The sequence below is a fragment of the Myotis daubentonii genome, chromosome 1 (assembly GCF_963259705.1).
Source record: "Myotis daubentonii chromosome 1, mMyoDau2.1, whole genome shotgun sequence".
Lineage (NCBI taxonomy): Eukaryota > Metazoa > Chordata > Mammalia > Chiroptera > Vespertilionidae > Myotis > Myotis daubentonii.
In genome coordinates this window covers 93,931,499-93,989,607 of record NC_081840.1, presented here as the reverse complement: position 1 = coordinate 93,989,607, position 58,109 = coordinate 93,931,499, and the positions used below count along the sequence as shown (strand labels likewise).

The window sequence follows — 58,109 nt, the reverse complement described above, 5'->3', positions numbered from 1 at the left end:
GGAGGCATCCTCCTCGCTCTGGTCTAGTAGATCCATGCTCCTGCTTCCCAGGTGCAATCCAGGTCAATCCAGTAACCCCTCTCCCTGGGGCAGCTGAAGCATACGGGTGTCAAAGTTGGCCTGTTCCCTAGGAGCAAGTGCCCAGGCAGCATCCTGCAAGCTTTTTGTTTGTAATTAAAGGTCTATTTTAAGGTCAAAATTGGATGGAAAGCCACGCATGCTCAGTTAACTATATCCAGATCTAAGACTTTTAACAGAGATTGAAGTCTCTTTCCAAAGATGCCTGGGACCACCCTCTTTCCATGGGATCTGGCCTTCCATAGGGACCCCCGCGGGGAAGACCGAGTCCGCGTGCTTGATTTTATTCATAATTTATTTTAATTCACTTCATCCGTCACGGTCACACTGACACCTAGGCAGGCGGCGGCTCTGGGTCCTCGCCCAGACCTGAGCGAGCTGTGGGGTTGGGTCGCTGCAGGCCTGCTCCCGGGGAAAGGAGGGGCGGGACACCTGGACGGGGCCTCGGGGGGGCGGGGCCTCCGGGGGGCGGGGCCTGCGCCAGGGCCGGGGCGGGGCCTGCGGAGGGGCGGGGCCTGGAAATTCCCCGGCGGAGGCGGGAGGCCCGCGCGGCCGGCTGTCAGCTGAGCGCCGCTGGGCGGAGTCGGAAAGGTTCCCGACTGCTCGAGGCTCCCAGAGTCCCCGCCGCCGGTCCCGGGCGGCGTCTGCATCCCGTCCGGAGTCCTCCCCCAGCGGGCGCGATGCCGAGGAAGCAGTGAGGAGTGAGGCGAGAGCGCGGGCGCCGGTGAGCCGGGCAGGGGGACAGGGGCTGGGCGGGGCGGCGACTCCTCCTCTGCCTAGGAAGCTCTTCCCGCAGCCCCTTCCCTGCCGCCCTGCGCCAGCAGGGGTGTGGGTGGAGAGGGGGTGGGGTGCCCGTCGGGTGGGCAGGTTTCCAGGTCCTGGCGGAGCCTGGCCTGGTGGGAAAGGGCAGCGGGGCGGCAGTCCCCAGCGCCCTTCCCCCCTTTTACTGGCCTGGCAAACTGCGGGTGACTTAGTCTGTGGGTCAGGAGGGTGTTGCAGCGGTTCTCAACCTGTGGGTCGCGACCCCTTTAGGGGTGGAACGACCCTTTCACAGGGGTCGCCTAAGACCACCCTGCATATCAGATATTTACATTACGATTCATAACAGTAGCAACATTACAGTTATGAAGTAGCAACGAAAATAATTTTATGGTTGGGTCACAACATGAGGAACTGTATTTAAAGGGCCAGAAGGTTGAGAACCACTGTTTAGAGGTTGACTCCCTCAGGTTGGGAATGATTAAACAGCCAGTTCCTCGTTGGAAGGGAAGTGGTTAAGGGTACACCTTTGGAAGACGTAAACGCTAAAATGTACTCTGGCTTTAGGAGATGGCCAGGAACACTAAAGAACAAGCGACCTCTCCCTAAGGTGGGGGATACTGAACAGCTGGAAGGAATCTTCATAAACCGCAAATCTTCACAGAGAGAGAGAGAGAGAGAGAGAGAGAGAGAGAGAGAGAGAGAGAGAGAGAGAGAGAGAGAGAGAGAATGAGAGAGAATATTTGATGAGACAGGAATTGGTTTTACTGTCTTAGTGTGTAAGCTGGAGGCAGTAAACATCTCTAAGAGAAAGTGAAACCCAGATCTGGGTTTGCTACCTTCACCAGGAAAACGGTTGTATGAAATGTATGCCACGAGCTGTTTAAAGGTGAAATGGAAACCCAAACTGTAGGACAGTAAGGTGGTGTTAGGGCATCAGAAGCCTCAGATCTGAGCACGTGGCACTTAGGAGAGCCACCTTGCTCTTTGCCTGGGGGCCCTGGCTGACCCCCAGATGTGCCCAGTTTGTAGTGGACTGGGGAGAGCCAGGGCAGAGGCCAAGGTCAGAGTCTGCCCTGGAATGGACTAGGCAAGTGAAGTTTAAATGTAGCCCATAGAGAAAGGACAACCATTAGAGTCTTTGGGGGCGATCGATCCGTTTTCCTACAGGGCCAGTTTAGCTATTCTTTATGTATTGTGAATAACTTTATAAAAGTAGTATCTTTTTTTTTTTTTGTAATTGACCTCAGATTGCATCTTATGCTATGGAATCCAATGAAACCCTCCAAAAAACAAACTTTATTCTTGAAAGGAATTTGTCACTATTATCTTCCCATGGGACCCCCTCCCACCCCTTTAAGTAGAACTAGCACATGGGTACTCTCTTCTCTGCTTTTCTCTGAATTTTATAGAGACTTGGACTGTTCATTATATTCTTTGGAATCTATAGAATAGTAAATCCAAAGAAAAGGAAAATAAATTAAACTTTGTTTTTTTAAAATAAAATCTATATCAAACGGAAAGAAAAAAAGTTTTATTAAAAGTTTTCATTGTTTTCACTTTGATATATGTATGAAGATTGAATAATAGAATATGTGTTATGAAATGACATCCAGGTACCTTTGTAGTGATATAAAAAAACGCCACTAATTTTCAAAGTAAGTTTTTAAAAAGTTGAGTTTAAAAATCCGGAAATGAGTGCCATAGAACTGTAGAAAAACTCGTAATACTAGAATGCCTAGTTGTCATCTGCACAGCAGGAAGTGTTTTACTGGTGTTAGACTTTAAAATACCTTGTTAAACTGTATTTTCATTTCATTTCAACAAACATTTACTGAGAGCCTGCTGTGTGCCAGTCTCTAGGAAGAATAAAATAGAGATCTTGGCTTAAGTTTGACGGAGAGATGGACTAGCATCTTTGCTTTGCAGAAAAGGGCCAAAGAGATGGAACACACAAAGTGCTATTGGGTGCTCAGAGGAAAGAACAGTTGCTTTCACATAGGACATCTATTTGAGCTGAGTATTGAACTGTCCAGTGGGTGTTTGCCAGGGCAAAAGGGGGCCAGCATTTTAGGCAGAGAGCGGAACAGATACAAGGGTACAGAAGCAAAAGGGTGCAGGGAATTGTCCCTGAAAGGCTGTATTTATCTTGCTCAGGGGCTGAACTCTGTCTTGTGTGGGAAGGGTTTTAAGCAGTCAGCTGAGCTCGTACTAGAAAAGAAACCATGGAGGAAATGAGGCTGCGATGAAAAGAGATGAGAGTCAGACCTTGTAGGAGGCTATGAAAATTCATTCAGCAATTACTTGTTGAATCCCCAAATATGTCAAGTTGTGTTCTAGGAGTGGTGGACACAGCAGTGGACAAAATAGGTAAAAATCCTGTACTCTTTGGAGTGCAATGTTGTTGTAGTCCAGACAAGACAAGAAGGGCCCAAGCTAAGCTGGTGGGATGGAGAGAAGGTGGAAGTGATAGCATTAATATATTAGACTTGGCGGGGAGAGGGAATGGGAAGAATCGATCATAACTCCTAGGTTCCTGCCTGGGACGATAAGGTAAAATCTATTTCCATTTTCTGTATGTTAGCAAACTACAAAATCAGAATACCATTTCTGTCACAAAAGGTGAGGCTTTTCTTACCCTCTTAGTAGGATACGCAGTTTTTCTTTTTCCAGGATGGTGATGGGTTTAGTTGATGTGATCTTGGAATCTTACTCGGCCTCCTGTGAACCCAAACCAGAATTTGCCCATAGCCAGCTATGGTCTCCAATCAACAAATACATTTTTACTCTTTAAACCTAATTTATCCTCTTGATGACAGACTCATAGAGAAGAGACTGGGGGTGTAGGGGGTAAGCACAAAAGAAAAAAAAAAAGAGAGAGAAAACTCATGGATATGGATAACAGTGTGGTGATTTCCGCAAGGCGGGAGGGGAGGTGTAGAGGGAAGTGGAGGAGGGTATAGCGGGATAAATGGTGATGGACGGAGACTTGACTTGGGGTAGTGAACACACACACAATACAGTGTACAGATGGTGTGTTGTGAAATTGTGCACCTGAAATCTATGTAATTTGGTTAACCATTGTCACCCCAATAAATTCAATAAAAAGGAAAAAAACTAATTTATTCACTTGGAGATTGAACCTATGAATACTTAATCAGCAAATCTGGAGAATCAGCCACACCAGGGTTGGGGCCTGGGCTTATTCTGTATATGCCTGTTGGTCTAATGTCCAGTGGGTGGAAGTCAGTATAAAGCAGATTTCAAAATGACTTTCTGACAATTAGAGTTATCCTGTGATATAATGAGCAGTTGCCTGCTAAGGTCATTGCTCATATTTTCTATCATTGAAATCATTCAAGCCTGGTCAAGACATTCTTGCACTGAATAAAGGAGTTGGACTGGATCATTTTTAAGGCCAACTCAGGAATGAGATTTAAGCTCATGCCTACAAAGTCAAGTCATTGAGAGAGCACACTTCAGCATTATTCCTCTTTTCTAAATGAATTAGGATGTGTAAATCGTAGATGCCTTTAAAAGGCTCACAGTTGAGCATTATGTTTTATTAGTGTTTTTTACCTCCTGAAATTGCCATCCTAATTAAGGAATTCCATGAGAATGCCTTTCTTTGTGCTACCTGCCTTAGGGAGAGGTCACGAAGGTGACAGTGTCGTGGGGCCTGCTGTCCCATCAATAGTAGCACCATCTCTGATTACCTACAAGTTCCTTCAGACCAAAGGCAGGTCGCCAGCCTCTCAGATCCAGGGGACCTCCAGAGAGCCCAGGTATCACCTCCTATTGGATTGGGAAGAAGCACTGCCCTGCAGTCGGTGTGTAGCTACATTTTATTACATGGACACAGAGAGAGTCCTCGTAGATGTTATGATATAGTGACAGAGCAGATAGTGCATGTCTCTCTCCTCAGCTTCCAGTGACTGATTCACTGATTCTGCAGTTCTTCATGAAAAGGCTTATTATCATCTTCATAAAGTGTGAAAAAAGAAAATGTTTGCCTAGCCTGGCCAGTGTGGCTCAGTGGTTGAGTGTTGACCTATGAACCAGAAGGTCACGGTTCAATTCCCAGTCAGGGCACGTGCCTGGGTTGCAGACTTGATCCCCAGTGTTGGATGTGCTTGAGGCAGCCAATCAGTGATTCTCTCTCATCATTGATGTTTCTGTCTCCCTCTCCCTTCTTCTCTCTGAAATCAATAAAAATATATATTTTTTAAAAATGTTTTCCGCCCTAACCAGTTTGGCTCAGTGGATAGAGTGTCGGCCTGCAGACTGAAAGTTCCCAGGTTCGATTCCGGTCAAGGGCATGTACCTTGGTTTTGGGCACATCCCCAGTGGGGAGTGTGCAGGAGGCAGCTGATTGATGTTTCTCTCTCACGATGTTTCTAACTCTCTATCCCTCTCCCTTCCTCTCTGTAAAAAAACAATAAAATATTTTTAAAAAATGTTTTCCTATAACATGTAACCAGTCATTAGAAGAGATTTCTATGTTTTCCCAGGTGGTAGGCCATACAGAAGTAAAGTTAGAATACACTTTCTCTTATTTATATCCACTTTGACCCCTCTACAAAATAAAGTGGTATTCAGACATCCTCAGAATATGCAATAATTAGGCAGGATTTTCTAGTCTTTTTAGTGGGCTTTGCAAAATTATCGAATACTGAAGCCTAAATATTCAGTCATTCCTTTATCATATTACAGGTCTGGGTCTGGAATCACCGTTTGTATTTGGTTGCGCCTCTTGTTTAGTGACCTTGGGTGAGCTATGACACCTCAGTGAACCCAGCTGCTTCCCCTGTAAAAGAGATGTATGTTGAGTTTCAATGAGGATTAGAAACTGACATGTGGTACAGTGATTAAGCATCCAAAATATGTTAGTTCCCCTTTCTTCGTAGCCTAAAATATGAAGATTATGAGCAACTTTATTAGATATAATTCACCCCAAATATGGAGATCTGAGTTTAAAGATGTGCATGGAAAAATCAATTTAATGATACTATGCACATGTATACAAATATATATATGGAAACCCTCTTGAATGACTTGTGTTAGGATACCTGATCATCATGATATGCCCTCTCTTCCTCCATATTCCAGCTCCTCACTCCACCCCTCTGCACACCCATATACACAGACATACACATGCACACACATACACACTGAAGCTAGGATATGCCTTTTTTGTTTAAAAGGTAGAATCATAAATGTTCAATTATATTTGGAGAGAAAGTAGGCAACTCTTGGGGTATTTATTAGCAATTGCTAATGGATTTGGGGGACTCTTGGGGACCCCTTGCAGAAGGGGGACAGCTTATTTTTCAGTTTGTAACCTTTTCATAGGAACTGCTGCCATGTCCTACCAACCACTTAACTGCCTGACTGAAAAGGGGGACAGCCCCAATGAAGCCACAGGAAATGGACCCCCCAATCTGCCTCACCCAAACCTGAACATGTTTACTCCAGAGGAGCTGCTGCAGCAAATGAAAGAACTCCTGACTGAGAACCATCAGCTGAAAGGTAAGCAGCACCTGGCACCTGGCCCCTGTGTTTCTCCATTCATCCCAGGCCTTCCCGAACCTAATCCCTTTGTAATAAGGCTTGTAGGTAAGCTCCCTATTCTCTGTCTGAATCCCTGGGGGCAGGAAGAGTACAGCATTTAGCTTTTAGTAAGGCTAAAACGGTTTTCATTATTTACCTTTGGGTACAGGTCAGAATAAAAAGTATTTTTTTTTAATCTCAGGGAAATGGCATAAAGACATTTAGCCCAATTAAAAGGAAAAAGAAAGAAAAGCTGCTATTGTTTCAGTTGGTCCTAAATACTGCCTTGTTAAGAGGAAGGATTCTAATATTAAGCCATGGCTTTTGGCAGGTCCAGTGTTCGAATTTAAGAGTCACAGATGTTTGTCCATCTAGTTAGTTATTCACAGGTACTTGTGCTATATGGAGGCACCCAGGTCAATCTTACTTTATTGAGACTTTGGAGACATTAGACCTGCTAGTCCTGTCCAGAAGCAAAAACCACTCATCTTGCCACAGTCTTTCTTCTAACTGACCCTTGGGCCTAGACCAGGGGTGGGCAAACTTTTTGACTCGAGGGTTCTTAAACTGGACCGGAGGGCCGGAACAAAAGCATGGAGTGTTTGTGTGAACTAATATAAATTCAAAGTAAACATCATTACATAAAAGGGTACGGTCTTTTTTTTTTTTAGTTTTATTCATTTCAAACGGGCCGGATCCGGCCCGCGGGCCGTAGTTTGCCCATGACTGGCCTAGACCCAGCATGGCATCTTTCAATTCAGAGCTTCAGGTTGAAGTGGCTTGAGGGGCGGTTTGATTCATTAAGTCCAGTTTGTGTGACCCTCTTGTTGTGTGACCCCTTACTCTGAACCCCATACAGAAGCCATGAAGCTAAATAACCAAGCAATGAAAGGGCGATTTCAGGAGCTCTCAGCCTGGACAGAGAAACAGAAGGAGGAACGCCATTTTTTTGAGATCCAGAGCAAAGAAGCCAAAGAGCGTCTAATGGCTGTGAGTCATGAAAATGAAAAATTAAAGGAAGAACTTGGAAAACTAAAAGGGAAAACAGAAAGGTCATTAAAGGTGAGCAGACAAATTAGTTGTGATTTTATTTTATTAATATTTGTAGTGGAATCTTATTTGTCTAGACTTCTAGATTGATCAAACCCTTTTATGGTTTAGATTAGATAGGTGTTTTGCATTATCTTGAAAGAAATGTTCTTGCTGAGAAGATTGGTTGTGATTTTAAGGGTCATGAATAATCTCTTGTTGGGAGAAAGAAATTTGTAAAGCTTAGATCGTAATGATTTTAATCAGAAGAATGTTGAGGTTATAAATCACTATTTTGTACTCATTATAGACAGAGCAGAAGGACCTCTGCTTAGAACCGTGCAAGTGTTAGTTTTTGATGTATATCTTTGATAAAAAATTACATTTTTAAAATTTACTGTCCTAACCAGTTTGGCTCAGTGGATAGAGCGTAGGACTGCGGTCCGAAGGGTCCCAGGTTTGATTCCAGTCAAGGGCTCGTACCTCGGTTGCAGGCTCCTCCCCAGCCCTGGTCGGGGTGCATGCAGGCGACAATCAATTGATGTTTCTCTCACATTGATATTTCTCTCACATTGATATACTCATGGGTCTTTCCCTCTTTTTTCCACTCTCTCTAAAAATCAATGGAAAAATACCCTCAGGTGAGTATACATACATACATACATACATACCCTCAGGTGAGTATACATACATACATACATACATACATACCCTCAGGTGAGTATACATACATACATACATACATAAATAATAAAATAAAATTTATTATAACTCAGAATTTTTACTTATTGACCTTGTCCTTTCTCTCAGTCTAAAACAGATGCTTTGCTTTAAGTTTTACATTTACTTCTGAAAAATGGTTTGACAAATGTCTTGTTGTGATAGGAGATTATATAAGGTTGCCATGTTTTCATTGACCCAAAGAATCTAGGAAATGTGCTCACAACCAAGACTGGGTGTCAAAGATGTTAGTGAAAAACACAAATCAGAATGCATATGAAGCCTCTGCCCGTACGCTAACGCTCACTGCGTATTATTTGTTTTGGTGGATATCTACTGTCCAAACCTGCAACTTAATAACCCTTTGGAAGATGGAGCCCTGGGTTAATTGAAGGAGATGTAATCCTGGATATCAGTGATTTTTCTTGAGACTATACTTTGAACTTTGTTGATCTGTAATTTCTTAGATGAGTAAAGAATACAGACAAATACAATGGAAAGAAAATAATGAAAAAGGGATGATATTGAATAATCTAACGAATGAAAAGTTTTTTAGAACAAGATCATAGTTTATATCAATGACCTACTCATCAACTCATGCTCATGGGACAATGAAAACATTGAGCTTTAATATATTTATATTTGTATTGGAAATGTTTCACTATTGACAGGGTTTATCACCTCTGATGCTCCAATGTGTCTTACAGTTCCAAGAGCATTAAGTCACTTTTCTTGGGGAAATCTCTGATTGTCCAAATATTTTTGAGGTACAGTACTCTGAAGAAATGATCACCTGGAATACACGAGTAATTTTCTGTTTTCTGGAATGAAATACCTTACATATATATCCCTTGCCTTTTGGGATGTGAGCTAACAGTTGGCTTTAGCCATTGGTGCCTATCACATTGAAACCAAAAAGGAAGCTTCCAGAAGCAGTTTGTCTACCTGAGGTAGTCTGCCTGTAGGTTTTGGAAGAAGTTGAGATCAGAAGCTAAAGCTCTAGACAGCTTCTTTCAATCCAGATGATAAGTTGAAGTGAGCTACAAGCAGGACTCAGAAATGAGTCCTTGAGATAAAGGACTTGGAAGTTTGGGACAAAGAGACACTTAAAGCTCTTTAAGACTCTTGGTCATCAGCTTTCTCCCCCAAACTGTGCCTCCAAGGCCCACACCTGTCTCCTTGCCTCTTCCTTAATTTTTGTTTCATGGGTCATTTGAGATGATATTTTAAATTTAGGCGCTCATCTTCCTGACTTAGTAAAGGTTTTAAGGCAGTGGTTCTCAACCTTCTGGCCCTTTAAATACACTTCCTCATGTTGAGACCCAACCATAAAATTATTTTCGTTGCTACTTCATAACTGCAATGTTGCTACTGTTATGAATCGTCATGTAAATATCTGATATGCAGGGTGGTCTTAGGCGACCCCTGTGAAAGGGTCCTTCAACCACCAAAGGGGTCGCGACCCACAGGTTGAGAACCGCTGTTTTAAGGCCTTGGACTTCTCTCATTCATGCTGACCCGTCTTTGCCACTGTTTCTACAGGAAATGCCCCCAGCCATCAGGGCTTCTCATGCCCCTGTGCCACTCCAGGCCAGGGAGTTGGAATTTCCTTTAGAGAGCTGCCTTCTGATCATCAGGGTGAGGCTGAGGCATTAATGGTCTGTCCAATTTCACTGAATTACTATACATTAGTTTTTCTAAGGAGTACTTTTTAACTCTTAATTACAGATTACTAGGCAAAGGTCATTAGCTAGACTTTTCTTCTTGGATTATAAAATGGCATAACAACCTGCACACATTGCCAGGACAGTAGGATAGAGACATTACACAAATACACAGAAAGACCGGAAGTTGCTGTGTCCCACTAGGTCAACGGTAAGTGCTCAAAAGTAATGACAGTGTAACAAATAGTGGAGTGGGGATTGAGATTTGGGAAAATAAACCATAAGAGTTCTATTCCACGAAGGCAGGGAAAAGACTCCCAGTGTTAAAATGGAGAGGAACTTAAAGTGTTATCCTACAAAGTGTTTATGGACAAATAAATAGATTCATAATTTCCCAAAGATAATTAAGAGATGCTCACAAGTGTGCAAAAAGACAGTTAACCTGACAGTCCAAGATTCTAGTGTCATGGCCTCATATCACTGGTCCTCAGACACTTGTTTAAAACTCTCTTCCCAGGAACATACTTTCATAAGGATACAGAAAATTCAAATAAAGCTCTAAAAGCTTCTTTAAAATAATAAAATAAAACTTTCTTACCTTTCTGCCAAGGTAGTGTTTTTGTTTTGTTTTTTGTTAATCCTCACCTGAGGATATTTTTCCATTGATTTTTAGAGAGAGTGGAAGGGAAGAGGAGAGACAGAGAGAGGAACATCGATGTGAGAGAGACGCAGCAATTGGTTGCTTTAAAGGGCACGCGCCCTGACCAGAATCGAACCCAGGACCCTTCAGTTTGAGGACCAATGCTTTATCCACTGAGCCAAACCAGCTAGGGCTATGCCAAGGTAGTTTTTTTGTGTTTTTTTTTTTTAAATATATTTTACTGATTTTTTACAGAGAGGAAGGGAGAGAGATAGAGAGTTAGAAACATCGATGAGAGAGAAACATCGATCAGCTGCCTCCTGCACATCTCCCACTGGGGATGTGCCCGCAACCCAGGTACATGCCCTTGACCGGAATCGAACCTGGGACCCTTCAGTCTGCAGGGCGACGCTCTAACCACTGAGCCAAACCGGTTTCGGCATGCCAAGGAAGTTTTTAAAAGTCCATTCTATCAAATGTCCCCCGAGAGGTCAGGTAGATAAATGTAAAGATTCCTATGGGGCATAGTCTTGCCCTCACCTGCTTACTTCCTAATTCCAGGCTGAGCAGTGTCTTTCCTTGTATGTTTTCATTCTTTTACATGTATGTTTCCACAGTGTGAGTCATTACTGAGAGATAGCATAAGCTTGGAGCCTTTCTTTGTCCACCTGACTTTGATTCACAATGAGTTGCTTTTCTCTAAGGCTTGTGGTAGATTCCTGGCAAGAGACTGCTGCAGATGAAGAAGAGCATGATCGTGATGGTGGAGGGGCACTTCCCTGCTACACTTTTTAATATTTCATAAACAAGCTGGCTTATGATCCAGGCACATCCCCTTCTGACACTTTTTGGTTCCACTGCTAGCCTTTGGACCTGTTGCCACTCCTTAGGAAATCTGTCACAGAGGGTAAATGTGTTTGTGTGTAGGGGTCAATTTTCTAATGTGTTGCGTCATCTGATAATCACAAGTGCATGCATTTCTGGTGGTGCCAAGAGCAGTGAAGGTTTCCTGAGGAGGAAATCCGAGAGGACGAGAAGGTCACAGCTGGAAGAGACCACAGAGACCATGGGGTACTGTCTTTCTTTCTAACTCAAGAAAACTGAGGCCAAGACATGAAGTGAATCTACTCAAGGCAACACATACACTGATTAGCAAAGTGTGCCAAGCAAAACACCGCAACTAAACAGGGTCTTGCTCTTCTGACTTTGTCATATTCAGTAATTGCAACAGCAGGAACACAACATGTACTTGACATTAGTGAAATATTAACCTTTATTATTAATGTTTATAGGGGCTGAAACTTTTTTTTCCATTTTGTTACCAGCCTCTGAATTGTCAGTTTGCTTATTTCTCACCGGACTTAACGTTTAACAAGCTTAAAACAGCACAAGGTTTTACAGTACCCAGACTACATTCCTGGGAGAATTTTGAACCTTTCATTGTGTTTTGCCAGTACTGTACCAGGTGATATCTTTGGTGCTTTGCCTTCTGAGTAGACATGACAGGTACGGGGAGAGTGATGATGGGTATACATTTGTGTATGCGGGGAGAGGGGAGCAAGAGGTTGAATTGTGGTAGCTTTTTGTCCTTATTTTCTAGTATTTTGGGGCTATAACTTACAATTCTGCCATGACAAAGTTTGGTTGTTTTTTAATTTTTTTTTAACTTACTGCAAAAGCGCCCTGGTGGGGTAGCTTGGTTGATTGGAGCATCATCCTATACACCAAAAGGTGGGGGTTTCCATTTCTGGTCAGGGCATATGCCCAGGTTCCAGGTTAGATCCCCAGTCAGGGTGATTACTCTTTCTCTTTCATCGCTCCCCCCCCCCCCCCACCTTCTTCCTCTCCTCTCCCTTCCTCTAAAATTGATTTAAAAATAATAAAAGCATTAAAAAGTTACTTCAGAAACACTGTCTTTTTTATTGAATTTATTTGGGTTAACAAAATTACACAGGTTTTAGGTGCACAAGTCTACACATCACATCATATGTACACTGTATTGTGTGTTCACCACCCCAAGTCAAGTCTCCATTGTAGTTGGTTGTTATTATGATATCAGATTATTCCAGCATGCTGAGGAAGCATGTCTTTCTTGTCATGAGGTTTAAAAAATTTTTTTATTATTTGAATACAATAAAAAAATATTAAAATGTTTATTTTAAATGTTATGTCAAAATAAATTGCCAAGGAAACGTGAGAATTTTTACTGTAAAGCACAGGGGATCAAGTTGTTGAGAAACTGCCTTGTCAGTGGGCATGGGGCACTGGAGTTTGATGCTGGGGCCTTAGTTTAATGTGCTTTCCTCTTGGTCATTTCCAGGAACCCACTGGGGACCCCCAGGTCCCCGAGGCAGAAGCAGAACAGGAAATGGGACAACTGAAGACCCAAGTGTCACGACTTCAAGCTGAAAAGGCAGATCTGCTGGGCATTGTGTCTGAATTACAACTCAAGCTGAGCTCCGGAGGTCCCTCTGAAGACTCCTTTGTTGAAATCAGGATGGCTGTAAGTATTTTGGTTTTGTGTTAAGCAAATTCCAAAACCTCACCTAGGCAATTGATACAAATACCACCGTTTCTTTCTCAACACAGGGAAGCCACTTAGTGGGGACATTTCAGTAATAAAGGTAAATTGGCTCTTGTTTTTTAAGTATAACACAATGCTTGTGAGGGTTATCATAGCTGAAATGGAAAAACATCAGTTACCTCTTACGACAAAATAGCTAGTCCTTTTTTTCGTCCTCACAAATCAGACATTTATGTGACTGACCTAAAAGGAAAAAGAAAAACATAATCGTTTTCAGACCAGATCGTTCTCAAAGCTGTGTTCAGCATGTCATTTAGGTGAGCAGAATCGTGATCAGATGCAGTAAATGTTTTTAAAACTTTTTTTAATATTAGAACCCTCTTTTCAAACAAGGTCTTGTGAGGAACCATGGTTTGTTAAAAATAAGTGAAGAAAAGGAGCAGAGGTCTGCTGGTTGTAGAGGGAGGGACTATCTCAGCTTCTCTAACAGCAGCTACTCGGGAACCTGAGAACAGTTTGAAGCTGATGCTCTGTAACTCCCATTTATGTGCCACCAAAATGAAGTGAGCTAAGCGAGATGGCATGTCCTAGCATGTGTGCAGCACCCATCGTGGCTGTGTCTGGGTGTGTGGCAGTCCTACTAAAATCGTGGATGAACCACAAAGGACTTCCTTGCTACTAAAAAAGAGTGAGAAAAGGGCGAAAACATGTGAAGGTCCAATCCTCTGTCATACACACTGTCATTTTAGCTTTGTCAAAGTGCATGTCTGATAAAGAAAAAGAGATTGTGTCTCTGAAAGAGAAAAATGTACCTTGAAGATGAGGGGACAGATGAAGGAGTTGGAGGGGCAATTTGCAAAAAGCTAAACTACTGATGTGTCTGAAATATTAGAGTATGACTTCCTTTACTCCCTGATTCATTTGCTGCACTAAAGATTGAGAGTTGGAGAATGGCTCTTAATAACTTTGTCATCCACACCCCCTAGTAAATCTTAGATGCATTAAAAGTGGCTGAAATTAAGAAAATTAAAATACCATTTGAAAGCACACTTTGCCAGAATATTCTTTCTGCAAGTGACTAAAGATTAGGAAACACAACTTTGATCAAAGAGCATTAACCTTCTGCAAATAACTGATAACATCCAGGAAGCTCTAAGGGCCTATCAGAAGTTTCCAAAAGGCCCCTGCCTCCAGGGCGCGTGGTGAGCATGGTATGTTCCCTCACTGATGAATGACAGTTATTTTTAGTGTAAACCTGTTTTTCTTGGCCTTGCTTCTGTGAACTGGATAGCACTGCCCAAAATTTAGGAAGAATGCACACATTCAGAACTATCCAGAACATCTTTGTGCATTTTTGGAAGATTATCCTGCTACCTCATTAGAATAGAATTGTCCTTCAAGTCACTGAGGTCGTCTTAATCCTCTGGTTTCCTAAATGGCTCAAGATGCATAAGGTTTCTAATAGGAGCTGATTTTGTGTTCTGTGAGCCTTGTTCACAGAAAACTGCCTCTTTTTCAACTTTGCTTCAGGAAATTCTAGCATTTTGCGTTTTGAAGGACTGTACAGGAAAGGTGTGTGGAGTAGTTGTCACTAGCTCCATGTGACCTTAACCTAGGAAAGAAGGGAACTGCCAAAGAGAGCAGGAGATAAGCTTTCATGTTATGGGGTCAGATTGACTGTGCTGAATGAGAGGAGACCAACCTTCGTCCAGATATTTATAATCCTGACAGGGCATGTGGGGTGAGGGAAGGGTACATTTCCATTCCATTTGAGTGACCGAATTTAAACATCTCACATTTAAATGTTTGGTAGGCTCCTTAGGTGGAATGTCATCAAAATTCTTGATCTTTTGACTTTTTCTTTTTTTGCCTTTTTATCTTTTGATAACATTTGTCTTGTAGACATATTGTATTATATCCCTTTCATCTCTGGTTCTACAGGAAGGAGAAGCAGATGTGGCAGTGAAAGAAATCAAGACGAGTCTTGGGCCCACAAGAATTGACTCCATTGACACGTATGTGAAGAAAGACTAGGGCTGTTGGACAGGCTTACCAGACAGTCTTGTCATTTCCAGGTCCCCACTGAGAGGTCAAACATGGGCTGAAAAAGTCACTTATTATTAATTTATACTAGGACCTCTCAAGAATGTTAGATTAAAATGCTGTTTAATGTTGTAGCTACAACTGGCAGAGAATAAGAACAATGTTTGATGCCTTTTCAGGCTAACTAACTCTCACCCTCAAGGTGTTTCTTCTCCTTCAGATAAAAAGTGAAAGACTTCTGCTTCCTAATTTGCATACAGCGCAGTTTGAGCTGGACCAGGCTGCCCAGCCTGATAAGTGGGATATTTCCATTTCCTCTGCCCTATTCATTCCTGAGTACAAGCCACAGTGACTGATACTAATGGGTAATCTTCCATAGCAATGACTATCACTGCGCAGAGTCTCTGGGTGTTTCTTGAAAGTGCCCAGGTATTTTACCTGTGGAATCTCAAGTCAAGACTCCTAAGTACTTATTAGGAAGTAGAACTTGTAATTGATGGGGGGACTTTGAGGGGATAGTAGAAGGACTGGGCCCCTGAGACTTGCATGAAGCACTCCCCAGAGCAGGCTGTTGGCTCATCCTGTATACGCCGGTTATTACTGTATTAGTCTACAAGAAACAGACAGTTATCTGAAAGTTTCTCTAAGGATCTCTTCCCCTCGTAGACTTAAAAAGGAATTATTTATCTTTATTGTTGAGGGTTTTACAGATGACCCCGTTCCCCACCTCCTAGACTTTTAATATCTTTTTTCTATAACTTGATGAATGTATTTATAAAACATGGAAATGGGGTGTTGTTGTTTCTGTTATGCTCCCAAGCCCTGGTATAAGGAAGAAAATAAGTATTAGCTAATACCCTTCCTTCAAGCAGAGCAATTGGCATAAATGAAAGTTATTCCCATTTTTAGTTAGAAATTCCTCAGTTTTTCTCTATATTACTTTTTTTTTAATATCAGAAGACTTTACTGGAAATGGAGGGAAGGAAGGAAGCCCTGTTTGAAATTTCTAAGCCACTTCCTCCTCATTTAGATCCATAGTCACAGACCACTTCCTCTTTCAAGCCACAGAGCTGTTTTCTGTTGCAGCTCCTTTATCCTGTTTGAGACTATATTAAGGAATCAGGTAGTGATTTCTAGGTTTGCAGTTTGAGCTTAGGAGTTGGGAACCAGAATTTACTCCTGGCTGTTTATTAGATGGGTGAATTTGAGTAGATTACTGAAAGAGTAGCTGCCATTAGCATCAGCATAGTCATCTGGAATGTTTTGTTGTTGTAGTGATGGTCATGGTTTTGTTTACTTGTCATTGAACTGCCTCTAGATTTAATCACATTTTGAAATCAAGAAAAATATTTGACATACCAATGCTCTAATTATTTGAATTTTTTCTTGACTCGAGAATGTGCTGCTTTTGTCAAGGTGGAGAAAGGCCGATGGCCTGCACGTCACCACCAGCAGCATGTGTGTGTGTACTTTTTAAAAAAATATATATTTTATTGATTTTTCACAGAGAGGAAGGGAGAGGAATAGAGAGTTAGAAACATCGATGAGAGAGAAACATCGATCAGCTGCCTCCTGCACACTCCCTACTGGGTATGTGCCCACAACCAAGGTACATGCCCTTGACCAGAATCGAACCTAGGATCCTTGAGTCCACAGGCTGACGCTCTATCCACTGAGCCAAACCAGTTAGGGCTGTGCTGTGTACTTTGACTGTGGTTCTCTTGAGATTAGTTTTCTAGGAAAGCTGGGCACCGGAAACCAGGACTACCCCTGCTCCGCTGTTTGTGTGGGTCCTGTGGTCTGCTGCTGTGAGCACGTGCAGCATAAGGCAAGCCTACTCCTAGTCTCCACTCTTTCCCTGGAAAGCATGGAGGCCTGTAGCACAGGGGTCAAGGGCCAGTGCTGCTTGTCAGTAAATGAGAGTTAACTGGAGAGTATTCTGGAAAGCAGTTCCTTTAAGTTTGGGAATTATTTTAAAGTTATATTCTTAGACTCTGACATTTTTGTTTTCTAACTCTGTACTGTCTTGATGTAGGAGCAGATCTGCAGAAGGTGCCAGGAGTTGTTTGGAATCTGAGGAATTAACTGTGCGCCAGCTCCTGCTTTGCCTGAGGGAAGGAACCCAGAAGGTGGAAAGGCTTGAAAAGGCACTGAAAGAAGCCAAAGGAAGGTAGGAAATAGGCAACTTGAAATATGCATACACTGCTTTTTTAAAATTATAAGTCTTTTAAATTTATCTTTATTGTTGAAAGTATTGCAGATGTCCCCCTGTTTCCCCATTGACCCCCTCCACACTGCCCCCCTCTAGATGTTTACCACACTATAGCCTGTGTCCATGGGTTATGCATAGAAGCATATATATCCTGAAACACCAGTCAGAAAGAATGTATGCACTCCTATGTCCATAGCAGTGCTATTTATAATAGCTAAGATCTGGAAACAGCCCAGGTGCCCATCAGTAGATGAATGGATAAAAAAGCTGTGTACATTTACACCATGAAATACTATGCAGCTATAAAAAAGAAGGATTTCTTACCCTGTGAGACAGCAAGGGGGGACCTGGAGAGTATTATGCTAAGCGAAATAAGCCAGTCAGAGAAAGACAAATGTCACATGATCTCACTTATATGTGGAATCTAGTGAACAACATAAACTGATGAACAAAATAGATCCAGAGATATAGAAGCATGGAATAGACTGACAAATCTCAGGGTAGGTGGGTGGTAGGGGACTGAGGGGTAGAGAGATTAACCAAAGAATTTACATATGTTGCTTTTTTAACAGCTTTTTTGAGATAGCATTAATATACCATCAAATTCATCTCTTTAAAGTGTACATTTCAATGATTTTTAGGATATTTACAGAGTTATATAACCATTAGCACTTTGTAATTTTAGAAGGTTTTTCCCCCAAATAAGAAAATCAGTAGCTATTAGTGCTCATTCCTCTCAGTAATCTTTCTCTTTGAGGATTTACCTATTATGGACATTTCATATAATTAGAATCATAAAATACGTGGTCTTTCGTGATTGCCTTCAGGTAATGTTTTCAAAGTTTATCTATGATACAGCATGTATTGGTTTTTCATTTCTTTTTGTTGCCAAATAATATTCCATTGTATGATTAGACAACATTTTGTGTATTCATCAATTGATGAACATTTTTGTTGTTCCCACTTTGTGCCTATCTACACTAATAAAATACAAACATGCAAATTGACCGCACCTTCGCTATGCCGTAAGCCACGCCCACCAGCCAATCAGAGCGACTATATGCAAATTAACCCAACCAAGATGGCAGCTGGCAGCCACAGAGCTAGAGCGAGCAGGAACCTTGGTTGCCCCAATAATGGAGGAAGCCAAGCTTCCCAGCTGCCGCAGTGGCTCTGAGCTCCACTCAAAGCAACCAACTTTCAATTATAGAAGATAAATAAACCGCAGATACCTGCTTTCAGCCAGTTGTGGCCACGGAGCTGGAGCGAGCAGGAGTGGGTTGCCCCTGGTGATGGAGGAAGCCAAACTTCCCTCCCGCCCGCCCTGGCCTGCTCTGAGCTCCTCTCAAGGCTACAAAGTTTCCATTATAGAAGTTAAATAAATCCCAGAATAAATAAATAAAAAAGGAGAGGCTGGGAACTTCCGTCACCGGGGGAGGCTTGGTCAGCCTGAAAACAGCCATCAGCCCCTCACCCAGGCTGGCCAGGCACCCCAGTGGGGACCCCCACCCTGATCTGGGACACCCTTCAGGGCAAACCAGCTGGCCCCCACCCATGCACCAGGCCTCTATCCTATATAATAAAAGGGTAATATGCAAACTGATCCTAACAGCAGAAGGACTGGGAATGACTGGTCACTATGACACACACTGTCCACTAGGGGGCAGACGCTCAATGCAGAAGCTGCCCCCCTGGTGGTCAGTGTGCTCCCACAGGGGGAGCTCTGCTCAGCCACAAGCCAGGCTGATGGCTGCCAGTACAGCGGTGGTGGTGGGAGCCTCTCCTGCCTCCTCAGCAGCGCTAAGGATGTCTGACTGCAGGCTAGGCCTGCTCCCCGGTGACAAGTGGACATCCCCCGAGGGCTGCCGGCCTGCCAGAGGGATGTCTGACTGCCAGCTTGGGCCTGATCCCCCAGGGAGCAGGCCTAAGCCAGCAGGTGGACATCCTCCAAGGGGTCCCAGACTGCAAGAGGGCATAGGCTAGGCTGAGGGACCCCCCCCAAGTGCACAAATTTTTATGCACCGGGCCTCTAGTTATGAATGTTAACTCTGAACATTCATGCAGTTTTTTGTGTGAATGTAAAGGGTGTCCCAAAATTCACTCAAGAAGTAATTTTGATAGTAAACACAGGTTTATAATTTAAAATTGTAAATTTTTTATTGATTCATAAAGTATACAGTATGGGTTATGTATGGAATAGCATATCGGGTAAATGGCCTCCACGGCTTTGCTGGCACATACACACTCTTTTGTTATTGCCTGAGCAGCCGCATTTTCGAAAAAGAATGGCCCGATGATGCCTCCAGCCCAAAATCCGCACCAAACAGTGACACATTGTGGATGCATTTGTTTCTCAACAATCACTCGTGGATTTTCTGAACCCCAAATGCAACAATTTTGTCGATTAACCACTCCATCAAGATGAAAATGAGCCTCATCAAAATTCAGCCACATTTATGCAAAACGGTCATGGAAAATTTCAACAAAAGAGTGCGTACGTGCCAGCAAAGTCGTGGAGGCCATTTACCCGATATGCTATTCCATACATAACCCTATACTGTATACTTTATGAGTCAATAAAAAATTTACAATTTTTAATTATAAACCTGTGTTTACTATCAAAATTACTTCTTGCGTGAATTTTGGGACACCCTTTATTTTTTAAATTATGTTTGGTGTATACTAAGGAGTGAAATTGCTGGTTCATGTGGTTACTATATATTCAAGTTTCAGAAACTACCAAACTTTAGGCCATAGTGGCTGCACCATTTTATATTCCCACCAGCAATGTAGGAGGGTTCCACTTTCTCTACATCCTCAACAACACTTGTTATTGTCTGTCTTCCTGATTATGGCCATCCTCATGGATGTGAAGTGGTGTCTCACTATGATTTTGATTTTATTTCCCTAATGACTAATAATGTTGAGTATCTTTTCATGTTGACCATTTTATACATCTTCTTAGAAGAAATATCTATTCAAATCCTTTGCCTATTTAAAAAAAATTGCAGTCTTCTTATTATGAGCTCATTATATATTCTGGATACAAGTCCTTTATGAGACTTTTTATTTGCAAATATTTTCTCCCATTCTTTGGGTTATCTTTTCATCTCTTTGATGGTATCATTTGTAGCACACTTTTTAAAAAATATATATTTTTTTACTGATTTCAGAGAGGAAGGGAGAGGGAGAGAGAGATAGAAAGATCAGTGATGAGAGAGAATCATTGATCAGCTGCCTCCTGCACGCCCACCACTGGGGATCGAGCCTACAACCCGGTCATGTGCCCTTGACTGGAAAGAAACCTGGGACTCTTCAGTCCGCATGCCAACACTCTATCTGCTGAGCCAAACCAACTAGGCACACACACTTTTTTTTTTTTTTTACCGTATTCCAATTTATGTTTTCTTTTGTCTCTTGTTCTTTTGGTATCATATCTAAAAGACCACTGACTAACCCAAGGTCACAAAGATTCCCTCCTATGTTTTCTCCTAGGAGTTTTAATACTTACATTTAAGTGTATGATCCATTTTTAGTTCATTCTTTATGGTGTGAGGTAGGGTTCAACTTCATTCTTTGGTGTATAGATATCTAGTTGTCCTAACACTATTTGTTGAAAAGATTATTCTTTCTCACACTGCAGTGTCTTGGTAACCTTGGGGTACATCAATTGACCATAAAGGCAAAAATTAATTTCTAAACCTCCAATTTTATTCCATTGATCTATTTAACTATCCTTATGCCAGTACTACACTGTCACAAATACTATAGTTTTGTTGTAAATTTTGAAGTGGGGAAGTGTGAGTCATCTAACTCTTTTCTACTTTTAAAAGATAGTTTTAGCTATTCAGAGTTGCTTGTATTTCTATATAAATTTAGGGTAAGTTTGTTAATTTCTGGTGGGGGCAAGGCTACCTTGGATTTTATTAGGGTTTGCAGTGATTCTATAGGTCAACTTAGGGAGCACTGCCATCTTAACAATAGTAAGTCTTCTGATTCATGGACATGGGGTATTTAGGTCATCTTTAATCTCTTTCAGTGATGTGTTATAGTTTTCAGCATAAAACAGGTCTTACACTTCTTTTTCAAAATTTATTCCCATACATTCTAGTGTTTTGGTGCTTAATTTGGTGTTTTCTTAATTTAATTTTTGGATTATTCATTGCTAGTTATAGAAATACATCTTATTTTTGTATATTGATCTTGTAGCCTGCAACTTTGCTGAACACACTTATTAGCATTAATAATTTTTAATGAGTTCCTTAATATTTTCTACATACAAGATCATGTCATCTACAAATATAGTTTTGCTTCTTCCTTACCAACCAGGATGTTTTCTTCTTGCCTGATGGCAGTGGCTAGAACTTCCAGTACAATCTATAATAATAAAAGTGTAATATGCTAATTAGACCAGACGACCTTCCGGATGAAGCTGGAGCTGCAAGGGAAGCCTGGGTCCTGGGTGCCTGCCGGTGTCCAGAGGGAAGCCCGGGTCCTGGGTGTCAGAGGGAAGCTGGTGCCAGCAGCCAGGGGAAGGAAGGCCTGCTCTTGCACAAATTTTGTGCATCAGGCCTCTAGTATTATATATACTATTTTGACACATAATTTTTTGCAGTAACATAATTACCGCACAAATAGTTCTTCTAATTAATTTTCTTTCAGTGTGCACAAATCATGCACTGAGTCACTAGTGTTAAATAAAAGTGGAGAGAGGAGACATCCTTGTCTTGTTCCTAATCTTAGGGGGAAAGCTTTTAGACTTTCACCATTAAATATGATAACTACTCATCGGTGATGGAGACTCAGATATGGTGCCTGCCTGCTGGCTCTGTGTAGGAAGGGCTCAAAAAAGAAGCAGTAGCCTTTATCAGTACTTCTGCCTTGGAAAAAGCTGCCCCTCCAGCTCTTGCCCTGATACCAGACACTTCAGTTCCTCCCCATATGTCCCTGTGCCTTTTCAGCTACTGCCCCAGCACTGGAGCTCAGAGTGAGTGAGTCTGCTGGTTTTTACAGCCAGATGTTACTTGAGACTTCTCTTCCTGGCACTGAAATCCTGAGCTGGAGGGCCTGATGTGGGGCTGACACCCCTCACCCTCAAAAGGGACCTCTGGAGCCTAGCTATCCCTCCTGATTTTTATCTGCCGCATGTGGGAGTGGGACCAGCCAATTCTGCATTCCATCCCTCCTACCAGTCTCAATGTGGCTTCTTTATATCCTTAATTATAGGACTTCTAGATTTCATGCAGTTCTGAATGATAGTTATTCTGTAATTTGGTTGTAATTTTGATGTGGTTGTGGGAGGATGTGAGTACTGCATTTATCTACTCTGCCATCTTATTACAGCTGATTTTAAAGGTAAAATATTATCCTATATAATAAAAGCCCAGCAGCCAAATGGCAGATGACCAGAACAACCGGTTGACCAGTCACTATGACACATACTGACCACCACGGGGCAGATGCTTGACACAGGAGCTGCCCCCTGGTGGTCAGTGTGCTCTCACAGTGGGAGCACAACTCGGCTGACCAGGATGAACGGCGCTCCCACAGTGGGCCCATCCCCGCCAGTGCAAGAAACCGTGCACCGGGCCTCTAGTCCTATATAATAAAAGCCTAATATGCAAATCAACTGAACGGTGGAATGACCGGTGGAACAACAAGTCATGATGACACTCACCGACCAGCAGAGGGCAGACACTCAACACAGGAGCTTCCCCCAGCCCGCAGGACCCAGGCCGCCAAGGCGGGTGCCAGTGGGGGCCCCCTCAATTGCCCTGCCAGTCGCCCTGCAGATTGGCCCTGATCACCAGCCAGGCCTAGAGATCCTACCCGTGCACTACTTTCATGCACTGGGCCTCTAGTGCTTTAATAGTTATGAGTAATCAGTGTGTTAGTTTATTTGAGGCATGTTTCCTCTCCTAGGTTCTGTACACCATTCTTTTTTTTTTTTTAAATATTACAGAAAAGTTTATTTGTGTTTCAATAAAAAGACTATTGTTTTAGAACAGGCAGCTAACAGCAACTGTGCAGTTAATGGTTCTTCGTGGATAAATTTTAAAAGAAGCTACTGCCTGTCCTGAAATTCCTTTTCCTTTTTATAAAAAAAGAACTATTAAAAGTGATTGACACATTTTGAGTTAAAAAACTGTTAAAACATTCTCTGTATTTAATTTCAACTTTATAATAGATTACAGGAAGATGCTCATGAAACAAATACAACATTTGTTTCAGTACATGTCTTTAAATGATAGACTAATAAGTATGTAAACAGCTATATAATAAAAAGTTCCCAAACGCTGCCTGTAAGAAATCAGGCAAATTTTACCATAAGCAAAAAACCATCCCAAGCTTTCCAGAGTTTTCACAGCTGCACCACCAGCACGGCAGTAAACTACCAAACCAAACACACAAACACAAATGAACAACTTTGAATGTTCGCTGCACCATAGACAAAAAAAAAAAGAAAAGAAAAGAAAAGAAAGAAAAAGAAAGGGAAACAATATGGAATCACACAGTCAATATAATTTAAGGGGAAATACATCATACTAGGCTTTGTGGTGCTCAATGTTGAAAATCAGCTCTGCCATTGGCCTGGTTCTGCGGACGCCCCAGACTTTCACAAATGGGAACTCGGCCGGGAGCCTCACTCGCCGCCATGGGGTGGCACCATTCACAACGCGCTGCAAATAAGTGGCCTTCGGGGTGGCCTCAACAGGAGGACGGCATTTTCGTTGATGTAGATGGAGCACAACTTCTTCAGAAAACTCAGCAAGAATTGTTAAGGGGCAAAAAGGAACTCTGAATTTTAAAAAAATAGAAAAATGAAAACACAAAATCCTACCAAGTAAAAGCCCTGCACCAGCGACTAGAATCCACACACCGCAGCCCGTCTAAGACCCTGCAGAAAACAGCCCTCGCTTGCTTATCAGAGGTGCACCTAAAATGCAATAGCTTACCTATATCTTCTTGGGAGGAAGCCAAAAAGAAACAGGAAAGCCCACTTTAAGAAAAGTTTCTCTTTCCTAAACATGTTTTCCTGAAGCTGAACTTGAGGGGAGCGGGGTCTGTGAGCACACATTTCAATCTTCCTCGTCGTTTTCGTACTCCTCGTCCTCGTCGTCATCCTCCCCGACGTAGGACACAGGAGTCTCCACCCTGGACCTGCTGTACTGAGACCCGCTGGAGCTCGTGGCCAGCATCCCATCTGCACCATTGGTCAAGTCACTGGCAGAAGCCTTGTGCTGTTAGAGTTTGAAACTGCTGACGTGAGGAATACACTGCTGAGTGATCCCTGAGCCATTTCTGTCACATAGGGTTCCAGTGCTTTCGGCACCAAGCTTCTTGCCATTTTCAGGTCTTCAGCAGAGCAGCTTCTGGACTACAGTCCATAGGCCATCCCCATGCGCTTCAGCACTTCTATGTCATCATGGATTTCAAGCGTGTTGTCAAAATTGAATAGATACTCGAATTTGTCATTAGAAATGCTGCAGTCAATGACAGTCTTCTTGCTGGTGTTCACAATGATGAAAGGCAGGTGGATGACAGAGTTGGGCAGAGGTGGCCGGTTGGCCTGCTGCTCTGCCTGGCGGTTTCTCTGCACCAGATTCTTGAAGGCAATTTGCTGTAGAATAAGTTCTTGAAGTTGAGACTGTTTCTGTTTTATTATTTCAAGTCTTCTTTGTCTCTCTACCTCTAAATTCTGACATTCCTGAGCTGAGTTGGTGGGCAGACCAATCCATTTGATTTCCTTCTTCTCCTTGGAGATGATGTTCATGGCCATCAGCACATTTAAGGCATCATAGACTCGCCGTCTTATGTTCTTCTGATCATAAGCGGATTCGTTTGGTAAGATGTGGTTATCAGCGGCACTGAACTCTGCGACCAGCTTGTCAGCCACCTCATTATAGGACGTGGTTCCCTTCCTCTGCACCTTCTCACAGACCTTCATGGAGAAGTGCTTAGGCCCTTACCGTTCTTCTCGCCTTTCCTGTTGCGTTTCCACTTGCTGTGTAATGTTGACATTGGATGACTGTCCGAACGTTTTTGGCAAGAGCTGCTTCCCAAGCGTGTTTACTGTGGAGGGGTGAACAGCTACTAAGGACACAACACCTTTTCCAGGACTAAGGTTCTGGTTTATGAAGACCTTTAGTTCCCCGTTGGCTTCAATTAGACCGGCATCTTTTGCCATATTATCAGATCCGTGAAATCAATGCTATAAATGTTCACCCTCCAGAGAAGAAAAATGATTTTTCTGGCTGACGGTTGGTGCGCGGACACGCGGGGACAGACACGAGGGCGCGGATACGCGGACACGGACACGCGGGCGGTCCGGGCGTGCACTCCGGCCGGGGGTCCTGCCCTGCAAGGCCCCGGGCGCGGGGCTCACCCTCTCTGTACACCATTCTAAGTGTCAAGTGTAGCCAGAAATTCATCCTTACTTAGACAACATGATTAGCTTTGATAATAAAAGTATAAACTTAGGCCCTGGTCAGTGTGGCTTAGTGGTTAGAGCAGTGATGGCAAACCTATGACACACGTGTCAGAGGTGACACATGAACTCCTTTTTTGGGTTGATTTTTCTTTGTTAAATGGTATTTAAATATATAAAATAAATATCAAAAATATAAGTCTTTGTTTTACTATGGTTGCAAATATCAAAAAATTTCTATATGTGACACGGCACCAGAGTTAAGTTAGGGTTTTTCAAAATGCTGACACGCCAAGCTCAAAAGTTTCGCCATCACTGGGTTAGAGTGTCAGCCCATACACCAAAGGGTCCCAGGTTCGATTCCTCGTCAAGGGTATGTACGGGAAGCAACCAGTTGATGTGTCTCTCTCATATCTATGTTTCTCTCTCTCTCCCTCCCGCTCTTTCCCCCCACCACACACACACCCTCCCTCCCTTCCACTCTCTCTTAAAAGCAATAGAAAAATATCTTTGGCGAGGATTAACAACAAAAAGCAAACTTAGGAGTGTGCTAATTATACACCCTGATTTTTCATTACGTGGGTGTGTGTGTGTGTGTGTGTGTGTGTGTGTGTGTGTATATATATATACATACTAGGGGCCCGGTGCATGAAATTCGTGCACTGGGTGTGGGGGGTTGGGGGGGGGGAGAGTGTCCCTCAGCCCAGCCTGCCCCCTCTCACATACTGGGAGCCCTCAGGCGTTGACCCCCATCACCCTCCAATCGCAGGATCGGCCCCTTGCCCAGGCCTGAAGCCTCTGACAGAGGTGTCAGGCCTGGGCAGGGGACCCTCATTTCCCCCCATCACTGGTTCTGCCCCCAGCCCAGGCCTGATGCCTCTGGCCCAGGCATCAGGCCTGGGCAGGGGACCCCCAGACCCCTCCGATTGCTGGCTCTGCCCCTTGCCCAGGCCTGATGCCTCCGCCAGAGGCGTAGACCCCCATCACCCTCTGATCGCCTGATCGGCCCCTTGCCCAGGCCTGACGCCTCCGCCAGAGGTGTCAGGCTTGGACAGGGGACCCCCATCTCCCCCCGATCACTGGCTCTGGCCCCCGCCCAGGCCTGAGGCCTCTGGCCCAGGAATCATGCCTGGGCAAGGGACCCCATCTCCCTCTGATCACTTGCTCCACCCCCCGCCCAAGCCTGACGCCTCTGACCCAGGCTTCAGGCCTGGGCAAGGGGACCATCATATCCCCCCAATCCCCGGCTCCGCCCCCCGCCCAGGCCTGATGCCTCGGCCAGGGGAGTTGACCCTCATTACCCTCCGATCGGCCCCTTGACCAGGCTGGGCAGGGGACCCCCAGCTCCCCGCGGTTGCAGGCTCCGCCCCTGCCCAGGCCTAACGCCTCTGGCTGAGGCGTCCAGCTCGGGCAGCGGGGACCTGCAGCTGCAGCGGCCCCGCGATCGCGGGCTCCGCTTTAGGCCCAGGCAAGGGACCCCTAGCTCCCGGGACTGCCAGCTTCGACCATGTCCAGCTCCCATTGCTGGCTCCACCCCTACTTCCTGCTATCACTGGCCAGGGCGGCAAAGGCGCCTGATTCTCCGATCATGGCTGGGGGGCAGCTCTTAGCTCCCCCCTGGGTTTCCGATCACTGTCAGTGGCAGGGGGCTTCTTCCTGCTTTCCCTTTCGCCTCCCTGCATTGTGCCTACATATGCAAATTAACCGCCATCTTGTTGGCAGTTAACTGCCAATCATAGTTGGCAGTTAATTTGCATATAGCCCTGATTAACCAATGAAAAGGGTACCATCGTACGCCAATTACCATTTTTCTCTTTTATTAGTGTAGATACACACACACACACACATTAGAGGCCTGGTGTATGACATTCGTGCACTGGGGAGTGTGGGGGTCCCTCAACCCGACCTGCACCCTCTTCAATCTGGGAGACCTCAGGGGAGCCCTCCCCAATCCGGGAGTTTCTGTCTGTCTTTGCAACCATATGAGCAAATTGTCTGAGACCCCGACTCCGTTTGGTTTGTTGCTCACAGAATAGTAGAGGCTCTCCTTTAACCCTGCCCCAATTGGATCTTAATCCACTTATTTGCTTAGCTGGGAACAGTGTCTGTGCACCAATTAGGTTTGGCAATTTGCAACAGATACCATTATTGTTTGTTTTATTTTTTATTACCATTAAGTTCCTTTTTAATAATCAGTTTTGCATTCATATAAAGACTTGGTTGTTACATAGTTTCTTATGGGAAAATAGCAGCTCCTTGACCAAACCCCTTGCTTCCTTTTCCTGCTTCCCACACAACCATTTTCAACATATTTACCTGGTTCATTTGATATTTACTTTCATATATCAGGCTTAAATGGCTACTTAAAATTTCCCCCCTATATTAAACATAATCTGTTGACCTCCCACTGTAAAGAATGAAGATTTAACTGTCTTTCACCCCCATTATCACCACCACACACATGCTTCTGGACCCTTCTTCCCCTCCTAGTCCAACTCTGAAATTGATTATAATACATTGAAACTTAGTTAAATCACGAATCACTGCTTTTATTATGCACATACACACAGTTCTCAGTTAAGCTGTGCTCTATGTCTTGATCAGCTTTCCTTCTGTGTGTATGTATGTGTGTGTGTGTGTGTATATTTTTTTTTTTTTACCTCTCTGCATATTTACCTTTCAAATTTTTGCTTATTTTCCCCCTTTCCAAATGGGGAAATCTGTCAGTTACATTCAAACATGTTAGTACTATCCAGTAGTAGTTTCTTCTTGATGATTTTTTTCCTGGTATCTGGCCTGTTTGCTTTCTAGGAGCTGCTGTATTTCAGTTATCTTGGAATCTCCCTTTCCCATCTACCTGTGGAATTCCTTCCACTCTCCTGTGTTGGATCACCTGTTCCCTGAATCCAATGTTTTTCTTAATCTTAAAAAAAACTTTTTTTCAAATAGGGCTCATGACATCTCTAATTTACTAAGAAAATATATGGGGAGTATATTTTCTAAGATCTGCATATCTGAAAATCTCTCTATCTTCATACTTTATGGATAGTTTGGCTAGATATAAAATTCTATGCTGGACATAATTTTCCTTAATTTTGAATGCATTACTTCATTGTATTATAGCTTCTGATATTACTGCTAAGAAAGCCATTATAATTTGATTCTTAATCTTCTGGAATGGAATTTCTCATGTGCTTTGGAGTGAGCCTCTTTTTCATGCACTTATTCTGGACACTTGGGCTTTCATTTTGCAAACTTGTGTCCTTCAGTTCTTGAAAAAATGTCTTGAATTAATTTAGGTATAATCTCTTATCCTCATTTTTTTTTTCTGTTCTCTCTAACACTACTCATTATGAATTGGACAAATCTTCCAATTTCCTTAACTCTGTTCTTCTTCTTTCTCTCTTTCTTCTCCTTTCTGATACATTTGATCAACTTTCATCTTCCTTTTTGGAGGGAGGGTGGGGTCCTTTGAATGTTCCTTTTTTATAATGTTGCATTTTGTTTTGGTTGTAATGTTTCCTGTGTCTTTAAGGATATTAATGATAGTTCTTTGGAAGTTCCAACCCCCACTCCAGCATATTCTAATTTAAGTAAATTGCATTTGTTGTCATTTACTTTTTTCTGTTTCCATTTAAGATTTTCCTCAAGTGTCTGGTAATCTTGCTGTCTGATCAAATATAAGGGGGAATTAGAAGCTAACTGTGTCACGTGTAGGGAGATCTGGCTTGGAGATTTCCTTAGGGAACCCCATGTTAGAAACATTAAATCTTTTCAATCCTCCTGGTCACATACTCCAGAGGAAACTTCCAGTTTCCTGCCTGGAGGGTACTTTTCTAGATGCCAGGATTCTTGAGATTAATAGAAGACTGAGGTTCTCAGTACTCTGTGTGTAAGCTCCCTGGTTTTCAGAAGGAAACCCTAGGCCTCAAGTCTGACTAATGAAGGGTCCCTTTATTTTGCTATCTTCTAGTCCTTCTTACTAGTAAACATACCCTTTCTTTACTCAAAGGTACCTGTTGTCACCAACCCCTGAGCCTTTTGGGTTCAAGTTGAGTTACATCTTGGCTCTGTTGGCTTCAGATCCAGACTTTTGGGGCTGCCAAGTGAGTTCCCACTCACATCTATGCTTCCCAAATCTTATTTTTTCTTCTTCTTCCTTTCTCTTTGTTCTTGTAGTATATGGCTTTTTAAGTCATTTGGGGTAGGGGGAAAATTGCATATATTCAATCTACCATTTTTAACCACAAGTCTCTTTCATTTTTATTGGGGCTTTCATTGATTATGATTCAGTGGAAGAATGTTCCTACATTTGTTTGTTTTTAGGGACTTGTAAACTTAGATGGGTCCAACAAGAAATGTCTTTCCTTCTTTGCTGAATTCTTATAAAGGACACACACACTCATGTAACACAGAAGCATGCACATGTGTATACACACAAGTTTTTAAAATATTTGTGTTTATGTCAGTGACATGAAAAGAGGCAGTGTTTTTCAGTCTTCAGGATGAATTATACCTTTTACCTCTGTGTGCATTCATCTCTTAATTCAGTTCTAGCCAATTTTAGGATGAAAGCTAAACCAAAACTAATACATTGAATGCAAAGAGATTTTTAAAACCCCTGATCCTTTATCCAAAATTTGAACAGTGTTCTTTTTGGTGCTTCTGCAATTGTTATTCCTTTTGAAATCAAAGATTAAATAATTTCTCTATATTCTGTAAATTTTTAGAATTTCTGATTTTGAAAAGAAAGCCAATGATCGTTCGGAGATGGAGACCCAGACAGAGGAGAACATAGAAAAAGAGGAAGAAGAGAAGAAAGACACAGAAACTGTGGGTACTATATTTGTAAGATTGTTCTCACACCCATAACGAACATAAGAGTAGTACACAACCTGGAGTCAAATCTTGTGATGTGTTATAGCTTTAGAAATTTAGAAATAATTTTAACATTGAATATTTTCTTCTTCTGTCATAGTTCCTTGTCCTGATTTGAATTTCATTCATTGTAAATTGTAGTGAGATGTATTCCTAACCTAGTGATTTTAGGAAATCACTCTTCTTCCTCTTCTTGACTGATTTCCTCTCCTGAATTCCTAAGAGAAAAGGCCTGGTAAATGAGAAAGAATGTTGACTACTTTATAATGAGATCATTTGAGGATATGGCTCAGAAACTTGAATAGAAGTAAAAGATATTGGTTCTATCCCACTATTGGTTTGAGTAAAATAGTTTCAATGAGAAAAGTTCATTGTTTAATGGCAACTCATTGACTATCTTGGAGTCTGAAAACATAGTCTTAAACCTAGGGAAAGTTGATGAAGCCAGGAAGTTGTAAGAGCCACAATTACCGGTGAAGTCTCCCCCCACCAGCCAGAGGAGCCACCACAACTGTGAACAGCACCCATCAGAGGAGCTGCTACTAACTGAGGAGCAGCTGCTACCACAACCGCCCTGAGGAGCAACTGCAGCCCAAGGAGCCACTGCCACCCAAGGAACAGCCACTGAACGACTCAACATCTAGATATGGCAGTACGATCAAACATGGGTAGACAAAGAAACCCCCAAAGGAAAGAAAAGGAAGACTCACCAGAAAAGCAGCTAAGTGATACAGAGGCATGCAACATGACAGAAAAAGAATTCAGATTAAGGGTCCTAGAGTGCATAAACCGGATGGAGGAAAAAAAATCAACAACTTATGCAAGAAGCAAGAAGAAACAGATGAAAAAATCAATAAATTATGTAAGAACCAAGAAGAAATGAAGAGTGATATAGCTGCAATAAAAAACACCACTGAAAGTTTCAACAGTAGACTAGGAGAAGTGGAGGACCGAATTAGCGAATTAGAAGACAGGGAAACAAAACACACCCAAACTGAACAGAAATTGGAGAAAAAAATTAAAAGACAGGAGGAGAGCCTAAGGGAGCTATGGAACAACATGAAACGAAACAACATACAAATAATAGGAGTGCCAGAACAACAGAAAGAGGAACAAGGGTTAGAAAACCTATTCGAAGAAATAATATCAGAAAACTTCCCAGAGGTGGGGAAGAAAAAAATCACACAAGCACAGAGAGTCCCAAACAAGGTGAACCTGAAAAGACCCACACCAAGACACATCATAATTACCATGGCAAATGTTCAGGACAAAGAGAGAATCTTACAGGCTGCAAGAGAGAGACGGAGAGTTACATTCAAGGGATTGCCCATTAGATTATCAAATGATTTCTCAACAGAAACACATCAGGCCAGAAAAGAATGGACAGAAATTTACAAAGTGATGCAAAGCAAAGGACTGAATCCAAGAATACTCTATCCAGCAAGGCTATCATTCCAAATTGAAGGGGAAATAAGCTTCACAGACAAAAAAGGCTAAGGGAGTTTATCACCACCAAGCCAGCAATGCAAGAAATGCTAAAGGGACTGGTGTAAAAATAAGAAATAAAAAGCTAAGAAAGAAAACAGCCACACAAAAAAAGACATGGCTACAAACAAGTACCTTTCAATAATAACTTTAAACGTAAATGGACTAAATGCTCCAACCAAAAGACATCGAGTGGCTGAATGGATAAAAAACCGTGACCCATACATTTGTTGTCTACAAGAGACCCACCTCAGAAGAAGGGACCCACACAGACTGAAAGTGAAGGGATGGAAAAATATCTTTCAGGCAAATGGAAATGAAAAAAAAGCTGGGGTAGCAATACTTATATCGGACAAAATAGACCTCAAAGTGAAGGCCATAACAAGAGATAACGAAGGCCACTTCATAATACTAAAGGGATCAATACAACAAGAAGATATAACCCTGATAAACATATATGCACCCAATGCAGGAGCACCAAAATACATTAAAAAAACTCCTGAAAGATATGAAAGGAGAGATTGACAACAATACAATCATAGTAGGGGATTTTAATACACCACTGACATCACTGGATAAATCCTCTAGACAAACAATCAGCAAAGAAACAGCAATCCTAAATGACTCACTAGATCAGATGGACTTAATTGACATCTTCAGAACACTTCACCCCAAAGCCACGGAATATACATTCTTCTCAAGGGCTCATGGGACATTTTCAAAAATAGACCACATATTGGGTCACAAACAAAGTCTCCCCAAATTCAAGAAGATTGAAATAATACCAAGCATCTTCTCAGACCACAATGGCATAATATTAGAAATAAACTACAATAAAAACAACCCAAAATACTCAAACACTTGGAAGCTGAATAGCATGTTATTAAATATTGATTGGGTTACCAGTGAGATCAAAGAAGAAATTAAAAACATCTTGGAAACTAATGACAATGAAAACACAACAATCCAAAACCTATGGGACACAATGAAAGCAATCCTGAGAGGGAAGTTTATACCTCTACAGGCCTATCTCAAAAAAACAAGAAAAAATGATAGTAAATCATCTAACTCTACAACTCAAAGAATTTAAAGAGAGCAACAAGAAAAGCCCAGAGTGAGCAGAAGGAAGGAGATAATAAAGATTAGAGCAGAAATAAATGACATAGAGACCAAAAAAACAATACATAAAATCAATGAAAACAAGAGCTGGTTCTTTGAAAGGATAAACAAGACTGATGAACCTTTAGCCAGGCTCACCAAGAAGCAAAGAGAAAGGACCCAAATAAACAAAATCAGAAATGATAGAGGCGAAATAACAACAGACCCCACAGAAATACACATGATTGTTAAAAAATACTATGGACAACTCTACTCCAACAAATTAGACAACCTGAAGGAAATGGACATATTCCTAGAAAAATACAACATTCCAAAACTCAATCAGGAAGAATCTAAAAATCTCAACAGGCCAATAACTATGGAAGAAATTGAAGCAGTCATCAAAAACCTTCCATCAAACAAAAGCCCAGGACCAGACGGCTTCACAGGGGAGTTTTACCAAACATTCAAGGAAGAACTAAAACCTATCCTCCTCAGACTACTACAAAAAATCCAAGAGGAAGGGACACTTCCAAGCTCATTCTATGAAGCCAGCATCACCCTAATACCAAAACCTGGTAAAGACAACACAATGAAAGAGAATTACAGGCCAATATCCCTCATGAACATAGATGCCAAAATCCTCAACAAAATCTTAGCAAATCGGATCCAGCAGTACATCAGAAAAATCATACACCATGACCAAGTAGGATTTATCCCAGGGATGCAAGGATGGTACAATATCCGCAAATCAATAAACGTGATACATCACATAAACAAATTGAAAGAAAAAAACCACATAGTCATATCAATTGATGCAGAAGAAGCATTTGACAAAATCCAACACCCATTTTTGATAAAAACTCTCAGCAAGGTGGGAGTAGAAGGATCATACCTCAACATAATAAAAGCCATATATGACCGGCCCACAGCAAACATCATACTCAATGGACAAAAACTAACACCATTTCCCCTAAGGACAGGAACAAGACAGGGATGCCCACTCTCACCACTCCTGTTCGATATAGTACTGGAAGTATTAGCCATTGCAATTAGACAAGAAGAAGAAATAAAAGGCATCCAAATTGGAAAAGAAGAAGTAAAACTGTCCTTATTTGCAGATGACATGATATTATACATAAGAAACCCTAAGACTCCATCAAAAAACTACTAGACTTAATAAATGAATTTGGCAATGTATCAGGATACAAAATTAATGCCAAGAAATCTATGGCATTTCTATACACCAATAGTGAACTTACAGAAAGAGAGACTAAAAAAGCAATCCCATTTACCATCGCACCAAAAAAGTTAAGCTACCTAGGAATAAACTTAACTAAGGAGGTAAAAGACCTCTACACAGAAAACTATAGGACGTTGAGAAAAGAGATAGAGGAAGACATAAACAGATGGAAGAACATACCATGTTCTTGGATTGGTAGAATCAACATCATTAAAATGTCCATACTACCCAAAGCAATCTATAAATTCAGCACACTTCCCATTAAAATATCAACGGCATATTTCACAGGCCTAGAACGAACTCTCCAAAAATTCATCTGGAATAAAAAAGACCCCGAATAGCTGCAACTATCCTGAGAAAGAACAAAGTAGGTGGGATCTCAATACCAGATATCAAGCTGTATTACAAAGCAAAAAAAAAAAAAAAAACTACAATAACCCATACAATTTAGCTAATTCATTTATTTAACAAATACATATTGAAAGACCCTCTACTTTCTAGAAAATGGAGAACATTTAAAAAACTGAGATGAAGGGACAACCCGTGAGTAATAGTCCCCAGTTCACTAAAACTATTTGACCAATAATAGATAAAGAAGTACTGAGACTTCCAAGGCACCATAAAAGTCACTGACAACAATTCTAGAGCTTCCAGGAGAAAGGTGGTACAGAGAAAAGAGTTGAGTTTATTAGAAACATAAACCTGACAGAAATATGGGTTTGAGTTGCTAACTGAATAAATTAGATTATGCTTTGACACCACTGTGATCTATGATCCCCGGAACTATGATCAGGATTAATTTTGATTATGGCAAAGTTGTTATCACAAGTGCATCCCAATTGATCTATTAATACTCTAGAGGTAACAGTTGTATCCATAACTTTTTTTATATACAAGATATTTGGGGCATTCATTGTCAAAAGTTTAATCCTATCAACAGTCTTTTATTATTATTATTATTTTTTATTTTTTTTATTGCTTAAAGTATTACAAAGGGTATTACATATGTGTCCATTTTTCCCCCCGCCCTAGACAGTCCCCTAACCTCCCCTATCCCCCAGTGTCTTATGTCCATTGGTTATGCTTATATGCATGCATACAAGTCCTTTAGTTGATCTCTTACCCCCCTACCTCCTGCCCCCCAACCCTCCCCGGCCTTCCCGCTGCAGTTTGACAATCAGTTTGAGGCAGCTCTGCCTCTGTATCTATTATTGTTCAAAAGTTTATAATGGTCTCTATTATCCATGAATGAGTGAGATCATGTGGTATTTTTCCTTCATTGACTGACTTATTTCACTTAGCATAATGCTCTCCAGTTCACCAGTCAGTCTTAACTGGACACTAATGGTTCACACTGTTTCCCCACAAAGAGGTGCTTTTAATCTGTGATGCAAATTATGTTTGGGATTTTCTGTATGACAGGTTGGAAGTGAAGTGGAAGCCTTGAACCTTCAGGTGACAGCTCTGTTTAAGGAGCTTCAGGAGGCTCATATGAAACTCAGTGAAGCTGAGCTAATGAAAAAGAGACTTCAAGAAAAGTAAGAATGAGAGATGAATTTTATCTTCCTTCATAAAATGTACATTTTTATATAATACTAGGGGCCCGGTGCACGAAATTCGTGCACTGGGTGTGTGTGTGGGGGGGGGAGTGTCCCTCAGCCCAGCCTGCCCCCTCTCACATACTGGGAGCCCTCAGGCGTTGACCCCCATCACCCTCCAATCACAGGATCGGCCCCTTGTCCAGGCCTGACGCCTCTGGCCTAGGTGTCCGGCCCGGGCAGCGGGGACCTGGAGTGGCAGCGGGGTTGGGCGGGGGGGGGGGGGCCGCGATCGCGTGGGCTCCACCCCTGCCCCTGCAGGATGCCTCTGGCTGAGGCGTTCGGCCCGGGCAGCGGGGACCCACAGCTGGAGTGGCCCCACGATCATGGGCTTCGCTTTAGGCCCAGGCATGGGGCCCATAGCTCCTGGGACTGCCAGCTTCGACCGTGCCCAGCTCCCATCACTGGCTCCACCCCTACTTCCTGCTATCACTGGCCAGGGTGGAAAAGGCACCTGATTCTCTGATCATGGCTGGGGGGCAGGGCAAAGGCGGCCCCAGGGCCGCCTTTGCCCTGTCCCCCAAATCTTAGCTCCCCCCTGGGTTTCAGATCACTGTCAGTGGCAGGGGGTTTCTTCCTGCTTTCCCTTTTGCCTCCCTGCATTGTGCCTACATATGCAAATTAACTGCCATCTTGTTGGGAGTTAACTGACAATCTTAGTTGGCAGTTAATTTGCATATAGCCCTGATCAGCCAATGAAAAGGGTAGCTCGTACGCCAATTACCATTTTTCTCTTTTATTAGTGTTGATATTATATAATTAAAATGTGAATTCAGAAAACACTAGTGTTCAGGTTAATATATAAACATGAAACACTTATAGTGATGTGGGGGAATGGGGCCTGGGGACTTCGATTCTGCTGTTTGGGGACATTTGTTAAGCATGCTAGCCTATCAGAGGACCTGTAAAAAGCAGTGAAGTGGATCTTTTGTGACTTACATTAGCTGACATGTGAACAAACATAAAAGAAAGCTGCAAATATCAAGAACTTAAGTGAGATTTACTTAGAAAAAATTTTTTTCAAATAATTATAAAGGCTAACATATAAATTGAGAATTTTGTATTTGCTGGTTTCTCTTGATGTAAGAGGTTACCCCCACCCCCACAATTTAAAAAAGTTAAGTTGATGTTCTTTTGGCTTAGTAGGCAAACATATTCCCAGCCCCAGCATAACATACAAACATGTTTGCTTCGAGTTACATTTTCCAAGGCTGTAATTTCCAACATGGCAGTTATAGCTAAGAATTTGGCCAAACAGACCTTAGGTTGAAATATGGATCTACAATTTATTTGTGGTATTAACATTGGGCAAGTTATTTATTTAACCTCTCTGAGCCTCAGTTTTATTATTTGTAAAATTTGTGTCATAATTCCTATGTCATAGTGTATTAAGTGAGATCATGTTTAACATGCTTGGCATTGATGCCTTGCACATAATTATCACTGATTCATATTTGCTATTATTATATTGTGCTGGGGTCCAAACCCAGCAGGTCCAGGGGTCCCCAAAGGTGTGGACGGAGTCAGCGAAGAAGGAATGACACGGAGACAGCATTCAGTTGATCAGCAGCCTAGCCAGGATCTCTAGCCAAGTTCTGGTCAGGATCTCCAGCCAGGTTCTGTGTCCATGTTCCCTCGCTAGGTTCTCCAGCCAGGTTCTGTCCAGGTTCTCCAGCCAGGTTCAGTCACCAGGTTCTAGTCAGGTTCTCTTGCCATGTTCTATCCAGGTTCTGTAGCCAGGTTCTGTTTCTAGGTTCTTCAGCCAGGTTCTCTCACTAGGTTCTGTCTCTAGGTTCTGTGGCCAGTTTCTGTCCAGGATCTTTTGCCATGTTCTCTCTAGCAAAGTTCTTCTGTCTCTAGGTTCTGTGTAGGTTCTGTCCAGGATCTTTTTCCATGTCTGTCTCTAGGTTCTGTCCCAGTTTCTGTGTGTCTAGGTTCTGTGTTGGTTCTGTGTCTAGGTTCTGTGTCCTGTTGTCTTGTTACATCTGTATTTATACCAGTTGATTCCAATCCTATCAATCTCTATTCCAAAGGTTAGGGTGTTTCTTATCTCCATTCCAGGGAGTAAAGATGATGTAGCTTAAGCATGATTGTTCGTAGTTAAAGTGATTAATTACCCGCCTGGCACTTAGTTAAGGGGTTTTATTCCCTCCCTAACTTCAGGGGAAAATCCCTACCTGGGGAAACAACCTTTCTCAGAGAGGTGACCTTGGTTAAAACACATAGTGCCAAGAAGGTGAGCAAACATATTAAGAACAGTATGTCATATATGCCAGGTCCCTTGAAACAGCAAGGATGGACCGGCTCCCAGCAATATTGAAATTCTTTGTTTGATCTTTAAGAGAACTTAGGGTATTTGCTTTTCCCCTGTTGAATCTTTGTCAGAAGTCATAGTCTTTTTGCTTAACAGAACCCATCACTTTTTTTTGTTGTTTTGTTTTGTTTTGTTTTGTTTTTAATTAAATCTTTATTGTTCAGATTATTACATTTGTTCCTCTTTTTTTCCCCCCCATAACTCCCCTCCTCCCAGTTCCCGCCCCACCCTCCGCCCTCACTCCCCACCCACTGTCCTCATCCATAGGTGCATGATTTTTGTCCAGTCTCTTCCCGCATCTCCCACACCCCTTTCCCCCACAAGAATAGTCAGTCCATTCCCTCTCTATGTCCCTGATTCTATTATAATCACCAGTTCATTCTCTTCACCAGATTATTTATTCACTTTATTCTTAGATTCACTTGTTGATAGATGCGTATTTGTTGTTCATAATTTGTATCTTTACCTTTTTCTTCCTCTTCCTCTTCTTAAAGGATACCTTTCAGCATTTCATATAATCCTGGTTTGGTGGTGATGAACTCCTTTAGCTTTTCCTTATCTGTGAAGCTCTTTATCTGACCTTCAATTCTGAATGATAGCTTTGCTGGATAAAGTAATCTTGGTTGTAGGTTCTTGGTATTCATCACTTTGAATATTTCTTGCCATTCCCTTCTGGCCTGCAAAGTTTCTGTTGAGAAATCAGCTGACAGTCGTATGGGTATTCCCTTGTAGGTAACTGAGTTTCTTTCTCTTGCTATTTTTAAGATTCTCTCTTTGTCTTTTGCTCTTGGCATTTTAATTATGATGTGTCTGTGGTCCTCTTTGGATTCCTTTTGTTTGGGGTTCTCCGCGCTTCTTGGACCTGTAAGTCCATTTCTTTCACCAGGTGGGGGAAGTTTTCTGTCATTATTTCTTGAAATAGGTTTTCAATATCTTGCTCTCTCTCATCTTCTGGCACCCCTATAATTCTGATGTTGGTACGCTTGAAGCTGTCCCAGAGGCTCCTTACACTATCCTCGCATTTTTGGATTCTTTTTTCATTCCGCCCCTCCGGTTGCGTGTTTTTTGCTTCCTCGCATTTCAAATCATTGACTTGATTCTTGCGCTCTTCTGGTCTGCTGTCGGGAGTCTGTATAATATTCGTTGTTTCAGTCCGTGTATGCTTAATTTCTAGTTGGTTCCCCAACATAACATCGAGGGTCTCATTAGTTTTGTTGTAGATCTCATTAAGTTTATGGGCGGCTTCTAAACAGTTCTTGAGAGACCTTAAAAGTGTGGTTCTGAACTCTATATCTTCCATTGACAATTTTGTCCTGTTTCTTTGTCTCCGCATTTTGTTATGCTTCCTTGGTTCATCCCCTAGTGGTCTTTGTGCGCAGTCTTATAGTTAAACTTTGATTGTTGTAGCTAATACCAGGGAGGGTCTGACCTCCAGGCCAAGTGGCTATGAGAATCAGCTGTGTCAGCAGTGAGAGAACTTCTGTCCTCTAGGGAGGTGCTAATCTAGCCTTTGCCTGAGGCTATCTGGCAAATGCCTCTGTGCAGGGCTTGGGTAGGGTAGGTTGCACAGGATCAACAGGGTGGGCTGGAGAGAGCAGTTATGGCGGCTCTCAGTCCTGTCCCCAGGGGCTCTGCCTCTCTGAGTCCCCGCACCCGCTGCAAAGCTCAGAGAGAAAGCTGCACTCGCTCTGACCAAAGCCAGACAGTCCCGCTTCTCCCGTTTGAGTCTGGGTCCCTGAAGACTCGCCCGTATCTGGAGCTCAGCATCTGCGACTCCCTCCCGATTGAAAACAACAACTGTGCCCTCCGCCGCCAGCCCGCTCCGCGCACTCTGCACCTCAGAATTTGACTTCAGCACTGCGCCTCCTCTGAGTGTCCGTATGCGTTTCTCTTTCCTCCTAGTTGTAGGACTTCCACTCAGCCAGCATTCCTGTGGTTCTGGGTGATGTCCTTTCCGTCTTTTAGTTTCACTTTTGAAGTAGTTGTTCAAAGCAGCAAACTCCGGCGTTAACCTATGCCGCCATCTTGGTTCTCTCAGAACCCATCACTTTTTAAAATACAAAAGATATCCATTGATCACCATATGAGAGGCATCTTCAGGCAATTTACTACTCTGGTCTGTGACTAAAAAACAAAAATATATTTGCATGACTACTTAATTATTACAAGTGGGCAGTAGTTTGTGTGATCTTATATCTGTGCTTTTGTATGTTAGGCATAATGGTTCAAAAATATGTACATTTTTTTATGTGTAGGGATAGGGTTCAGAAAAACTACTTGCTTCTAGTCAAGAAGGAGGATAGAATATTTTATTTTGTACTATTAAATCCTTGAAAAACACAATCCCAAAATTCTTTATATTTGCTACATAATCTTTGAATTTGTTTAAAAACCACAGAAAATGAAGGAGCCTTGTATATCTTCATGTTATTTCTACCTTTCTTAGATGTCAGGCCCTTGAAAGGAAAAATTCTACAACCTCATCAGAGCTGAATGAAAAGCAAGAGCTTGTTTATAATAACAAAAAGTTAGAGCTACAAGTGGAAAGCATGCGATCAGATATCAAAATGGAGCAAGCAAAAACAGAAGAGGAAAAGTGAGTATGCTGTGATTGAATGGCTACTTGCACAAAGAAGATAGAATAGCTTTTTTATACAGATTGAAATTAGGATTTGAAAATACATTTACATTTTTTTTATTTTATTTGAAGGAGTGCTAGGAGACTTTTCTGAGGAGATAAAATTTAAGTTTTATAACAAACATAAAAATTACTTGTAATCTTATTTTGATTTTTTGGAAAAAACTGTTTTCTTTGAGAGTAAGAAAATGCTTGTAGGTGGTGGGATGGTAAAAGTAAGAGAAAAGAGCCCTGGCTGGTGTGGCTCAGTTGGTTGAGCATTGTCCCATACACTGGAAGGTCGCCGATTTGATTCCCAGTCAGGGCACATGGCCAGGTTGTGGGGTTGGTCCCCAGACAACACAATCAATGTTTCTATTTAAAAAAAAAAAAAATCAATAAAAACCTTTTTTCTTTAAGTAGGAGAAAAGATTTTGCTCCTTGAGTGTTCAGAAGGTTGAGAGGCAAGACTGTAAGTTTCCATGATATTTTTCCCCAAGATTCCATTTCTCAATTTCTTTTTAAACAGGTCCAAATTAGCCACTCTACAGTTGACACACAACAAACTCCTTCAAGAATTCAGTAATGCATTGAAAACAGTTGAAGAATTAAAACGGAAAGAGGTACTCATAGAAAAAAATACTTTGATAGCCTAGTAAGGGATGGAAACTATTGAACATTTTATATGTAAAGTAGTTGCATTGATCTTTAACTAAATCTGGTTTCAAAGGTTGTTTTTCAGTTTATAATTGACTAGAGGCCTGGTGCACAAGATTCGTGCACTGGGGGCAGAGGGGAGTCCCTCAGCCTGGCCTGGGTCCTCTTGTAGTCTGGGACCCATCTGGGTATAGCCAGCAGTCAGAAATCCCTCTCGCAGTCTCGGGCTCTCGCAATCCGAGACCCCTCGCTCATTACCGCCTGCCTGCGCTTGCCAACCATGAGCCTGGCTTCTGGCTGAGCAGCGCTCCCCCTGTGGAAGCGCACTGACCACCAGGGGGCAGCTCCTGCATTAAGCATCTGCCCCCTGGTGGTCAGTGCGCATCATAGCGACCGGTCGTTCTGCTGTTTGGTCGATTTGCATATATGGCTTTTATTATATAGGATAGGATTTCTTGTGTCTAAGTGCTTATAACTTCTGATGTTCCATGTATGTACAGGCATACCTCAGAGATATTACAGGTTCACGTCCAGACCACTGCAATAAAGCAAGTCACTTGAATTTTTTGGTTTCTGAGGGTGTATAAAAATTATGTTTCACTACACTATAAAGTGTATAATAGCTTTATGTCTAAAAAATCTACATACCTTAATTTAAAAAATACTTTATTGATAAAAAATGCTAACCATCATCTGAGCCTGTAGCAAGTTTAATCTCTTTGCTGGTGGAGGGAAAATTTGTAATAAACACAGTATCTGCAAAGCACAATAAAGCCAAGTGCAATAAAATGAGGTATGCCTGTATAATGTGCTTTTTGTACAAACTGGTGCAAATGTCCTATCGTCAGGGAGTAAACTAGCATTTCTCAGAATGGGTGGGTTTATAGGAGAGCTGAGAGCATGGGCTCCTCTGTGAGTAGTGCATAGTGAGATTGCTGGCTGGGGCTGGAGAGGACATCTACTGAATGGAGCTATTACAAGACTAGCTTGTCTGCTATCAGTGAGCCTAAGACCCTGGACTTATTGGGCTGCAACTTAAATTAGTAATAATGCCCAGCATGATGTGATCATTTTAACACCATGGATAGGTATGTGAGGTTACAAATGTGTTAAATAACCTAATGGGAGGAGTCCTTTCACAATGTATACACATATCAAATCATCACATTATACATTTTAAATATCTTATAATTTTATTTGCCCATTTTACCTCAGTAAAGCTGGAATAAATAAAGATGATGGAAGCTTTGACTTAGATGGAGTCTTTGAGCTTATATCCTTATAAATACACTTTTTTGTTTTTCATTTATTTTTTAATACGTTATTGTTCCTCTCTAGGACCTATTACATTTTTTAAAATATATTTTTATTGATTTCAGAGAGGAAAGGAGAGGGAGAGATAGAAACATCGATGATGAGAGAGAATCATTCATTGAATGCCTCCTGCATGCCCCTTACTGGTGATCAAGCCCACAACCTGGGCATGTGTCCCTGACTAGAATCTAACCGGGACCCTTCAGTCCACAAGCCGATGCTCTATCCACTGAGCCAAACTGGCTAGGGCTAGGGTATACATTTTTAATGTAAACATTTTTCATCTTTCCACCGTCTTTACAAAGTATGAGTAATGTGAATGAAAAAGTAGCAATATTAGCAAGTTACAACCTCACTGAAATGAATTATAATTTCCCTAATTTTAGTGTCTTCTTTTTTATTGTTTTAAATTAGATAATTATTATTTGTAAGTCATAAGTTAAATGAATATAACTTTCCAAGTAAGTTATCATTGCTAATTAACAAAACCGTGTAGAGCCAATCATTTAAAAAAAATAAACCGTTAGATAATCTTCTACTAAAATAGACTGAATTGTTTGAAAACCATTTCTAGAATAAACTTGTCTTTTATAGTCAGAAAAAGTGGATAAAGTGGTGCTGCAGGAGCTAAATGAAAAACTGGAACTGGCAGAGAAGGCACTGGCTTCCAAGCAGCTTCAAATGGATGAGATGAAGCAGACCATCGCCAAGCAGGAGGAGGACCTGGAAACCATGACAGTTCTTAGGGCGCAGGTAAGCTGAGTGAAGCCAACCCTACTTATATTCTCAAATAGGACTTCTTTTATTTTATATTATTTCCGTTAATATTTTTTTAAAATTTTTAATTGAAGTATATCACATGTGGAAAGTGCACCAAACTTTTAAGTGTAGAGCTCAATGAAGTTATCCATTCTACAGTTGATAGTTGAATTATTTCCAGTTTGCAGAATTGTGATTGTTACTGACATTCTTGTGCATGTCTCTTTGTTTACCTGTACACTTTTTTTCTGTTGGCTACATAACTAGGAATGGAATTGCAGGTTCATAGAGTGTGCACGTACTGAGTGGTTCTTCTTTAATGAAAAAAAATTTTTTGTTTAATAATTCTTTCATGTTGAAAACATTACATAAGCCCCCCCTTTTCCCCCCATTGACCCCCTCCAGCCCCACCCCCACCCCAGGCCTTCAGCGCCCTATTGTCTGTGTCCATGGGCTATGCATACATGCATACAAGGTCTTTGCTTGGTTACCTCCCACCCACCCACCCTCCCCCACCTTCCTTCTGAGATTCCACACTCTGTTCCATGCTTCCATGTCTCTGAATTCACTCTGTTCATCAGTTTATTTTGTTACTTAGATATGAGTGCGATCATGTGATACTTGTCTTTGACTGACTGACTAATATGCAAATTGTCCCCTTGACTGGGAATTCAACTGGGAGTTTGACCGCTAGCTATGACATGCACTGACCACCAGGGGGCAGCACGGACCATGGCAGGATGCGGTGACGCGCTGTGACCTCTCGCCAGCTACCTGTGGGCGGGGCTGACGGGGACAGAGGTGCAGTGAGAATATGGGGTATCTGCTGAGCTCGCTCTCACGCCCCCTGCTACCCTCCCCCGGGATGGCAGGGCTCGTCTGGCAGGGAAGCCCCCGTGCTCAGGTGCCGGGTGCCCGCAAGAAGACCGGCCCGTACCCCACACGGCCTCTTCTGGGTAAGCCAGGCCACAGCTGCCAGGACCGCAGGGGCCGGTCGGGCTCCCCATGGGTTCGCGCAGGAACCGGTCTGCAAGGCCAGCTGGGAGAGAGCACGGTGCCCGCCCGGCTTCCGTGCAGGGCCTCTGGGTGGCCCAGAGGCCCATGCTGTGCCGGGGCCCATAGTGTCTGGCCGCGCTCACCCCATCTCCGCATGGGGACTCAGACACCGTGACTCAGGCAGAGGGGGGCACGCAGGGGCCTGGCAGCCCAGGGCCCAGAGATCAGCTGGGACCTGCCCTTCCACACCAGATGCTCACACTTCGATCACCGGCCAGGCCTAGGGACCGCACCTGTGCACAGATTTCGTGCACCGGGTGTCTAGTTTTTAATATAACAATGTTGAATGGACTTAGGGCTTTAATTTTATTTCTATAGGAACAGAATCTCAACCTGAGCTCTTTATAGTGTTTTCTTTGTTTGGGCACCTCATGATACTGTAGTCATGTACTTCTGCCACATTCTACACACAGACATTTGTTTTGTTTTGATGAATATTCTTGTTCATTTACTCAACAAGTCTCTTTTTGAGCTGGGGATATAGGAATGGACAAAACAAAGACCCAGTTCTTAGTGGCTCAAATCTGAATTGAAGACTCTTTTTTAAAAAAAATATATTTTATTGAGTTTTTACAGAGAGGAAAGGAGAGAGATAGAGAGTTAGAAACATCGACGAGAGAGAAACATCGATTCAGCTGCCTCCTGCATGCCCCCCACTGGGGATATGCCCGCAACCCAGGTACATGCCCTTGACCGGAACCGAACCTGGGACCCCTCAGTCTGCAGGCCGATGCTCCATCCGCTGAGCCAAACCGGTCAGGGCTGAATTGAAGACTCTTAACTCAAATTTAGGTCTGACTTAAAAAAGCCCATGATCCATCAATGATAACATAAAATTTTGGATTACTCGCAAATGGCAGGAACTCCCTTCAAAGATCTCTTTATTTACATGCTTTCTTTTTGAACTACAATTGTGATGGAATATTTAAAATTTTATTAATTTACTTTTAAAAGTAAAGATTAAAATTTATATCCTAGAACCCCTAAATTTGAAAATAAAAACGCCCTAATTTTAAATATAGCAAGTTAAAAACTGGTATTAGAATAATGCTCAATTCACTATTAAGTAGTTCATTTTTACTTTATAATTTTATAACTTAAGAAATTGCTATCATGATATAATATTTATCTATTTCTAGATAACAAATTGCTCTCCAAACTTAGCAGCTAAAACAATAAGCACTTTTTATCTCACACACTTTCTGTGGGCCAGGAATCCAGGAGCAGCTTAGCAGGGTGATTCTAGCTTAGGGTTTCTTATGAGGCTGCACTCAAGAAGGAAGATCCATTTCCAAGATGTTTCACTCGCCTGGCTGTGTGTGGAAAGCCTCAGTTCCTCACCTGTGGGCCTCTCTGTATGGCTACTAGAGCACTTCATGATGGCAGCTAGTTTCCCCCAGAGCAAGTGATCCAGGAGAGAACAAGGCAGAAGCCATAGTGTCTTTTATGACCTAGTCTCAGAAGCCACACACCATCACTTCTGCAGTATCCTAGAGGTTACACAGGTTAGCCCTATTCATTGTGGGAGGGGAATACACGAGGTCATGAATACCAACAGGTGGGGATCACTGGCGCCACCTTGGAGGCTGCCTCCCTCTATGGGAAGTGATGTGGTATATGGAAGAGTCCATGGTTTATGGGCTTCAATCTGAGTTCAAATGCTGGCTTGACCTCTTAAATAATCTCCCAAAGATTAAGAGCTATTGAACTTGTAACATGAAATGAGCATAGCAATTTTACATTCCCAGGATTTTTGATAAACTGAAATAAGATAGTCAACATAGGACTTTACATGTGTTTAGAATTCAATAGCATCTATTTATTATTTTAAATTTAACTTAAGGCCAGCCTTCATAAATATACTTGACAAAGTAAATAACCCATTTACTAGTACTATGTTAAGCTAATCCTGAATATTATTTTTTAAAAAGAGACCAAAGAATTTTACTGAATTTATGCTATATACAGTACTTAAACCATCTCTATCAATGTAATTGCTGAGTCCTAATTGTTTAAAGTGCACACACATACACAACTTGTGTCTTTTACTTGAAGGTAGTTGGAAAGTCCTGGTCACTGTATTTGTTTCTAGCAGGAACATGTACCTGTCATAGACATACCACGGCTGCAGCAATGCCTGTTCACCTCAACAGGTGAGCTACAGAGAATCCACCTCATCTGGATAGTAACTGCTGTCTCTTTCTTCCTCTAACAGATGGAGGTTTACTGCTCGGACTTTCATGCTGAAAGAGCAGCAAGAGAGAAGATTCATGAAGAAAAGGAGCAACTGGCATTGCAGCTGACAATTTTGCTGAAAGACAATAATGTTTTTGAAGATGGAGGCAGGTAACGTGAGGGCAAGACTTACAGCATATCAAAGACGGTTCCTAATCTGAGCTATAAGAATCTCTGGTTGCACTTCACGTGGGTGCCTATGCTTAGTTTGACTTACAAGACTTGGCAGTGTTTTGTGAAAACCTGATCACGGTCCTTGCTTTTAGATTAGCTGTAAAAACATGACACTGAGTTTCAAAGTCATATCTTGCCATTGTTATAGATGAAATAGTCCTAACACTTTAAATAAATCTGTTATATATCTTAAAAGAAATACTGCTAAGTTACTTCTGTCCTTTACATTTTCATTTTGAGAAAAAATTGAAATATATAGAAAAATAAAAATACAGAGATCAAAATACACACCAATATGAATCCCATCCAGAATTGACAGTTACTCATATTTCTTTTATTTGCTTCAAGTATGTTTTTTCTTTTTATTAAAAGAAAAAAGTATATTTTTATTGCAGATGAGATTGAAGTCTTGTTGTTCCCCAGCCTGCATTATATTTCTCTCTCCCTTTCCCCATACTGCCTGGAATTTTGTGGGTAGCATTCCCATGTTTTATATTTTTACATATATACATATCTATATAATATCTTAAAATAATACTGATTTTTCTATGCTTAAGGTACAAAATGATCACTACAAATATTGTTTTGCAACTTGCTTTACATAACATTGTGATTTTTTTTGAATTGTGTAAATATGTGCAGATTTAATTACTTCTGTTTAATTGCACTGTAGTGTTTCGTTAGAAGTATGCCACTTTTTTCTAATACATTCCCTTACTAATTGACTATTTGGTTATTTCCTAATTGATTTTTAAAAAAATCTTAATTGTTATTTACTTTTACTACATCATGTCCTAGTACCAATAATATTTCCAACTCAAGTTAGTCTTAAGTTCTGGTTTCCTGGTTTCTATGCACCTTGGCATTGTATACAGTTCAGCTCGTTTTTTTCTCATATTTCTACTGAATGTGTGCTTAATGTTGTCATGTTTCAGGATTTTAGAACATCACATAGAGTATTGCTTTTAATCCCAGCAGGGAGTCCTTGATGGAAATGCAGAGCCGTCATGGAGCCAGAACCAATGACCCTGACCAACAGGACTACCTCGTTCAAAGAGGTGAGTCATGTGTGATTTTAAGCTTTCAGGAATCCAGGGAATAACTATACTCGAAGAAGATGCTTGAAAAAAAGTTCCTCTACATCCTATATAATGGATTTCAAATCAAGCTACCAAAAAATGTAGTGCCCATCAGCCTATTTCCATAGTACTCTGCTCTCCATCCATTTCCTATTGAATCCAGACCAGACTCTTCATGCGGACATCTAAGGCCTGGCTTAGCCAAACTTTTAAGCCTTCTCTCACTGCATCCCCTGCAGCAATTAGCCAACTAAATCATTCCTTGTTCCTTGAACTTGCCATAAACTTGTATACCTACATATACTTGTTTATGGAGTATCCTTCATGTAGATGCCCTTCCCTCATATCCTTGTATTCCTCCAGTCTCTCTCATCCCATCCTTAAAAACCATTTCAAATACCAGCTTTATGATACCAACAGAATGTGACCTCTCCCTCCTGAATTTCCAAAGTACTTTATTCCTCTTTTAGTACTTTCCTGCTATCTATAATAATAAAAGCATAATATGCTAATTAGACTGGACAGGAAACGTCCTTCCTGACAAAGCCGAAGCAGCTGTGAGGGCCGAGGGCAGGCAGCCGTGGCGGGGTTATGGGGGCGGTGCCTTCCCCTGATCAGCCGGTCACCTCCGTAGAGGGAGATCAGACTGCGGCTTAGGCCCGTGGGGAGTGGGCCTAAGCCGTCAATGGGACATCCCCTGAGGACTCCTGAACTGTAAGAGGGGGCAGGTTCTGCTGAGGGACCCCCAGCCAGTGCACGAATTTTTGTGTACTGGGCCTCTAGTTTATTATAATTATTTATATGTTCTAAATAAATACTTAAGCCTCTTTTAAATAAGCTCTCTCAGAGCATATATCTTCACCCACCACCTGTTACCATTTATTGAGAGTTTACTGTGAGTGGTCCCTGCGCTGATCATTTCATTCATATACATTATTTCATGTAATCCTCACAAAATTCTATCAGATATGTATCATCACTACCTTACAGAAGGCAAGGTTAAATTACTCAGGATCACAAGGTGAATTAGGGGTAGGACTGGACCATTAAACCCAAGGCTATATGAGCCTCATGGAACCCAAGGTTATCTGTCCCTTAACCTAACTACATGGTACTGCATGAAATACTGTCATTAATTATGTACTACAAACAGATTTTAGTTTCCTGAATGAAATTGATCATGACACTTAATAAAAAGTAAGATGCTATGTTTATATGGCTTTAATACACTAGTAATAATATTCTGTAATTTGTAATAAATCACAGTCTTAGTACTAAAAAGGGAAATGTGTCCTTGATTCTAGATATGAAAAAAAAACAACACTCAAAGGATCAAAGACTGACATGACAAGAAGAAAAGTTAATATAATGCCAGTAAGAAGAATCTGGGTTTAGGATGTCATCCTAAATTTCACATAAAACTGTGAAATTTCTTTAAATTCTTTTTTAACGCTGGACAAGTCTGCCCCTTCCACATAGCAACTGACTATTGAAATGGAACTAGATCACAATGTTATCAGCAGCAAGGAAGTAATATTAGTATGTATAGTTAAATGTTCAATCTTGGGGAAATGCCTCTGAGTACCCCTTTTACCTTCCATCTCCTCCTATTCCCCTTACCACCACCACCAAAATTCTTTTACAGGAAAAAAAAATAGTAAAAAATAGGAAAAAAAAAAGTAAATATTAGCAGTAGTAATTCAGGTACAAGTAAACATAGTATTCATGGGACAGAAGGAGCAGCATGTGAACTGGCATAAATACTGGCCTCAGGCATGTTTAGCATCAGTGAGTAAGCTATGTTCTCTGAAAGCTGCATCTACTCACTTGAGCACTGCTATGCATTTTCTCTAACCTAATTTTAAATATCCTAGGAACATCAATATACCTCATATCTAGAAGTACCTACACACTTGTCTTGAGTCAAAAGGGTGATCTCTTGCACCTGGATTTTTAAGGGACGATTTCCATTCATTATAACTATATAAGACAAATGCTTATTTACATGAAAAAGAATTGAAACAAGAATTGGTCAAACACTCTTTGGTTTACATTTATAATCTAAAAATCATCACAAAGTGTAAATTTATTCCTAATAAGCTTTTTTGTTTTATAAAAAAACAATATTCCAGAGATAAGATGTCTTAAGATTTTTTTTTTTCATTTTCTAACAAAGCTGCCTTAAATAGGAGCCCCTCTCAGTAATTTCAGCAGCAGCAGCAGCAGCCATCTAAGTGTCTAATCTGGTCTAGGTCACTGGCTGAGAACAAGGAAACAAATGGGCATAAATCATGGTCAGATCCGTGAGGGCTTATGGTCCAGTGCAGCGGTTCTCAACCTGTGGGTCGCAACCCCTTTGGGGGTCAAACGACCCTTTCACAGGGGTCGCCTAAGACCATCGGAAAACACATATATAATTACATATTGTTTTTGTGATTAATCACTCTGCTTTAATTATGTTCAATTTGTAACAATGAAAATACATCCTGCATATCAGATATTTACATTACGATTCATAACAGTAGCAAAACTACAGTTATGAAGTAGCAACAAAAATAATTTTATGGTTGGGGGTCACCACAGCATGAGGAACTGTATTAAAGGGTCACGGCATTAGGAAGGTTGAGAACCACTGGTCTAGTGGGAGAGATAGGATGTGCACATACAAATATGAATTCATAATACAAGATAAGACTTCAGTAATAGAAATAATACTGCTAAAGATAAGAAGAAAGGATGATCATTAAGGGCCAGACAAGTTGAGATAGGCTTTGAAAAGATGTGACTGTAAGCTTGACCTTTAAGATAGGATTTAGATAAGTTCAGTATGAGAACGAAAGGGCAAAGGCTGAAATGAGTGTAATGTGTTAATAATGAAAACTGACTAAGCTTATTTTATAGTGAAGAGCCAGGAGGTAGAGGGAACCCATAATCCCAAGTCTGAGTCTTTAAACTTAGGCAAGGACAAAAAAAAAAAAAAAAGGCACACTTTAATGCAATGGAGCTTTAAATGAAAGTCAACAATCCCTGAGAGTTGGCTGGTTGTTCTCTAGAGCAGGGTTTGACAAACTGCAGTTCACAGGCCAAATCTGCCCTGTTTTAATAAAGTTTTATTGGGACATAGTCATGCACTTTTGTTGACTTATTGTCTTTGGCTACTTTCATGCTATAGCAGCAGAGTTGAGTAGCTGTGACAGAAATTATATGACATGCAAAGTCTAAAATATAGGGTGGGGCAAAGTAGGTTTATAGTTGTGAGTATGTGAAACAGAATTTATTCTTGTATTATTTCATAATTATTGTATTATTTTCCATTCAAACAAGTATAAACCTACTTTTGCCCCACCCTGTATTTATTCTCTGGCCCTTTACAGAAAAAGTTTACTGATCCCTAATGTAGAACAATGAGACCATTAGAAAGCTCCCTGCTACAGGGACAACAATATGGGGGTGCCAGAGCAGGGTGTGGGAATGGCAGTAAAGGCAAGTATGGGGGGTGAGGGGGCTGGTGGACACACCATGTAGTGTGCAGATGTGTGTTGTGGAATTGTGCACCTGAAACCTATATGATTTGTTGACCAGTGTCATCCCAATAAATTCAATAAAAGGGGGGGGGCGCGGGCGGGGGAAGAAATCTCCCTGCTTTAGAAATCATGCCTGTGATCAATATTTCTATTCAAGGGTACTTCTAAAGTTTGCTAAACACAAACTTTCTATAATAGTCTCAAATGTTATTCAATTCAAATATGCTCAGAAGCAAATAGTCATGTTAAACATTACCTCCACTGTCATCTTCCAAAAAAACAAACATTTGGGGATTTGAATGAAATTCTGGAGATCTGTGTGGAGACACTACAAAACCAAAATGGTCTGCATTTGTCCAGAAAGGTCAGATGAAGGAGATGCCCCAGGAACCAGAAATCATTTCCAGCACCGACCACAGTTTACTCATGTGTGACCTACCTAGAGTCAATGCTCATTTCAAGCATTCTTTGATTTAGACTCAGTCCCATTCCAAAATTGGAGGAAATAATTCTTCAATTCTTTCTCCTCACTTACTTTACCTAGATAACCCTTATTCATTCTTTGGCCTCCTCTCAAGTAGAGTCAGCCTCAATCAGGGGGCCTGTCCGCACACAGCAGTCTGAGCCAGGTGCCTTTCTGTCTTCCCACTAAACCACCTTGTGCATGACACAGCCATGGCACTTCCCTCCTATGCCACGCTGTCACTTTTCTTGTCTCACACCCCCATTATATCTGTGTCCCTCTCCTCCATCTCACAGGGTACTCAAAAATATCTGCTGAATTAACACAATTATTGTCTTTGCTTCTAGGAAGATACATACTGTTCTAGGATACCACCTCTCCATGCTTTCTCATCATTTTCTCTACATCTCTCCTCTTTAGCTTATATCCTCATCTATGTCTTTCTTCTCTCAAGTATTCTAGGTTTTACTAGAGCATCTATTTCCTGGTATCTAGAAATAAAACCATGTATTTTCATGTACCTAGAACCCAGAATAAAGCCTAAATCTTAAAATAATAGGGAAGCAGGTACTACTTTTGGAGATTTTCTGTTTGTGTATAGATTACTTCAGTATAAAACAAAAATGACCTTGACCAGGGGTGGGCCACAATGGGTTCTTAAACTGGACTGGAGGGCCGGAACAAAAGCATGGATGGAGTGTTTGTGTGAACTAATATAAATTCAAAGTAAACATCATTACATAAAGGGGTACGGTCTTTTTTTTTTTTTAGTTTTATTCATTTCAAACGGGCTGGATCCAGCCCGCGGGCCGTAGTTTGCCCACGGCTGACCTAGACTCACTTCCTACTAGGTATAGAGTACAATGTTTAACTGATGTTAAAATTAACCATCTGTTATTAAAGTCCATCAAGTAAGACTGCTTGTAACATGGAAGGAATGGAATAATATTTCACTTAATGCTTATTCTCAGGAGCTGAAGATAGTAACTGGCAGCAACAGCAGCAGCAAAATATACCAATTCATTCTTGCCCCAAATGTGGAGAAGTCCTGCCTGACATAGATACATTACAAATTCATGTCATGGACTGCATCATCTAAGTGTTGACATTTCGCCTCCCCCAAACTGCTGGTAAATGTCAGATTTCTTTCCTCCAAGAGTTCTACTTTTGTGTTATTTGTTTTCACTCAAATATTTTGGCTCATTATATTTCTTTTAGGAGAAAGAAAACCAGTATGTTCCGTATAGGACATTTTTTTGTGTGGATTTCCATAAAATCGCAAAATAGAATTCTTAACATACCATTCTTCTGATAATACAATCATTTCTTTAAATGTTCAGTTTAGGTGAGCATTGAACTATTTGTTCATGCAGTTAATGAGGGTATGACATCATGAGACATAGTAAATGTAATTATATGGAAGAAGTATTACTGGTAAACTTTACCTTTTAAATAGGCAGGAAAAATGAAGTGGTCACAGATTTCTCCAAGAAAAAAGATCTCTGAAGTATTTGTGAAATAAATTATATTATTATTTTTCTTCATCCATTTAAGACAAACCTATTTGGGTTATGTATATATGTGTATGTTGTAATTCTATTGCAGCCACAGTTGTACCAAAGTTATAATGTGGCTTTTTTCATATGAGCACTCTGAGCTTTTTACTTGGCCATCAGGACAAAGGGAAAAATTTTGGCCTAGATGAAGTGGATACATTAGGGTCACTGGATTTGATAGAACCACAGTGCAAATAAGTCATCTTTGTTCTTTCATTGTGCTGCAGGTATGTGGGCTTGTACAGTAGAAAGTTTATTCATTTCTAAAAAGAACCACTATTTATTCATTCTCTTCCTAGATTAGGCTATATAATCACAACCATAAAAAAGTTATTGCAAAATAAAATTTTGCTTATGACTCTTTCACATTGTTCATATGGGATTAGCTAATTTCATGGGATGCATTTTCTGGATTCAGCTTCATATAAGCTTATTGCTTGATTCAGATCTGTTTTGTATATTCTATAAATATGAGCAAATCTCTTTACTAGAGACCAGTATGTGTTGTTTGAATTAGAAAGTGTTCTAGCTAAGGAGGTGAAAACATAGGGATGTGCCATATTTTGTGAACCTACAGTTATTAGCTAATACTGGGCCTGCCATAAAAGTAAACAATAACCTATGAATCTAGAGCCTATAACATTTAACTGAAAATTAAAATATCTCCTGTTGGGCTTTGTCATAAGAATCTCTCCTAGACAAACTTGATTTAATACACTCATATACATACACATATGGAATCAAACAGGAAATCAAAGAAAAATGAAATCAAAATAGTTCATTATGCCTTCATGCCAAGAGAACACACTGTACAAATTCAATAGCAATTTAGATTAAAAGATTTTCCCACTTCAGCCCAGGGAGAATGTTTGCTTAAAAACATTTCTAAAATTAACTATGAAAATTTTACTTTTAATTTCTTGCTTAAGGCTTCTAGTTTAATTTTTCTCTACTACTTTATACTAGAGAAAATAGGTTTCTATATTATCTTAAATAAAAAAGCAAGCCAAATGGTTTTACATTTAAGTTTTAGGGGATATTCTTTTACTTTGTTCAAGTAAAAATACTAAGTTGGTAACAACTCTGAGATACCTAGAAATCCTCTAAACACCTGGAGATTAAATAACACACTTGTATATAGTACATGGGTTGAGAAAGTCTCAAGAGAAATTTAAACAAATAAAATGAAAATAGAACATCAATATTTCGGGAATGAAGCAAAACCAATGCTTAGCAGGAAACCTAAAGCATTGAATGCCTATATAGAAAAGAAGAAAGATCTAAAATCAATAATCTAAGCTTCCACTTGAAGTAAGTAAAAAAAGAATGGTAAATTAACCCGCCCAAAAAGCAGAAGAAAATAAATAATAAAAATTAGGGCAGAAATCAGTTAAATTGAAACCAGGAAATCAATAGAGAAAAATCAGTAAAACCAAAAACTGATTCTTTGAAATTATCTATAAAATTGGCAAACCTCTAGCCAGGCTAACTAAAATTTTAAGACACAAATTACTAATATCACCAGCAGTGAATAATTGGGACTTGAAATTAAAAAGCACAGTAACATTTATATGAGCACCAAAACGTGAAATAGGTATAAATAGAATAAAATATGTACAAGATCTGATGAAAGAACTCAAAGAACTAAGTAAGTGGAAAGATATTCCACATTCACGTAAAGGGAGACTCAGTACTGAGATGTCAGTTCTTCCCACCTAGATCTATAGATTCCACATGATCCCAATCAAAATCTCAATAAGTTATTTTGTAGATATCAACAAACTGATTATAAAATTTATACAGAGGCAAAAAAACTCAGGATGGCCAACACAGTATTGCAGGAGAATAAAATTGGAGGATACTACCAGAGTTCAAGAAATACTGTAAAGCTATAATAATCAAGATAGAATAGTGCTGGTGAAAGAATAGACACACCTATCAAAGGAACAGAATAGCAAGCCCAGAAATAGACCCAGAGAGTTCACTGGTCTTTGACAGAGGAAAAAAAGCAATTTTATGGAGAAAGGATAGTATTTTCAACAAATGGTGCTGGCACAACTGGACATCCATGTGCAAAAGATAAAAAACCTGAACCTATACACAGACCTTACACCTTCTACAAAAACTAACTCAAGCCACAGACTGGGAATAGATCTTTATAAAACAAATATCTGATGAAGGACTAGTATCCAAAATATAAAGAACTCTCAAGACTCAACAGTAATAAAACAACCCAATTTTTTAAATGGGAAAAATAGGTACCTCACCAAAGAAAATATAGAGAAGGCTAATGAGCATACGAAACGATGCTCAATGGTATGTGTCATTAGGGAATTGCAAATTAAAACGAGATGCTACCACACACTTGCTAAATGGCTAAAATCCCAAACAACAACAGCACCACATGCTGGCAAGGATATGGAACAACAGGAACTCTCACTTGGTGGTGGAAATGCAAAATAGTACTTTGGAAGACAGTTTGGCAATTTCTTGAGAAACCAGGCATGCAATCCTTGGCATTTACCCAAATGAATCGAAAACTTATTTCCACACAGAACCTGCACATGAATGTTTATAATAACTTTACTCATAATTGCCAAAACTTGAAAGCAACCAAGATGCCTTTCAATAGGTAAAAGATAAACAAACTGTGATACATCCAGACAATGGAATATTATTCAGTGCTAAAAAGAAATGAGCCATGAAACCATGGAAAGACATAGTTTAAGGAGGAACCTTAAATGCATATTGCTAAGTGAAAGAAGCCAATCTGAAAAGGTTACATACTGTATGATTCCAACTATATAACATTCTGGAAAAAGCAAAACTATAGAGACAGTAAAAGGATTAGTGGTTGTCAAGAGTTGGGGGTTGGGAAGGAGGGGTGAATAGGTAAGAGTACAAAGGAGTTTTAGGGCAGTTAAACTATTCTGCATGAATGTATAACATAAAGAGAGCACCCTAATGTAAACTATGAACTTAGATTAATAATAATATATCAATATTGTAATAATGTACAATTGTAATAAATGTCCCATGCTAATGCAAGATGTTAATAACGGGAAATTATGTGTTGAAGGGGCTATCTGAGAACTCTGTTCTTTCCACTCAATTTTTCTGTAATTCTATCATTGTTCTAAAAAAAATAAAGTATTATTTTCTAAAAAATAACTTGAACTATGATTATTTAATACGAACACAGATAAAATGTATTGTGTGCATCATAAAACAAGATTCTTGTGAAGACTGGCTAACACTTCCATCTGACCTATAATAAAAGGGCTAACTTGGAATTGCCTTTAATTAACTGTCAAATTTATTTTGCCATCATCAGAAATCAAGTATATGAACTGATATTCAAATATTTTAATGGAGCAATAAAAGGTACCCAAACTGCTTTGCTATGAAAGGCAAATAAAAAGTAGAAATAATTTAACACTCTTTGGCATCCTTTGACTTACATAGTATGTCATTTAAAAATTATTGGAATTACATTACATACTCTTGCTATGAAAATTTGGTCATTGCTGAGTAATTTAATTGTTATTTTTTTCTAGCTAAGTAATTGCAAAGATGTGAAGTATAATACAAAATATTAATTCAGAAGCTCTCAGTGAGCTGAGAGATTTGTGTAGCAATTTTGTCCTTTAAATATATGGAGCTATAATCTTGGATATTTCACATATGTAAAATATATATTGTAGTCATTAACCCAGCACAACCAGTGAGTTGAACATTCTAATGAGCTCATTGAAACCACCAAGGATAGCGTTTTTTATTGGTTTCCCTTTGTAAAATATCATATTCTGCTATTTAAAGTAATCTCTAGATTGGTTGAAAATCAATAGACATTTATTTGAGCAGCAAAGACAATATTCTGTTATGAAAATTAAGTAGCTTGGGTTTTCCCCTTTCTTAGTAGGGCCATTCATCTCTAAGTAGAGGGTTGCCTCTGATCAAGGATAACATTTTTCTCAGTACAGGGTCTTTGTCCAGTTTGTTGGACAAATTCAAGTTTGGGATGAGGCTCTAGAGCAGTGGTTCTCAACCTTGTCTGCACATTAGAATCACCTGGGAATCTTTTTAAAATCCTGATTTCTGGGCCTCATCCTCTGGAAATTCTGTTTCTTTGTTACTAATGTTATGGCCTCACCCCATAACAAAGAAACAGAATTTCCGGAGGGTGAGGCCCAGAAATCAGGATTTTAAAAAGATTCCCAGGTGATTCTAATGTGCAGCCAAGGTTGAGAACCACTGCTCTAGAGAGTCCTGCACCATACAGCTTGGCAGATGTAAAGGCAAATGTAAACAGATTTCTACAGGCAGGTGGGGGGGGGGGGGGTGGAGGCTGTGAAAAGTGGCTATTTCTCCCAGTAGAAGGTCTGATTTTCTGATTTTGAATAGCATTGCCT

The 58,109-nt window shown here is 41.0% G+C and overlaps 1 protein-coding gene and 1 pseudogene across 3 annotated transcripts; one reads left to right on the top strand and one right to left on the bottom strand.

Annotated features, from left to right (window-relative positions):
• The first annotated feature begins 603 nt into the window (after window positions 1-603).
• Window positions 604-55,835, top strand: OPTN (optineurin). Of its 3 annotated transcripts, XM_059711256.1 has the most exons (15): window positions 604-802; window positions 4,484-4,622; window positions 6,190-6,366; window positions 7,247-7,449; window positions 12,761-12,943; window positions 14,906-14,979; window positions 17,043-17,177; window positions 30,378-30,480; window positions 35,774-35,889; window positions 40,710-40,859; window positions 41,410-41,503; window positions 43,446-43,604; window positions 46,882-47,012; window positions 48,051-48,133; window positions 53,113-55,835. In XM_059711256.1, exons 3-15 carry the CDS (start codon window positions 6,201-6,203, stop codon window positions 53,238-53,240), a joined length of 1,725 nt encoding a protein of 574 aa, XP_059567239.1. In that variant the 5' UTR covers window positions 604-802; window positions 4,484-4,622; window positions 6,190-6,200; the 3' UTR covers window positions 53,241-55,835. The 3 variants fall into 3 exon arrangements, with proteins under 3 accessions (XP_059567239.1, XP_059567240.1, XP_059567238.1); XM_059711257.1 differs by lacking the exon at window positions 4,484-4,622 and having other exon boundaries at window positions 48,054-48,133; XM_059711255.1 differs by lacking the exon at window positions 4,484-4,622 and having other exon boundaries at window positions 605-802.
• LOC132242347 (transcription factor Dp-1-like) lies at window positions 23,390-25,558 on the bottom strand (annotated as a pseudogene).
• Window positions 55,836-58,109: the final 2,274 nt, after the last annotated feature.

Excerpts from the sequence above, each read along its gene's own strand:
- OPTN (XM_059711256.1), top strand. The coding sequence starts at position 6,201 with ATGTCCTACCAACCACTTAACTGCCTGACTGAAAAGGGGGACAGCCCC. Across the intron at positions 6,367-7,246 it reads TGAGAACCATCAGCTGAAAG|AAGCCATGAAGCTAAATAAC; the intron begins GTAAGCAGCACC and ends AACCCCATACAG. Across the intron at positions 17,178-30,377 it reads CTGAAAGAAGCCAAAGGAAG|AATTTCTGATTTTGAAAAGA; the intron begins GTAGGAAATAGG and ends GTAAATTTTTAG.